The following is a 72089-nucleotide window of genomic DNA, read 5'->3' as shown; positions in this document are numbered from 1 at the left end:
CTTCTCACTGTCTGACCTGCTGGCGCTCCCCATCGATTGAGCACAATGGCAAGATGGTTAGTGAGGGGTCCCAGGTGATGCCCCTGCAGGGACCAGCACAGAGCTGGCAGAGAAGGGTAGAAAAAGGATCTGGAAAGGGTAGAAGATGATCAGCACAGTGCCGCTATGAAAATGAGCTCTCAGCCCTTCAGAGAATCGTCATCACCAACTCTGTCTCTCAAGGTTGGCATTTAAATCCTATTTCTTAGCAAATTCCTCAGGCACATGCCAGTTCTGTGGTCTGGTTCTCCCTCTTTCAGTATCAGAAAATGATTGGAGCAGAATCAACAGTAGAACATGAGTCTGCACAGCCTGAAGGTGAGAGAACGTCACATTCCAGACCCGTGAGTCCTGGACCGCTTTAGTAAGCAGTACGTTAGTTCTAAAATAAGCACAGTAGCTCGGGCACCTGGTGTCCAAAAAGAGCTAGTTGCCTTTTTACTGCATGCCCATGACCTGCTGGTGACATAAAGTTGCTTAGGATTCCAAAGAACCTATTTTCTGTGTTCCCCCTTTTGTTTATACCTACAGCCAGCCTTGCTGGGCACAAGCTGTTTTGGTTTTACATGGTTATGTTGCTCATGGGGATAATATTCAGTCTGAACTAATAGTAGTGAGTTCCCCATTTTGGGGGGTGTTCAAGTAGAGACTAAAGGACCCCATGTAAGATGGGTTGTAGAGATTGCTCTATCCAGTAAAATCTAATGTAAATAACATCCAACATCCTTCACTGCCCTGGAATTCTATGATTAGGTGTTTGTACTGTTCTGATCCTGAGTGACTTTCTTTTCCCCTCTGATCCCCACTCCCCCAGTCTCCCTAATAGATGGACATCGTCCTCATCTGTTAAATAACAGTAATTACGGTTCCACTTCCAGCATGACAGCATGAGGAGATAGATCTGCAAAACTGAGAAGATTGTTTTTTTAAAAGAAACATTTAGAGTCTCTGGAAATGGTCGTAAGTGTATACATCAGATGAAGACATTTAGCCAAGAAAATCTGCTAAACTCGGTAAGATCAGTGAGACTCTGTGGTATTTGAAGCCACACATTTCCTCCTCCCCTCCCAGCTCAGTGACATTAGTCCTCCACTCCAGAACACAGGGCCCTCTCTCCCTGCAGCACACTGAGGGGTGAAACATCAGTGTTGCTCATCTTGCCCTCAGCTACATATTGCTGACACTGATTTCTGGACAAGTGTGGCTGGGAGATGGGGACTCCCGTCTTTCTCCCAGCTCTACTAGTGGGACAGAGGCTCTACCCTGAGCACTGCACCAAGGAGAATACTGGGGCCCTGAACCCCTTGCCCCGGCTCCCAGGGTAGGGGTTCCAGCCAGGAGAGGGAAGTCAAAAAGACTCGAGGCTATTGCCCCCCACCTAGCACAGAGCAACTACAGCAAAGAGGTCACTCAGAGAGGAGCACACCATTGTCTCTACCCCCAGCTGTAGAACCTTCCCTCAAAAATTTTGCCCAGGGGAAGAGGCAGGCAGTAGAACAAAGAGTTCCAAATTGAGGAGCTGGTCTAAGGATACTCTCAAAAATAGAGGAGTTAGTAGTGAAATGCAACTGGGAGGAGATTGGTAGATTCCTTGGAGGTGTAGGCATCCAGATTGGAAAGGAAGAAGGAAAATTGTCTCTATTCACAGATGACATGATTTTGTATATAGAAAACTCCTAAGGGATCCACTAAAAAATGATTCGAATTAATAAATGAGTCCATCAAGGTTTTAGCATACAAGATCAATATAAAAAATCAATTGCATTTCTATATAATTGCAATAAACAATCCAAAAATGAAACTAAGAAAAATAATTTCATTTACAATAGCATCAGAAAGAATAAAATACTAGGAATAAATGTAATAAAAGAAGTTCAAACCTTATACTCTGAAAATTGTAAAACATTGTTGAAAGAAATTAGAGCTAAGTAAATGGAAAAATCTCTCACGTTTATTTATTAGAAGACTTAATACTGTCAAGATGCCAATACTCCCCAAAATGATCTACAGCTTCAAAGCAATCGCTATTAGAATCCTAGCTGACTTCTTTGTAGAAACTGGCAAGCTGATTCTAAAATTCCTATGGAATTTCAAGAAGCCCCAAATAGTCAAAACAATACTGAAATGAAAAACAAATTTGGAGGACTCAGACTTCCCAATTTCAAACTTCGAAAGCAAGAGTAATCAAGACAGTGTGGTACTGGCATAAGGATAGACACATAGATCAATGGAATAGAATTGAGAGTCCAGAAATAAACCCATGTGTCTATGGTCAACTTTTTCAACAAGAGGGTCAAAACTATTCAATAGGGGAAAGAATAGACTTCTCAACAAATGTTCCTGGGACAGCCGTATACCCACATGCAAAAGAATGAAGTTAGACCCTTCCCTTTCACCATATACAAAAACTAATTCAAAATGACTCAAATAGCTACGTGTAAGAGCAAAAATATAATATAAAACTCTTAGAAGAAAACATAGGAGTAAATCTTCATGACCTTGGCTTTGAAATGGATTCTTAGATACGACACCAAAAGCACAAGCAACAAAAGAAAAAAGATAAATAGACTTCTCAAAATTAAAAACTTTTGTGCTTCAAAGGACACTATCAAGAAAGTTAAAAGAAAACTCATCAAATGAGAGAAAATATATCATATATCTGATAAGGTATTTTATCTAGACTATCTAAAGAATTCTTACCACTCAATAATAAAAAATACAAATAACCCAATTTTAAAGTGAACAAAGGATCTAAAAAGACATTTCTCCAGAGAAGATATACGAATGACCAGTGAATACATGAAAAAATGTTTGACATCGTTTGTCATCAGGGATGTGCAAATCCAAATCACAATGAGATACTACTTCACACCCATTAGAATGGCAAGAATCAAAAAGTCAGATAATAACAAGCATTGGCAAGGATGTGGAGAATATGAACCTTCATACATTACTGATGGGAATGTAAAGCGCAGCCACTGTGGAAAAAAAATCTGGCAGTTCCTCAAATGCTTAAACATTGAGCTACCATAGGAACCAGTAATTCCACTCTTAGGTATATATACCCAAGAGAAATGAAAGCATATGTCCATACAAAAACTTGTACATGAATGTTTATAGCAGCATTATTCAAAATAACCAAATGGTGGCAACAACCCAAATGTATACCAACTGATGAATGGATAAACAAAATGTGTTATCTCCATACAATAGAATAGTATAAAGCCACAAAGAAGAATTGAGTATGGATACATGCTACAACATGAATGAACCTTGAAAACATGCTAAGTGAAAGAAGCCAGTCAGAAAAGACCACATAGTATATGGTTCCATTTATATGAAATAAGAGAACAGGGAAATCTGTAGAGACAGAAAGTAGATTAGTAGCTGCTTAGGGCTGGGAGTGGGGGCAGGTGGAGAGGGAGAAGAAGAGGGAGTGATAGCTAAAGGACAGGGGGCTTCTTTCTGACATAATGAAAATGTTCTAAAATCGACTGGGGTGATGGCTGCACATATGTGTGAATATGCTTGAAACCACTGAATTGTATACTTTAAATGGCTGAATTGTTTGGTATATGAATTATATATCAATAAAGCTGTCTTTTTAAACGATAGTGATAATACTCTTTGTCATCTTCATATCTCAAAGCATGGTTAGAATGATTAAATGAGAGAATTTATATAAACGTACTTGGTAGCCTATGCAATGCTGTGCAAATGTAGCCTATTATATTCTTGAATAGGATTAATCAGCTTTTCACCAGCACCTGTCAGTACAAAACTGCCTGTCATAAGCTGCCATTTCTAAACCTACCTTTGCCCCCAATTAGATTTCCTTTTCTTTCATGGTTAAAATTCATTGACAGAGCCCAACCCTTGAAACAGTCCCACATAATGATTGCTTATGGAAAGCTTCTTACCCTCACAGCCTTTTTAAAAGAGGAAGTAACGTTTCTTTCATATGTTTTCACAAAGCTCAACTCAAGTGTGCATAATTACTGCACATACCAAGCTCCTGGTTAGTCAGACCTGGAGTCCACGTGGGCTGTGTAACAGTTTGGCTAGCTGGTGATCGTTCCTTTCCTCTCAAATTCCCAAACCCTGAATTATATTTTGGCCACCACTGTGCTCTTTAAGCTGGGATGAGCAGCCGTCTGAATAAGCAAAAGGAGACGAGAAGAAATTTGCTCTAAGTGGCAAGTTTGAGAGTAAGACTGAAGGAAGCTGGTTCTCGGCCAGGTGAGCCTATGAGCGCTGCACCAACACAGCATTTTTATACGAGAGAAGGAGGGAGAAATCAAGTTCCCCTTTCCGGTGGCATTTGCTTTGCTTCGCCTGTCCTGTCCCATCCTGCTGTCTAAATACCCCTTTCTTTTTTTATCCAGTTGTACAACCTTGGACCCCAGTCCACCCTTTTTGGCTTGCAAGAAGCTGAAGCCTTCATCATCTCTTTTTTTTTTAATTTTAAAATAGTATTTAATGAGAATAGCTTTTTTTTTTAAAGCTGTACGTGCCTGGCACGGTGCCAGGAAATGTTATGTGACTCTTTCCCTTAACCTTCACAAGTACCTGAAGAAGCAGATGACAAAAGCGAAGCCCAGAGATAGTCACTGAACAAAGTAACACAGCTAGTGGGTGTGGCTCTGGGATTCAAACCCCCATTCCTGTCTGGGCAGTGTGGCCCTTGCGCTTCAACACTATTCTTTGTTGATCATTGAAAACAGGTGCCCTGTTAACATTTCAAAATGATGACACATCAAGGCATTTTCAGAACTTAGGAAGTGTTCTTACCTCTGCTCCTCCATATTAATGCAGACCCGGGAGCGTGTGTTACCCTCTTTCCCAGAGGCATCCCTCGGCTGAGCCTCAGAAACAAAAGCGAGGGGGGACATCCCTGTTAGCAGACGGCAGTTTTTGCAGGAAAATTGTGGGGTCATAGCGCCCTCACGTGGTCATTCTCATTTTCTCATGAGGCCTTTGGCGGGGAGAAGGGCTAAGAATGTGGCGGTCTCCGTGGTACACGTGATCCCTGGGAAGCTGAGCCTTCTTAGGACCCGGCTGTGGACTTGGCTGTGGATCTGGCCCGGGCAGGTTCCGCGGCCTGGACTCTCTCACCTTGTCTGAAACCAGAAATGGAGTCAAAGTCCCTGCAGGGGTGTTTTAGATCCTTACACACTGGAATCTGGGAGGCTCTGAGCCTTCATGGCCAGGAAACTACCCCCTCCTCCCACCCCAAACCCCAACCATTCCTTGACCCACGTCTGCGTGTCTGCCTTTAATCCCGTGGAACACCAGCTTTTTAGCTAATGATTTGTTCCTTTGCTGAAAAATAAAATCACCAACTCTGGGGTAGGGATCGGGGTGGCAACACTTTAATTCTTATTAATTATTTACATCTTGGTGTGAAATATGTCCATCTGACACCTACCTGGTAACAGGAGCTTTAAGAGATAGGAAAGAACCTTAGGATAATGAGATCCAGGAGTAGGTGGGGACAGCAAGAAATAGACAATGGCGGAAGAATCAAAGAGGAGCGACAAGGAGAGGGAGAGGAGGGAAGGAGAGAACAGGGGAAGGGAGGGCAGGGGAGGAGGCTGGCCCAGACCCAGGTGCAGTCTGACTCAGCCCTCATTGCCCCAGCCTTCAAAAGCATGGGGAAACCACAAGGGCATTTTTGCTCAACGCACCAGACGTTTCAATGTCTCCTACTGGACTCCCATCATTGCTTGGTGTACAGTCTGAGATCTCCAGAGAAACAAAATTAATAGGATAGATGATGATAGATAGATAGATAGATAGGTAGATAGATAGACAGATACTAGATAGATAGATTTACTATAAGGAATTGGCTCATGCAATCATGGAGGCTGAGAAGTCCAAGATCTGCAGTTGACAAGCTGGGGGCCCCAGGGAGCCAATGGTGTGGTTCCGGTCCAGGTCCAAGGGCCTCAGAACCAGGAGAGCTGATGATGTAATTCCGGTCTGAGTCCAAGTCTGGAGGCAGGAGAAGACCAATATCCTAGCTCGAAGACCACAGGCAGAGGGAGACAATTCTTTCTTACTCAGCCTTTTATTCTATTCAGGCCCCCAACAGACTGGATGAGGCCCACCGATGTTGGGTGCTAACTATTCCACCAATTCAAATGTGAATCTCCTCCAGAAATCCCCTCACAGACACACCCAGAAATAACGTTCAACCAATTGTCTGGGCGCCCTGTGGCCCAAATTGGCATCTAAAATTAACCATCTCGCTTGGCCACAGCTCTGGTTAGCACACGGCTTTTGGTTGTTTGTGCCCAGATTCACCTTAGACAGTAGACGCTGAGGGCAGATACAGTTTTCCAACATCATATCCCCAGCATCCAACACAGTCAGTGCTCAGGATGTTTGAAAAGTATAAAAATAGACAAACTCACAGATTTGGGCCCAACATAAAGAAAATAAAGCGTTTGTCTGATTACACAGTCGTGTCCTCTACAGAAGACAGTGGCCACTGAGGTCGGGACTATGCAGGTCATCGCATTCCCAGCGCTTAGTGTGGTGTTTGACACATAGTAGGAGCTCAATAAATATGTGACGACCCATGAGAGAATGGATCCATCAGTGAGTGAGAGAATGGGGGCAGCCGTCCACCTCCCTAGCTGCAGGGCTGGATTTGCTTTTCACTTGGAGCTGACCAAACACCACTCTTACTGAACCTCTGGTCAGAATCTGAAACAAGCTTTTACAAACTGGTATCTTTGACATTATCTTCAGAGCTGAGAAGCCTTCACTTGTAAAATTCCAGCCTGGCCTTGTTATCACTGTGTTATCACCACAGTTATCCAGAAACTCTCAGAACCTCATTGGACCCCTTCAGGGGTAAAGCCAGGAAGACTTTACAATTACTGCTGTCTGTGAAGAGCCTATGACAGCACCTTGAGTCCTTCCAGGGGAGAATGAAAATTCTGATTAAATGCAGAATGTCTGTCTGTCACAGCTGGCAGGTCTGCCGTGCTGACGGAAGATTTGCCCTAATGCTGTGAGACGGTTTCCAGAACAATTTGGAGAAGGGTGAAGAGACCCAGTCCAAGTTCATCTTAAGTGCTAGAATGCTGTTCAGGAAATGGAAGGAAGGGAAATCTACCTTGGGGGATTCTGTGCCTCGGTTTTGCTTGTGAGAAGCAGGAATGGCGGTCCCAGAGAGAGTCACAGAAGTGTGGGGAGGTTACCAACCCCCAACTCCTCAGGCAGGAGGCCCGGCTCGGGGAAAAAAGAACCCTCAGTTACTCAAGCTTCTGCCAACTCACAGAGGGTACAGGGTAGTAGCGAAGTCGTGGGCTCTAGAATCAGAACTGCTTTCAGATCCTAGCTTGGGCCATTACAGTAGGGGCACCAAGAGGTAGCTTGGAGGGGATTTAGCCATCCATGATTCTCTCAGACCTCAAGCTATTCCAAACGATGATCATAATCATCATTATAACAAACAGTTGAAATATGCTTGATCTTTTTTTTTTTTTTTTTTTTTGCCGTACACGGGCCTCTCACTGCTGTGGCCTCTCCCGTTGCAGAGCACAGGCTCCGGACGCACAGGCTCAGCGGCCATGGCTCACGGGCCCAGCCGCTCCGCGGCATGTGGGATCTTCCCGGACCGGGGCACGAACCCGTGTCCCCTGCATCAGCAGGTGGACTCTCAACCACTGCGCCACCAGGGAAGCCCAATATTCTTGATCTTATGCAAAGTATGAATATAACCTTATTCGAAATTTTTGGTATTTTTGTTATTCTCAAGCTAAGTGAACAGGATATAATTTTTGTGCAAACGCAGCTTCAGCCAGAACAGTCTCCCCAAAAGCCCAAACCAGATCACCACCTTAAGCCCCTTCCACGTGTAAATTCTGGAGCCAACACTGGCCAATCACTTGTCTTCTGTAAGCCTGTTTCCTCCTCTGTTAAAACAATAGAAGCTAATATAGTTATTGAGTACTTTCTGTTTTCCAGGCACTGAGCTAGATGTTTTTATGTGAATTATCTAATGTAACCCTTTCAACAACGGTATAGTCAGTTCTTATCTCTCCATGCCTCAGTTTCTGAAGGTGTAAGACAGAAATAATAAAGCCTATCTCTTGGAGTTGGAGTAGAGATCAAAAGAGATGATGTGTGTAGAATGCTTGGTGCTGACAGTACTCAATAAATGGAGGTCATAATGGTTATAATGATGCTAGAGAGGCTGAAGATGAGGGCGGAGGGGGGAAGAGGCAGATGAAATCATGTCTCCTGGTAGGCAGAGGCTCTAGCTCGTACCTGCACCCTCCCTCAAGTGTTCATTTCAACCACTTTCTCTCCCGAGCATAAGCCCTGAAATGTCTCCCCAACGTCTCTTACGTGTTTTATTCATGTAAGCTGAATCCACTATAATTGCTTTACAATGGTGTGTTAGTTTCTGCTGTATAACAAAGTGAATCAGCTATATGCATACATATATCCCCATATCCCCTCCCTCTTACATCTCCCTATCCCACCCCTCTAGGTGGTCACAAAGCACCAAGGTGATCTCGCTGTGCTATGCGGCTGCTTCCACTAGCTATCTATTTTACGTTTGGTAGTGTATATATGTCCATGCCACTCTCTCACTTCATCCCATCTTACCCTTCCCCCTCTCTGTGTCCTCAAGTCCATTCTCTACATCTGCTTCTTTATTCCTGTCAGAACCATTTTTTTTTTTAGATTCCATATATATATATGTTAGCATATGGTATTTGTTTTTCTCTTTCTGACTTATTTCACTCTGTATGACAGACTCTAGGTCCATCCACCTCACTACAAATGACTCAATTTCGTTTCTTTTCATGGCTGAGTAATATTCCATTGTATATATGTGCCACATCTTCTTTATCCATTCATCTGTTGATGGACACTTAGGTTGCTTCCATTTCCTGGTTATTGCAAATAGAGCTGCAATGAACATCGTGGTACATGACTCTTTTTGAATTATGGTTTTCTCAGGGTATATGCCCAGTAGTGGGATTGCTGGGTCGTATGGTAGTTCTATTTTTAGTTTTTTAAGGAATCTCCATACTGTTCTCCATAGTGGCTGTATCAATTTACACTCCCACCAACAGTGCAAGAGGGTTCCCTTTTCTCCACACTCTCTCCAGCTTTTATTGTTTGTAGAATTTTTGATGATGGCCATTCTGACCGGTGTGTGTTTCTCTGTTGTTGACACCTTCTCCCATCAGAAGTCCCCCACCCCACCCCAAGCAAGTTTCTAACAGGGATTTAGAGGAAAAGCAAAGAGAACCAATCAGGAGCAGGCCAGGGCCGGGAGTCCAGAGAGAGCCACAGGGTTAGGGCACTTGTGAATGAGATTTGAGGGCCAATAATACAAGGATGTGAGAACAAACTAGGCATAGGATAAAGGACTAAAGGCGTGTGTGATAGGGACTCATGATTGTCCAGCTGTATCCATTCTCCCCTTCTTCCTTTTGGTCATAGGCCCTTGAAATTTTACCAGGCATATGGCCACTTAGCTGGAGATTACATTTCCTAGCCTCCCTTTTTTTAAAATTTATTCATTTATTTTTGGCTGCACCGTGTGGCATGTGGGATCTTAGTTCCCCCACCAGGGATCACACTCCGCGCCCCCTGCATTGAAAGGGCGGAGTCTTAACCACCGGACCGCCAGGGAAGTCCCCCCAGCCTCTGTTACAGCTAATTATTGCATTGGAGTAAGTTCTGGCCAATGGGACATGAATGGAAGTGATGTGAACAGTTTACAGGCCAGATGCCTGGCTCTTCCTTTTCTACCTTCCCATGGGCTGAAACCCAGACCTGGTCCTGGTGAGGCAGCTTCAGCCATGAAGACAAAGGCAACGGCCCTGGGGTTAGTGAAGCAACAAGATAGAAGAAGCCTGGCTTCCTAGATGACCTTAGCCTGGGCCACTCACTTATCTCTAGATTCCCCCCCCACCCCCGCCCCCGTACGCGGGCCTCCCACCGCTTTGGCCCCTCCCACCGCGGAGAGCACACTCCGGACGGCGCAGTCCCAGCGGCCACGGCTCACGGGCCCGGCCGCTCCGAGGCATGTGGGATCTTCCCGGACCGGGGCACAAACCTGCATTCCCTGCATCGGCAAGCGGACTCTCAACCACTGCGCCACCAGGGAAGCCCCTATCTCTGGATTTTTCCTTGAGAGTTTTATAAACTTCTATCTTAACCATTTGGGCCTCTGGTTAAAGCAGCATAGCTTGTACACATTTGTCAATTGTCCAAAATGAGCCCAACATCCAGGAATGCGATGAGTCTAGCTGGAATCCCAGTCAGAAGGCCACCAAGTCCAAAACAGTCTTGGGAAGTGGGAGCTGGATGCTTCCCACTTCCGAGTGCTGGGAAGTGGATACTAAAATCAGCTTGCTAGGCTTTTCTTGTCACATCATGGACTGGGGTACTCACACTGTCCACTGACATTTGAAGCGTGGTTGTCATCTCTCCCAGAGCCTCCTTGACCTTGACCAGGTTCGAAGTAGGGAGTGGCCAGGCTAACTTGAAAGGAGGAAGACTGGAGGGTACCAGCCCTGGGCCTGCGGGTTGGGGCAGGAGTGGTAGAATGGGTAGGAGTGGAAGCAGAACACATAGGAAACTGTTAGAGAATTGGGTCAGAAAGCTTTTTATCAGAAAGCCTGTGTGTGTGCCGGTGGTGATGGTGGCTGTGAGCACCATGGTATCAGGAAAGTACATGATGTCAGGAGAAAGTGATCACGGTCCACGCTGCCTACACATCAGGAGAGCCAACAAGAAGGAAAACAGGGAGCTTCCCTTCCCTGGTGGCGCAGTGGTTGAGAGTCCACCTGCCGATGCAGGGGACACGGGTTCGTGCCCCGGTCCGGGAAGATCCCACGTGCCGCAGGGCGGTTGGGCCCGTGGGCCATGGTCACTGAGCCTGCGCGTCCGGAGCCTGTGCTCCAGAACGGGAGAGGCCGCAGCAGTGAGAGGCCCGCGTACTGCAAAAAAAAGTTATTTAGTAATCTCAGTTAACCTGCCTCATAAAATACCTCATTCCCATATTTCTGTAATTTTGTCTGCATTCTGTGAAAATTGGTCACTTCCCATACTGTGACGTCAAGAGCAAATTTATCCCATGCTCAGTATCTGGGGGGTCACTGCCTTTAGTCTCTCAATCTGGGTGGTGCTCCTCTCTCAGAGACTTTTTCTCAGGAAGACTTTTTCTTTTTTTCCCTCTTGGGCAGCTTTCTTCTCAGGCAGGCTCTTCACTGAATTGCTGCAAACTCAATCCATCGCTGGCAAGTATTCACGTAATTTTGTTCCTGGAATAGCAAAGTACAATATCATACTCTGTGTGTCTGCACCTTTCTCTCTACCTATTTCATCCTTGTCTTCAGCAGGAATTCTCCTTTCCTTTTGCTAACTTCTTTCATTAGTCTGAACGTTTGTCCAGTTCCTCTTGGAGGTTTCAGATGCCATCTGATGCCAGTGTTGGATTGGACAGGGCAGTTAGCCTCTCTGAGTTTCAGAGTTTTCATTTATAAGATGGGGATAGCAGACACCTACCACATAGGTCATGAAGAGGATTGCAGAGGATGATATACATGTTCCTGCTCTGTGCGTTTGTGGGACGTTAGAGGTGCTCAGTAAATGGAACTTTTCCACCCTGGTCGGGCCTGCCCCAGAGAGTCCCGTGTGGATGTACATGGGAAAAAATCTAGCTGTGGTGTGCAGGCCCAGCTAATGCGAGAAGCCCTGGCTCTGGCCAGCAAGTCTTCCGGGCCCTGTACGTGAGACCCAGGCAATGCATCTTGCTGAGAGGCGGAATTGTTACCTCACTCAGTAGTGTAAGTTATATTTGGAACCTGATGTGGTTAGAGATATTAAACACATGAATCTCATACTTCTATGATGTTTCTAAGCTGGAAGGTATCTCTGAGGCCATTATATATGACTGTGCAGTGCACAGCTCAGTACAGCTGCACGTGGTGGTCCACAGCATCTCCCCGCAGCCGTCCAGTCAAACTCAATTCCTGCCTCTCTCTCTCTGGTCTCCTCTATTCCTTCCCATTCCTCCTTTCATCCTCTCGTGAAAGAGGAGATCATGTTATTGTGAGGTTTTTAACTGGATCAAAGTAGATGTGTCTAAAAATGCTTCACTAACTGCAAATTGCTATACAGAACCTATGTTTTATTGTTTTATTTTTCAGTACAGGAACTACCATATATGTGTCACACACCCATTAACCAGTTAAAGTGCTGGTTTTATTTATATGGAGTGGTTTGGGTTATTTTGTTTGTTGGTTGGTTGGTTGGTTGGTTTTGGTTTTGAGGTTTTTTTGCTTTTTTGGTTGTTGTTCTGATTTCTGTTTGTTTTGATTTCCGGTCCATACTGAATTAGTGGTATTTTTAAAACCTAGCAGTCCTCCTAGCATAGCTGAGATAGAAACATGACTTTCCTGAGAGAGAATTCTCACCCTGAAGCATGTTATATAGACTTGCCCACATGAGAAGTGACTCAATTACAAATTCACACCTGGCACTCAGGGTGTCTGCCCTTGTGACTTTTGATTTGGGGATCGCCTTAGAAATCACGGTGTGTTTCCTTTGTCCTAACATGTAAGACCTGTCTCTCCAAATTGGCAGGTGCATGGGCCTCTGACTGAATCTCAAATTCAACAACTACAGGGCTTCCCTGGTGGCACAGTGGTTAAGAATCGCCTGCCAATGCAGGGGACACGGGTTCGAGCCCTGGTCCGGGAAGATCCCACATGCCACAGAGCAGCTAAGCCCGTGAGCCACAACTACTGAGCCTTCGAGCCACAGCTACTGAGCCCATGAGCCACAACTACTGAAGCCTGCGTGCCTAGAGCCCATGCTCCACAACAAGAGGAGCCACTACAATGAGAAAGCCTTCACACCACAATGAAGAGTAGCCCCCGCTCGCCACAACTAGAGAGAGCCGCGTGCAGCAACAAAGACCCAACACAGCCATAAATAAATACATAAATAGATGATAGATAGATAGATAGATAGATAGATAATTTCAACAACTGCAGAGGACTCTTTGAGGTGCCCCCCAGGACTCTATTAGAATCTCAGTAATGATGTCTTGCTTCCCAGCCTGAGCTCTGAACCTATTAAGAAATAAGACAAAAGACCAAGTAATTAGAGACCAAAATATCACATTTATTATTGATAAAGGTGAGGTTGGAAGAGCTCATGTGTATCTATGGGCAAACAGAAGCAGGCTTAGGAATCACCATTCCAAGGCAGTGCTGGGCCAGAGCAAGCCTCCTGATGCAGGGGCGGAGCCTGCCCTGGGGATGCTGAAGGGGACGCACTCCCAGCCGATGAGCCTGCTCCCAAGAGGGAAAAGGCACCGAGCCAAATTCCCAGTTTTCCCTCCCAAATTCACCAAGTAGAAGGAACTTTGCCATAGACCAGTCCTGGTCAAGGACTATTCTTTTCCCGCAAAGTCTTCTTGGGACAAATGTTTATAAAATGACAATTTCCTTCTAGAGGGACATCTGGTTACCCTATGATCTATTCTGTTCTCACATAGTGATTAAAATACCTCTATTCCATCCTCTTTCTGGTGTTTACCGCAAACCCAAGTTGCAGTCTGGCATTCACACCTCCCACCACTGAAGTCACTTCTTCCGTTTACCTAACATCCAACACCTACTCACACCAGCTGTCATCTGAAGGCATGCAGGACACAGTGGCTGGAGTTCACATTTCCTCTTAAACTGCTTACATGATACAACCTGTTCCTCTTTTGTCCTCACCTAGACACATTCTGTTGGCGGTTTCCATATTTTGGGACTTCAATGTAGTTAAGTGTCACATGGACCCACAACAACAATAAATGGAAAACCTAATCACCGTGTGTGTGTGTGTGTGTGTGTGTGTGTGTGTGTGTGTGTGTGTTTCTTAAGTCGTTCCATTTAAATGAGTCATACCATTAAGTAAATACACAGTTTCCTTTAAACCTTTCATCGGTTATGTAAGCACCAGAGAGTTCACTCTGACCCTGTGTTATGTAAAGGTTTTTCCCTTGTTCTGTAAAATTTTTGTTCTTGGATTACGCATTTTCAGGGACAGCTAATTCCTCCCTTTGCCTTCAGTTCTCCAAGCATTGTGTGTGTGTGTGTGTGTGTGTGTGTGTGTGTGTGTGTGTGTGTGTGTGTTAATGTCAGCATCCTAGTCCTACAAATAAAAGTCACCTTTCCTGTTTTTCCAGCAACTTGGATCAATTCCAACTTTCTCCTGGGTTTCCCTGCTAGCGTATTGTACGCATACTTAGCTAGACTGTTCCAATAAGCTTCCCACTCTGCTTCGAACGCATCCAAGGTAAAGGGCATCGCATTGGAAAGAACTGAACTTTCTGATCTTTCAGAAGCTCAGCCTTCTCCTTGGAGGACCGAGCTGCTGGGCAGATGTTTAAGAGGACCTGGTTGGTAGTTGCAGCCTCCTCTATGCTCCCAACCATCTTCTTAATAACACTTTTTATTTCCTTCTGCTATGTACACACCACCTGTATTTTAATGACTTGCTTCTCTCTCTTTCTGCTCACCTGCTCTGTGAATTTCTCCAGGGCAAAAATTCTGTCCTATTCTTTTGATCTGTTCCAGCTAACTCCTGACTCCTAGTGTGAGCTCAGCTAATATTTGAGGGAAGGGAAAAAAGAAAGAAAGAAGTGAGGGAGGTCAGGAGAGGATGGAGGGGTCCCCTTGAATATGCTGTACCCCTGTCTAGAAAGCTGTCCCCACGCATTTCCCACGGCCAGCTCCTTCCCTATCTGTCATTCCCATCCACATCACCCCCTCAGAGTGCCCTGCCCTGACACCCTTCTTAAAGAAGCCACCACTCGGCCACATAGGTATACATACACACAGTCACGCTGTATCTTCCTTCCCTGTTTTATCTACTTCATGGCTCTCCACTCTCTGAAATTATTTTAGCTGCCTGTTTATTTACTGTCTGTCTCCCTGCACTATAACATAACCTCCAGGAGGTACTACAGATATAGTGTCTTAAATAAGCGCCTGGCGCATGGTAAGTGCCTAACAAGTTCCCATGGAATGGATAAACAGAGGAGAGGCAGGAAGGAGGGGACTGTCTCCCCTCTCCCTTTTGCCCTGTTTAATAAACTTTAAAATGTGCAGTGATGGGAACCTCCACAGAGAAAAAGGAGCTATTCTTCTGCCCTTTGCTGACCTGCCCCTTGGCGCTTCAATGGAGACTGCAGGGTCCAGAGGGATCGAGAGGGAAAAACAGGTGAGGGAAGTGAGGAATGTCTCAAGCCGTTTGTCCTCCAAGTTGCAAAGAAAGACTGCTGTGAGGACTGTGGCTCCTGAGATGCGGAGCTTCTGATGGGGTAACGGGGATATGGTTTGCTCAGACGCCCACAGGAGTTTAAGCAGAGATGGGTGTTGTTTTCGATGTATCAGGGTACTGGTGAGTAGGCGGCATAAGGAGGCCAGGAGCCAGGCCTGGGAGGGCGGGGCCAGGGGCTGCAATGCTGCTGCTCAGCCGTCTGAATCGTCCTCCTTTCTCCTTCACTCTGTGCATCTGCTTCCTTCTCCTCTCTCACTGCAGCCCTGTGCACGGCAGCCAAATACCGCTGCTCAAGAGGCTCAGAGGCCCATTTCCGAATTTCACGGAGAAGAGTCTGATGGGTCCAGCTTGAGTCAAGTGCGCACAGCCCTTCCCGTGAGCTGTGGGTAAGGAGGTCACGTTGCATGGGCGTGGCGGCCGGTTCAGGGTGTAGAGGAGGGGAAATGCGGCTGGGGATCAGCCGAAGAGACATTTACCTTAGGCAACAGATGGTGTGCTCCAGGCTCCAACAACATCTGAGAAGCAGTTTATTGTCATTTCCTTTCAATTGTCCAGATACTTTCCATCTGTTTTCCCCGTCATTAACTCACAGTCACCTAGCACTGGAAGCATAAAATATAAGAGGCTGCTCTCGGAAATATTTGCTGGGTCACTAGGGCATTAAACACTTGTTTCCAGTGTTAGTAGATCTAAAGCATCAGTCATGAGTCAATGAAGGAGACATTTTTACTGCCCTAAATTGGCCTAAGGATGCCTAATGCTACACAAGTCCTGAGGGCAGCTTTCCGCTTTCCCCTTCTTCCATCTTGGGGCCTGAGAAAACAATTCCTGGAATGTACCCACTGAATCCAACCGCCTCAACCAAACTAGACAGTGTATCCTGAACGTACCCGAGACACACGTTTCCGTGGGTAATTATGAAGCCAGCACACACAGACTTCTGTCTTTCTCGCTGACTATTTCTGACTCATCCAGAGAGCTTCCTGGCTATTTAGCCCAGGCTTACGTGATACAAAGTGACACCAGGTGAGATCATACCTTGGGGGTTTTTTTAGCTATTTTTCAATTGATTTACCTTTGAGCAAACCCCTCCTCTGTTGTGGGAAGCCTATTCAATACCCTGGGGGTGGGGGATTTAATAACAAGGTGGCTTCAAGGAGAAAATCTTCTCTGCACATTCATGTAAGGAGTTGTCATAACTGTGGACGGAGACGTATTTCCTAATGATGCAGCTGTGTGTCTGCGACTGGCCTGGCTTTTTGAGAGGTTTCGGGCCAATTCTGTCTGGTCCCATGGTACTATTTGCCCAGGTACTACTCCAGGAAGACCTCTAGGTGACCAAGACTTTGATCCTGAGGCTTTTATGTGTCCTAGGCTGTTGGAAAAGAGCTTCACACAAGGTATGGGTGGGGCAGAGAGCTGAACAAAATCCTGGGGCACAGGTGCTGGGCTTTGGACCAAGCTAATCACCACTGTGACTGAAGTCCATGAGCAATCTTCACCACAGGTGAACAGGACATCTAATCTAGGTCCTCAGGACAGGTTAGGTCTCCAGGGATGTGAGCTGATGGGCCGTGTACCATGTTCCAGTGGAGCACGCTACCTCTCTTTCTGCCCTTGAGGTCCTTCTTCTCTGCCCTTCCCCTAGGCTGTGGAATCTTTAGTCTGGGGGATAGAGCTGCTTTGTAATTATGCAGTTATGCATCCGGCTCTTTCTTACACCTGCACCAGTGACTTCTGAACTTAAATGCTATAAATTGGCCTCCTTTATTCTCTGGTTTAAGAATGACAACCTTCCCCTAAAGCAGTGGATGACATTATCTAGTTTTCCAGGCTAGGAGGAAGATTCTCAGGGTGCAAGTGAAGAAAATCAGACAGCCCAGCATTGGAAGGGTTGTGAAGATTGAGGGGAGGGGCACATGTGAGAACACAGAAGTAATTTTTTTTTAATTTATTCAGAAGTAATTCTTTAAAATATTATCCCACTCCATGTGAATTAGGAATTGTGTCCAGAATATGAGGCTTGTTATTGTTGAGTTGTGTGTTCTTGGTCTTACGTTTCTTGAAGGCCGTAGGACAGACCTGTGGACCTTATATGGAGAACAAAGAAGGAAAAGTAGCTTTGGGCCAGCACAATTTGGGCTGAACTATGGATGTCCTGCTGCAAAGTTGACTAAGGAACCCAGACCTTGGGAAATGTCTTGATATTAGGCTTTGCATTCTTTTGTCTTTGCAAGACCATAATGCCAGACCTCACCTCCAGTAGCAATGGCTCCCCTGTCAATCATTTCTTGGGTGAGCTGACCTAGAGCCAAGTGAAGGGGGAAAAGTAAGCAAATACCTTCTGCTTTTCCCTGGGGTGAGTCAGGCCTAGATTCTGAGGATGAGCACGAGTGGAACCCTCCTGTTTGGGGAGATGGAGTTTGTTGGTTAGGATGGCCTTTGCTTTGGGAGGTAGGAAGGAGAGAGTGTACCGGGCACCGTTGGTGCCCCTCCCAATGCCTTGGCACCCATTGCTTCTTACTGACTCCCTCCCTGGGGCTCTCTCCAGCACAGAAGCACACTCTCCTCTGCATGGGGCAGCCAGAAGTACCAGGGAGTCGACACGCCCGGGGGAGTATTCAGCCAGTGATGATTTGGAGCAAGTGGATAAATATACCCAGTTTCTTCCATTTTCAGGTAGCAAAATTCTGAGGCATGACCTACACCAGCACTGTTAAATAGAAATATAATTTGAATCACAGATGGAATTCTACATTTCCTAGTAGCCACCTTTTTTTAAAGTAAAATGAAACAGGTGAAATTAATTTTAATAATATATTTTGTTAAACCACATTTTTCTAAAATGTTATCATGTTAATGTGTAATCAATACAAAAATCATCAATGAGATGTTTTACATTTTTTTGTACTAAGTGTGAGGAAACTCAATGGGGTTTTACATTTAGAGTAAATCTCAATCCCGATTAGCCACATTTCAGATGCTCGGCGGCCATGTGTCCTTAGTGATTACCATATCGGCCAGGCAGCTCTATACTGTCTCTCAAAGGTTCCCAGTGGGACTGAGCCCCAGTTGCCCACAGTGGTAATCTTCTTATTGACACAGCCAACCTAGACTTCCTTCCCTTCCCTGAATGACTTCTCCACTTTTCCCAATGCTTCCAACCAATCATCTGCCAGTGAACTACTCACACTCAGATGTGTGCCTGAGTCAGCTTCTGGGGAACATAACCTAAGACATAGTGGCACGTCTCATATTCGTTGTTACATTATTCTCAAGTTTGAACTTTCCTCCTGTTATTTTTACATGGAGTGACTCCATGCTAAAAGTTCCAGCAAGGTGTGTTTTATGCTGTCTATTTTGTCTATCTATTTTCTAGCCTGAATAGCAAAGGACAGAACAGTGTCCCCTCCCCAGAGGCTAAAGTGGTGATAGTAGTAGCAGTACCCACGGAGACACCTGTGCCCAGCAGAGGGGCAATTTCCTGAGGACCACCAGCAGCAATGTGGCTGAGTGACAAGGAGGCTCGGGCAGAAGAACACAAGGGGCCTACTTGCTTTCCCACAAGCTGTCTCTGGAGACCCTTGGACAGGCCAGGACAGTTTCTAGCCACCAAACCACTGGTTTGGGGATAGCTACCATAATTTTATATTTAAAAGGAAATTTTATTTTTGAGGGCATGCGTGGTAAAGTCAGGTCACGTGTCTGCCATGTGAGTTAAGTCTCAATCAGCTGTCTCAGTCAGGATGACTTCAGAGAGTCCTCCATCCATGCCTCTGAGAGCAACTAAGAAAAATGATGGCCAGTTGAGCTGCAGATCAACTCTGACAGTGTTCATAAATTCCCTAGAAGAGGTGCTTCCTTCTAGAAGAAGTGCATGTTTCTAGGAGTCAGAGCATGACTTAAGATGTTGTCAGACAACACTTAACACATCTCTGTCAGGGGATGGAGCAAAGATGAGAGAGAAATTTGATGTCAACAAGCACTAAAATATCCCTAGAAGAAATCTGACCCTGAAATGTCTACATAGATTGACAAAAATTTTTGTTGTTTATTTGCCTAATGAAAATGAAATATCCATCCATCTCTGCTTATTTGTACTCTGTCTCCTGTTCTCTTAGGCCAAATGCAACAGTTCTTTGAGAAACCAGCTGTATGTTTCCAGGTATATTTTTCTCTCGAGGCATCATCCTCACCAAATATAGGACAATATAGTTCACCTTTTGAGCCAAACATGATAAATGAACAAAATATCATACAGAAGACCAGCCTAGTCTTGTGGCCTTTTATCCTTACCTCCCCAAATCATGTTTTTCCAAAAAGTGAATTTAGAATGACAACAGTGGCAACATTTCATTTTTGCTTTCACAATACACTCTGCTGAAATTACTCTCAGGTCACCAGTGACCTCTTATCCTAAAACCAGGGATCGTCTCTGTGTTCTCATTCTACTTGAACTTCTGCAGCATTTAATATATCGAACAGCCTTTTCTTTGTTCATTCCATCTCGATAAATATTTACTCAGCACCTGCTATAAACTGAGCACTATTATAAGCACCATGGATACATCAGAAAATAAAACAAAGACCTCTGCCCTGTGGAGCTCACATTATAGCAGGCAAGACCTCATAAACCATTAGCCTCAGTAAATGACAGAGTATGTTGGACGATGGAGACCAAACTGCCCTTTTGGAGAAGCAAGGAAAGGACTTGAGCTTTGGAGGCTCGAGACTGTGGGGCGATGTGTGGTTTTTCACCTAACGTCACCCCAAACAGTAAATAAATTCCTAAGCATCAGAAGTTGCCAAACACAATTGGGGTTCTTATGGAAAACAGGGTTGGGGTGTTTCTTCACATCTGGGTCTGGCAGGTTCCACCAATTCTCTCAAAGTCACACCTTCCTTATGAGCTCAGGGCCTCAGCCTTCAAGCTGCTCTTCTCTCGAGCTCTAGTCTTAGACTTCTCTATCCTCCCCCCACCCCCTCACCCCAGCTTGCTGCCCAAGGGATTGTTCCCTAAAATACAAATGCAACCTGTCGCTGCCTTTTTCCTAAAATAAACATCCTGAAATTGGTCATTTGCTTACCAAAGATGCCCTGATAATATACACACTGAGAGATGCAGGCTCATTTGTCAATAGAATCATACCTAGAAAAAGTACAATGGAATCATCTCTTCTCTTGAAACAAGAGCAAAATGTTATTCCTATTTTAAAAGGTTTGACACACTTTTCACTACTGTAGGAACTACCCAGAGTTGAAATAAACAGCAAAGATTCTAAGAAATTGCAGGTGGCTGATAGAGCTCAACTGATTTTGACAGCAACCCAGGTAATCACAAGTGGTGGGCTTGGGGCTTTTCAAGCTGGCACCGAGCAGTTTAAAGCACAGCACTGCTTGGAGGTTGAAGGGCTGCGAGTGAACCCTCCCATTCAGCAGCTTGACAAGCCCGATCAGAAACACAGAATCAACAACTACTCTTTAGCAATAGCGAGGTTTGTTTCTGCTCGAAGGGTAGGTCAGCTATGTGTGGGCGCTGCCCAGAGGGAACCAGCCCTAGGGTAGTGGCCTGAGGCCTGAGTTTCCTCGGGGCAGCACAGTGGAGGGGAGAAACTGCCTTGTGGCCCAGAGGAGTCAAGGTCATCATCAAGAAGAAGGTGCTGGGCTTCCCTGATGGCGCAGTGGTTGAGAGTCCGCTTGCCGATGCAGGGCACACGGGTTCGTGCCCCGGTCCGGGAAGATCCCGCATGCCGCGGAGAGGCTGGGCCCGTGAGCCATGGCCGCTGAGCCTGCGCGTCCGGAGCCTGTGCTCTGCAACGGGAAAGACCACAGCAGTGAGAGGCCCGCGTACCGCAAAAAAAAAAAAAAAAAAAAAAAAAAAAGAAGGTGCTGACAAGCATCAGATCTGAATCATGAGCTAATAATGACAGTACTTCTCAAGAATAATGGAAGTGATAATTGCTAATATTTACTTCCTGTGTGGTGTATGCAAGAAACTAAGCACTTTATGTGCATTCAATCTGAAATCAGATGTCGCTATTTCTTATTCTTTTTATGGTAGTATTTCCCAACATTCCACCTTTACTTCTCTTCCCTTCACATACAATATTTAAGCTTTTTTCCTGGGTAGATGAGAAACCTGGGGAACAGAGCAATTAGGAAACTTGCCTGAACTTGAAAAGTAAATAGTAAAGGAATGATTCAAGCCCAAGGGAAGTAAGGCTGAAAATCAGAGAATGAGGTGTGAGTCAGAAAGCACAAGGATGGAGGTCAGGATGGAGGAGAGGAAGGGATGGGATGGGGCAAGTGTGTAGAGCTAAGGCCGGGAAGAGTTACAGAGTACTGACTTTTCCTTGAGCTGCGGCCTGGTGTGTTACAGAAGGGAGAATGGCTGCTGAGGGGGGAGCTGCAGAACTGGATGGGGGTAATGGGAAAAGCATGCTGACATGAAGATGTTAAGAATATTTTATTATTTATTTTTTATTTTATTGTGGTAAGAACACTTAACGTGAGATCTATCCTCTTAATAAAATTTTAGGTGTACAATACAGTATTGTTAACCACAGGCACAATGTTGTACAGCAGATCTCTAGAACATATTCATTTTGCATAACTGAAATTTTATACACGTCAAATAGCTTTTATTTCATCAGTCATTCAACATGTGTTTATTGTACACCTAGTGTCTTAGTCCTTTGGCTGTTATAACAAATTACCATAGACTGTGTGGTTTATAAAAAACAGAATTTTATTTCTCCCAGTTCTAGAGCTATAAGTCTGTGATCAGGGTGCCAACATGGTCCAGTTCTGCAGAGAGAGGTTGCAGCCTGCTGACTTCTCGTTGTATCTTCCCTTGGCAGAAAGAGCAAGAGAGCTCTTGGCAGTCTCTGTCATAAGGGCACTCATCCCATTCATAGGGCTCCACCCTCATGGCCTAATCACATCCCAAAGGCCCCACCTAATATGATCACATTGAGGGTTAGGATTTCAACATATGAATTCTGGAGGATTCACAAACATTCATTCCATAGCACATACTATAGGCCAGGCACTGTTCCAGAAGCAGCATTGAAAAAGTAACTAATGTACTGGCTTTATTGAAGTTACAATCTAATTGAATAATAATGATTAAATTTTATACAATAAAAATAGTAGATCTGATATGCCCTGCTATCACAGCCAGCTCTTTTCTCTCTTTTTTTTTTTAACATCTTTATTGGAGTATAATGCCAGCTCTTTTCAAAGCAAAACCCCAGTGGAGATGGATTAGGAAAATTAGGGGAAAGATAAAGGAGAAAAACAACAATTTTTTATCCTGCAGGCCAAGACCCTTCCTCTGCCCAGCAGAGACCCTCCAGGTACAAGTGACTCTGCCAGTATGAACACCACGGTCTTCCAGAAGCTTAGAGTTGGGAGCACTGTCAAAATCACTTAACCCAACCACCTCACCTTCTGGTTTTTAAATTCCCTCCTAGAAAAAGTTGTCTGGGATATTTTGAATACCCTGCAGGAAAGAAAACCTTTTACTTCTCAATACAACCCACTTCAGAGGAGTTCACTTTTTGTTTTGTTTTGTTTACCTTTATACTGATTCCTGTTAGAGTTCATCTTGACCCTGAGTCTGTTATTAAAAGTATTTCATGTTCTTAGTTTCGGGTTACCCATACATTAATTAAAAAGTACCTTCTGTATGTATATATATAACTGATTCATTTTGTTGTGAAGCTGAAACTAACATACCATTGTAAAGCAATTATACTCCAATAAAGATGTTTAAAAAATAAATAAATAAATAAATAAAAAGTACCTTCTGGATCACTGGTTTTCAAACTATACTCTATAAAGCCCTGGGTGAGTAAGTGAGAGAGGAAGCTTCTGCAGGGTCAGGAGACCGGACCCTGAGAATCTGGCCATTCCTCAGTGGTCCCAAGAACAGCTTCCCTTTTTTTTTTTTTTTAAACTTTTACAGAGGATTTCATTGGGAGAAAGGGCTGTACAGTTAGAAAAAAGTTTGAAAACTCCCACTCCAGATATTCATCCACTGAGGTCATTAGTATAAATGTTGAATTGAATAGATGTGAGAACAGGGCGCTAAGGCATATTTCCCTGCATGTCAACAGTAATCACTAGCATCTTGGGTATAGCTGGAAAACCACCTATGAACCATCCTCACTCTTCTACACAGATCCTAAGGGATTAGAAGTGTCTCCCTAAAGCTGCAAATGTCTCCCTGAAACAGTCAACATGCATCCTGTGATTCACCATTCTGTCAGTATCACTGAGGATCACTGGTTCTCAACCCTGACTGTGATTCTAATGATCTCATTAAAATCAACGAGGAAGCTTTCAAAACCACCACTGCTCCTCAAAAGGTTAAACATAGGGTTACTGGGCCTTCCCTGGTGGTGCAGTGGTTAAGAATCCGCCTGCCAATGCAGGGGACACGGGTTCGAGCCCTGGTCCAGGAAGATCCCACATGCCGCGGAGCAACTAAGCCCGTGCGCCACAGCTACTGAGCTGGCGCTCTAGAGACCGCGAGCCACAACTACTGAGCCTATGTGCCGCAACTACTGAAGCCCACGCGCCTAGAGCCTATGCTCCGCAGCAAGAAAAGCCACCGCAATGAGAAGCCCGCGCGCCGCAACGAAGACTAGCCCCTGCTCACTGCAGCTAGAGAAAGCCCGAGCGCAGCAACAAAGACCCAACACAGCCATAAATAAATAAATAAATAAAATTATTTTTAAAACAAACAAACATAGGTTTACCATGTAACCCAGTAATTCAACTCTTAGGTCTATGCTCAGGAGAAATGAAAGCACACATTCACACAATACCTTGTACACAAATGTTCAAAATAACAATATTATTTATAATAGCCAAAAAGTAGAAATAATCCAAATGTTCACCAATTTATGAATCCATAAATAAAGTGTGGCATATTCATACAACGGAATATTTATTCAGCCATAAAAAGGAACGAACGACTGATTCCTGCTACAATGTGGATGAACCTTGAAAACATTATGCTAAGTGATCATGTATCATTCCATTTCTATTAAATGTCCAGAATAGGCAAATCTATAGAGACAGAAAGTCAATGAATGTTATGGATGTTTGCCTAGGGCTAGGAAAGATGGGAGGAGTAGGGATGAAGGCTAAAGGGCACAGATTTCTTTCAAGAGTGATGAAATATTCTAAAATTGATTGTGATGATGGTTACACAATTCTGTGAATATACTAAAAACACTGAATTGTATACTTTAGATGAATTGTGCGGTATGTGGATTATATCTCACTGAAACTGTTAGAAGAAAAAAAAAAAACCCTACCACTACTCAGGCTTAAAAATTGGTTTGCAGTGGGACTTTAGCACCCATGTGATTCTAATAAGCAGCCCAGACAAAGAACCACTGATTCTAACCATGGCTCAGGGTAAGTGACTGATTTTGAGGGAGCCTATGTTGCCTCTCAGTGGTCATCCCCACCCTTCCACTCTAGACACGTGTGAGCTACTCCTTTAAAGACCCTTCCCAGAATTATGCCTGCATTGGAATCCAACCCACAGTTTGCAGTACCACCTTCTTCCTCCTTCTGTCGTTTGCATTATTGAGCCATTCCTGGTTTCCAGCATCGCCACTGTTTTACACAATGCCTCATGCATCATCAGCAGGATGAGGCGTTCTCATTCACAAGTTTCCTTCTATACCCTGAGGTACCAACTGACAGAACCACGAACCTATGAACTCATGTGAAGCTGTCTAGTTACCGTCTCTTCATTCAGCAGAGCACAGTACATTTGCAGAAACTCACCATAGACTATGAAGTCCTCTTACTATGTTCCTGACCTTTGGCTGCCCTTATGCAGTTATGCTGTAGCTACCTTTCAGAATCCTGCTCCATCAATGACATCCCTAGGCCTGGAACAGTGGGTGCATTCCTTGGCCTTCCCCACGGCAGGATGCTCTTATAAGGCTGCCGTTCAGGGTCCGTCAAGAGCTCGAGAGCTCCCTTCCTGCCAGTCTTCGGGTGTTCTCCTTTGCATTTGAGGAATTTTAAAATCCCATGATAAGTTTGCTGGCTTTTCTTTCTCCTACCTCAGACACAGAGAACAGACCTTGCCTTGCCCCCGGGAATGTTTGAGTATCCTCTAACTCCTCTGAATCACTATATCCTAAAGCAATTAGCTCAGTCTACAGCTAGTAATTAAGAACACTGGCTCTGTTATCAGAGAGAGCTGAGTTGGAATCCTGATTCTGCTATTTGGTAGAGGAGTGGGCTTGGGCAAAACATATTATCTAAGCCTCGGATTTCTCACCTGTAAATTGAGGATAATAAAGCCTGCCTGGAAGGACTGTTACAGAGATTCAATTGTAACAGCAGAGGTGGGGTCAGAATGGGTGTGAAATAAGTTGCTAGTGATTGTTTCTTCCCAGGCAGTTGTATGACTAGGAGATCTAGCTCTTTTCTCAAGATCTCATTGCTGGTGTATGGGACATCACCGCACCTCGATTAGATCCAAGGTAGCTCGTCCCATAAACATGCAGGGCTCTAATACCAAATGCCTGTCCTTATTCTCCAAACCAATCAGTCTTCTGGAGGAAGGCAGTGGGAATGATCCCTTCTCTCCGGTTCCCTCATCAGCCCCAGCAATGTCTCAGTCTTGGGATGCACGTGCGAATGTCCTCAAAGGATCTGCTCAGGTCCGTGCTCACCACTCCATACCCTCCTGGTCCTTCCTTCTTAGGCTGTGAGCCACTCCTGGGGGCAGGAACTCCTGGAATCTTCAGAAAACTCCTGAGTTAAAACATCTAAACTCTACCGGATATCGCCTTGCCATTAAAACCCAGGAGTGTCTGGCACAGAACTGTCCAATTTTCTCCTCCAACTATTTCCAGGAAATTTATAATTCAGATTACTTGAAATAGAATTCATTGTTCAACACAGCACCTGGTGTCTGGCAGGAAGTATTGGAATAAATCATTAAACAGCAGTTAAACTTCACCTACTAAAATCCTCTGGTCCAGTTTAAATGCACCTCTTTCATGTTGTCTCATTGGTCAGAAATGGTTTGCTCTTCCCTCCCTCGGCATTCCTATAACAGCTATCTTTATGGAATGCTTATTGATTGTTCCCAGCTCATATAGCTAATAATTGGCAAATCTAGAATTCAGCTGTACTGAGTTGAATAGCATCTTGTCAAATGTCCACTGGAACCTCAGAATATGACCTTATTTGAAAACAGTGTCTTTTTTTTTTAACATCTTTATTGGAGTATAATTGCTTTACAATGGTGTGTTAGTTTCTGCTTTATAACAAAGTGAATCAGTTATACATATACATATGTTCCCATATCTCTTGTGTCTCCCTCCCTCCCACTCTCCCTATCCCACCCCTCTAGGTGGTCACAAACCACCTAGCTGATCTCCCTGTGCTATGCGGAAGGGTAAGCTGTGACAAAGTGAGAGAGTGGCATGGACATATTACACTACCAAACGAAAACAGTGTCTTTACAAAGGTAATCAAGTTAAGATCATCCTGGATTAGAGTGGGCCCTAAACCCAAAGATTACTGTCCTTATAAGAAGAAGGACATTTGGAGACAGAGACATAGGAAGAAAACAGATAAAGCCATGTCAAGATGGAGACAGAGACTGGAGTTATACGGCCACAGCCAAGAAATTCCAAGGATGGCCAGCAACCACCAGAAGCTAGGAAGAGGTCAGGAGCAAGTCTTCCCTAGGGCCTTCAGAGGGAGCTTGCATGGCCCTGCCAGTTTTGGACTTCTAGTCTCTAGAACTATGAGAGAATAAATTTCTGTTGTTTTATGTCCCCGTTTGTGGTAATTTATCACGGCCACCCTAGGAAACTAATACACCAGTCTCGGTCTGTCAGATGCCTAACATCCTCATTTGTAACCACTATGAAATACTGCCTTATGTCTGTAGCACCCAAACTGTATCCTTCATAGTACGTTGATCAGATGCCTTGTATGTCACAGTAAGAGGCAGATGGTGAGCCCAGAAGTCGAGGTGGGGATGGAGGGGGTGGGGAAGAGGTAGAATTATTGCAAGGTAGAGAATGAGCAGAGCGATTTTCTTGAATATATGCCCGAACCTCATTATGTCTGATCCTGTGATTTAGCAGAGAAATGGGAAAGAGTTTGCTTATGAAAGAAGTATGATGCACTAGAAAGCAAGCAGGACTAGGAATGGCAAGGCCCGATGCGAACTAGCTCTGTGATTAGGCACATGACCTTCAGATGTGGCTGCTTTGACACAGACTATGTGACTTGGGAACATTGAGACACGGCCTCAAAAACGAAATATTAACCTTTCAGCTTTTAAAACTTTCTAAACTTCTCACTCATTCCCACCCAACCCCTGATCCTCATTTCATAACTCCCACTTCTGACACACAGCAGACACAACTTTTTAGTTAAATAATGAATAAGGGAATGAATAAGGAAGATGGAAGAAAGCTGGAGGTGTCAGAGTGAAATGATGGTCAACAACAAGGAAAGAGTCAGATGCATAGTAAGGGTCATGAAAGAAGGTTCAAGAATCAAAGATGTCTGCCACTAATATTTGGCAATCAAAAGCCATAATAGATGCAAATGTGGCAAAATATCAATCCTTGTTAAAATCTTGGTAATGAGCACAGGGTGTTTGTAACATTATTCTTTATAGTTTAGTGTATTTGAAACATTCTGTTTAAAAAAGAACAATAGAGGACTTCGCTGGTGTTGCAGTGGTTAAGAATCCGCCTTGGGTTTCCCTGGTGGTGCAGTGGTTGGGAGTCCGCCTGCCGATGCAGGGGACACAGGTTCGTGCCCTGGCCCGGGAAGATTCCCACATGCCGCGGAGTGGCTGGGCCCGTGAGCCATAGCCCCTGAGCCTGGGCGTCCGGAGCCTGTGCTCCGCAATGGGAGAGGCCACAACAGTGAGAGGCCCACGTACCGCAAAAAAAAAAAAAAAAAAAAAGAATCCACCTGCCAATGGAGGGGACACGGGTTCGAGCCCTGGTCCGGGAAGATCCCACGTGCCGCGGAGCAACTAAGCCCGTGCACCACAACTACTGAGCCTGCGCTCTAGAGCCCGCAAGCCACAACTACTGAGCCCGAGTGCCGCAACTACTGAAGCCTGCGGGCCTAGAGCCTGATGCTCCGCAGAGAGAAGCCACCGCAGTGAGAAGCCCGCGCACCACAACGAAGAGTAGCCCCCGCTCGCTGCAAGGAGAGAAAGCCCGCGTGCAGCAACAGAGACCCAATGCAGCCAAAAATAAATAATTTTTTTAAGATAAATAAACAAATAAATAATAACAATAGAAGAGCAACCTCATAATGTCCTATGAAAATGGGTGTAGCGAATTGGCTTCGTTCAAATTCCTTTGCTTTGATAGGTTCTGAATCTCCTTCTTCATCAGCAAAGCAGGAATGGTTGTGGCAAAACAGTTCGTCGCTGCACACGGACGGACCAACACTTTGGAGAGAACCTGTGGAAATATACCTGAAAAGACAGAGAATATTCCTTTCACTGGGCTCTGTACTCCTTCTCCTGAGAACTTATGCAAAAGAAATGATAATTCAACAGAAAAAAGGCCTGGGGAATATGGAGATGAAAAATTCACGGACAAATTTGTTATAATAATGAAAAATTGGGAATAACTTAAGGCCACCATGGGGAAGTGCTCTCCACTGCTCCCAGCCTGGTCACATCACCCTCATCTTTGCCAGGATCACTCTGGTAGCTTCCAGCTGATCTCTCTGCTTCCACCCTTACATCTACAATCTATTCTCTACTCCGCAGCCAGAGTGATTCTTTGAAAAGGAAATGAAATCACTTCCCTACTTCTCTTCAAAATGTTCTCACCACCCTAACTGCTTCCAACCCGGCTCTAAGCCAACACCTCCCGGGGCCTGGATGATGGTGCTAGACCCTAAGTGGTCTCCCCTCTTCCATCTTCCTGCCCCTCAAGGCAACAGTGAAAGTGCTCCTTTTTCAAATCATAAACCAGATCATGTCACTCCCCTGTTCAGAACCCTCCAGTGGCTTCCCGTCTGACTCAGAGTATGCCCAGATGACTCAGAGCAAAGTCAAAGCAAACTGTTACAGTGGCACACAAGGACCTCATCCCCTTCCCAGTCACACTGGATCCTTTTCATTGGCTGTTCCCTCTAATATTCTTTCTCCATATGTCTATATGGCTCATTCCCTCAATTCCTTCAAGTAGTAACTCAAATCTCCCTTTCTCAATGAGGTCTTCATTAACCACCCTATTTAAAATTTTACTAATCCAAACACCCTGATTCTATTGCCCTGTTTTACATTTTCTCTTAGTATTTATTATTTTCTAACATAATAAATAATTTACATAACATTTTTCACATGTCTGTCTGCCCTGCTCCAAACACACATATACTAGAATTTAAACTCCAGGAGGAAAGGAATTTTTATCTGTTTTGTTCACAGTTGTTTCCCCAGCACCTAGAACAGTCTCGGGCACATAGCTGACATTCAATAAATATTTGTGAAATGAAAGAACAAATATTTAAGTAAATTGGGTTATACCAAGAGGATGGAAGGTTAAGCAATCAGAAAAAATACTGTGTATCAATATGGAAAAAGACATGTGAGGTAATGTTAATGTTAAAAGTAGAACCCCCGTGTTGCGATAAAAAAACACGTTGGTGTGGCTTTGGCAACGTTGTTCTTTTCTGGTTCTTTTGCTTTCTCTTCCCTTAAATGTTGGGGCTCCCAAGTTCGTTTTTGGTCCTCTTATCATATTTATCTACACTCTAGCTTCAAATACCATCTACTTTATTTCTAGTTTATTTAGCACGTTGTCCAAACAACCATCTTGAGCCCAGGGCTCTGTTTTGAGCTTTTCACCCACATTACTTTGTATACACCTCTGTTAGTAGCTAGAATACCATTCTGAGAATAGTGGTCTGTTCATCAGTCTCCCCCGATAAAATGGGAGAACTGTAACAGAATAAGATGCCTAGAACATATTAGTAAGGACTCAATAAATGTTTTAGTAATGTAAGGTGTGTACTGTGTGCCCAGTACCTCTAAGAACCTTACGTATATCATGTCATTTAATTCTCACAGCAGCCCTGTGAGAGGCATGAGGTAGACATAGCTTCATTACACGGATGAATAAATAAGGAAATGTGTTTATAATAAAGTGACCCCAAAAAATGCAGACGTTAAACTAGGTGTTAAAGTAGTGGGATCGTAGGCGGTTTTTCTCTTTCAGAGATTTCGTTAATATTGTTGATAGGCTGTATATGCGTCTTGTGTGTGTATGCACGTGTGTCCGTGTGAGACCAAATAATTTTAAAACTTGAGTGGGCAAACACAGCAACAGGAAATCGTTGGGTAGGGTCTGGGAAAAGGGGAGGAACCCAAAAGTACAGACAAGCAGAGACCCGACTCCGCCTGTGAGCTGTCTGCGCAGGCGGCGACGGCCCGCAGGCAGAGCAGCGACGCTCCCCACCCAGGGAAACGATTCCTTTCAGTGAGGCCAACCCGCGGCCACATGCAAATGATCTGGAGGCTGTGGGCGGAGCCACTGCTGAAAGGCTCCGGACGGGGGGCGGGGAGAAGGTTGACCCATGGGCTGGCTCCGATTGGCTCCCACAGAGACGGGGCGGGCTCTCCCGAAGGCCCGGCCTACCGAGGGGCGGGGCCTGGGCCTGGGCCTCTTGGAGAGGGAAGGAGCGGGAACCCGAGCTCCGCGTCGGGAAGTTTAGGTCGGCTGAGCCCTCGGCTCCCAAAGGCAGAGCCGGAAGCGCTACAGTTTGACCCACGAGTCCATCTGTTTTCGAAGGCGTAGCCCTCTTCCTCCCGACCCTCTCCGCCTCCCCCTCTGCCCCTTCATCCGGAGGCCGAAGCCCCCAGCCTGGGCGGGGCGGCGCAGCCCGAGCTCCCGGACCCGGAAGAAGCGCCATCTCCCGCCTTCACCATGGAGCCCACTGCGCCGTCCCTCACCGAGGAGGACCTGACTGAAGTGAAGAAGGACGTGAGTAGCAAAACCTTGCCCGGGCACCGCCGAGGGCCGGGGGCGGGCGGAGCGGGGGGGGGGGGGCTGCATTCCTGCAGCGAGGAAACCCCGCGTCCTAGTCCGAGTCGGAATCGGAGGAGGAGCCCGCGGTCTGAGAAGCGAAACGTCCGGGCACAGCAGGACCGCGGCGAGCCCTGCATCCGAGGGACCTTGGTGGAAGTGATCTGATCCCCGCTGACCTGTTAATCCACGTTTTAAATCAATAAAAGCAGGGCTTGGGTTTCAGAAATCTTGTTCAGTGGAGCGTTTCTTTACAGTCAGCTTCTTGCCCACTGCTCACCCATCCCCTGGTGATTTCACCCCAGCTGCGCTTTGGAGCTGCGTTGTTAGGGATCGACGACTCAAGTTCATCCTTGAGCCAGACTGCCTTGGCTGCTGGCTCAACCTGGAGCAAAAGCTGGACCAGATAAAGCATCCCAAGCAGTGGATCAAATACGTGAAACTTGCAAAGGGGGTTGGGGGAAGCTGGACTGTTGAAAGCACAACCCGGAATTCCCCTAGTAAGCAAACGCCCACGTATTTAAATTGAAGGGGCGCGGAGGGGGCGGGGGATGAATACATGAAGCGGAGAATTAATTTACAGGTAAACGTTGGAGATATTCAGCAGCTAAATTATGCTCTTCTGCTTGGATGCTGAAGTGCACAAATCTTAGTATTTATTCGTAAAGAATGACTTTGTTGAGGTCTGACTTGTTTCTCTTTTCCTTTGCTTGTAGTTAACTTGTTTTGCCATGTGAGACTTATATGAGTACCATTAAAATACTTTATATTAATTCAAATTCAAAACAATATGAACATGAATTGTGTTCTGGCTTAACACTGCAGTACTTATACAAAATCATCTTTGTGAATTGGACAGGACAGCAGCTTTTTAAATGTTTGTGTGCTTCCTTTTACCCTCACCTGTAAGGTTTATTACACTGTACTCAATTACAGTTGGTATGACTCATTAGCAAAAGGAGACTGGTTATGACTGTGCCTTAGTTTCCTCCTTCAACAGATAATTGTGGAGCACTTATATGGAAAGTACTGTTCTTGGGCCTGGAAAGATATAAAAAAATGACAGGCCCCTGCTTTACATTCTAGTTGAGTTAAGACTGGGACATTGATAACTAATAAAGAATAAATGAGTATTGTGTTTTTCAAGATTTGTGCCAGTAAAAACATGAACTTCAAGAGCTAGGCCTACTGTATTCCAGATACTCTGTCACACAATTTACAATGTTCTCATTTAATCTGTACAACAACCTCTAAGGCAGATAGTTGTCTTTCCCATTTTATAGTTGATAAAACAGGTAGTGAGAGGTTACAAGTGGGAGGATATAAAGCCTGTACATAAACACAGATGTGAAGGGTGGCTTCTAGGCCTTTTTTTTTTCCATCAGTTCATTGATATTATCCATCTCCATGATTTCAGTTTACAGCTATATAAGAAATCCATAACCTTGGGGAATCCTGGACACGTTTCAGGACATCTGTGAAAAAAAATATGTGCACATTTTCTTCTTAGAAATTTTTTCATGATGTTTTCAGAATCGTTTATGACCTTAGGAGTTTTAAAATTATAATCCACATATTTGGACTTCCTTCTTTCTCAACTCTAAGTGCTTATTTCCAAATATCTACTGGAAATCCACTTTTATATCCTTCAGATTCCTCACTTTGTCTAAAATTGAACTTTTTATCATCCTTCCCCCAAAGCCACTTGCTGTTTCTGCTGTATTCTCTGTCGTGATGAATCCGTGGGGATTGGCTGCTGATACCAAAATTCATGGATGCGGGCTTCCCTGGTGGCACAGTGGTTGAGAGTCCGCCTGCCGATGCAGGGAACACGGGTTCGTGTCCCGGTCCGGGAGGATCCCACATGCCACGGAGCGGCTGGGCCCGTGAGCCATGGCCGCTGGGCCTGTGCGTCCAGAGCCTGTGCTCCGCAACGGGAGAAGCCGCAACAGTGAGAGGCCCGCGTACCGCAAAAAAAAAAAAAAAAAAGAAATTCATGGATGCTCAAGTCCCTTTTATAAAATGGCGTAGTATTTGCATGTAACCTACACACATCTGCCCATATACTTTGAATTATCTCTAGATTACTTATAACACCTAGTACAATGTGAATACTGTGTAAATAGTTGTAAATACAATGTAAATGCTATATAAATAGTTGACCCACACAGCAAATTCAAGTTTTGCTTTTTGGAACTTTAAGAAATTTTTTTTTTTTTTTTTTTTGGTTGTGTTGGGTCTTCGTTGCTACACGCGGGCTTCTCTAGTTGCGGCAAGCGGGGGCTACTCTTCGTTGCAGTGCGCGGGCTTCACACGCGGTGGCTTCTCTTGTCGTGGAGCACGGGCTCTAGGCGTGCGGGCTTCAGTAGTTGTGACACGTGGGCTCTAGAGCGCAGGCTCAGTAGTTGTGGCGCACAGGCTTAGTTGCTCTGCGGCATGTGAGATCTTCCCGGGCCAGGGCTCGAACCCGTGTCCCCTGCTTTGGCAGGCGGATTCTTAATCACTGTGCCACCAGGGGAGCCCCTGGAATTTTTTTTCCAAATATTTTCCATCCACTGTTGGTTGAATCCGAGGGTGCGGAACCTGCAGATACAGAGGACCGACTGTACCACCACTTATCCACATGGAAACTTCCACTTCTTTTTTTTTTTTTTTCAGGCTCCCACTTCTTCACTATACTCCTCCCTGCGTGCTCCATCTAGTTGTTTACCTCTCTTTTGTTGAATTTAGTTCAGTTTCATAAATATGGACTACACACTGTGAGACTGATACTGCCATTGATTCTAACAGTTCAGAAATTAAAAACTAACACACAATCTTAGTTTGAGAAGAGCTCAACTTCTTGGGGGGTGGGGGGGACATGTAAAATGACAATTGCAAATCACAGAATAAGTGCAATGGATTTTACATTCATCCAAAACATTATCTACTTAGCACTCTGCTAAATGCAGGATATACAGAGTTGAACAGAATGTACCTGGTTCTTGCCTGCTTTTAACATGTGGGTTCTTAAGGTTGAAAACAATAAATGTATAATTCCAAATTATGGTAAGTACTATGAAGGAGACAAACAGGTGTTGAGCCAATAACAAGATAAGAGGGGAAATCTACTTGAGATAGGATGGTCAGGGAAGGTTATTAACATTTTTTAAACTGGTTCCTGAAGGCTATGACAGAACTGGAGAAGAGCATTCTAGGCAGAATAGAATTTTCAAAGGATCTAAGGCAGGCAAGATCTTGGGGAAATTGGAAAAAGGCAGAGAGTGCCTAGAGGTAAAGTTAGGATGGTGGGCTAGTGCCAGATTATGAAGAGTCTTACAGATGGTAGTAAAGTGGGATTTTTTTCCCAAGTGTAGTAGAGACCTATTGAAGAATTATATTTTTAACAATCCCTCTGCCTAATGTATGGACTGGAGAGAGCAAAAGGGAGAAGAGGGAAACTAGTGAGGAGATCCTTGGAATTTACGTAGTTGAGAGATGATGGTGATTCGGATCAGGCAGTGGAGATGGATGGAACAGGAGAATTCCAGATGCATATTTTAAACAGTAATGATAGGACTTGGTGATGGTTTGAATATGGGAGTTAAGGAAGAGAGTGGAATCAGATTAGTAAGTGGAAATGTCAAATCAGCAATTAGACCTATCAGTTCGAAGATCAAAAGAGAGATCTGAGCTAGAAATAAAAGTGTGGGATTAAGTGAGTTTACCTGGGGAACTTGAGAGCTAGAAGGGAAAGGGAGACCATAGAAAAGTTTTAAAAAGTAAGAAGTTATGGCCGCAGAGATGGGAAGAAAGCCAGGAGAGTGTGGTATTCATATAAGACAAGAAAAGAGTATTTCAGGAAGGGAGTGATCAACTGTGTTCACGCTGCTGAGAAGTGAGATGAAGACTGAAAAGTATCAGATTTAGTGATAAGGAGACCCTTGGTGACTTTGAGAAGAGTAGTGGGACAGAGTGAAAATGTCTGGGAGTGAGTTGGGAGATATAAGTGGAGTCCTGTTGTATAGAAAAGTGAAGTGCATACACTGGGTGCTGTAAAGGCAGGAGAGGAGTACTCATTTGGGGGAGTTTAAGTAAAGTTACCTGAAGGAGATGACCACTGTCCTGAATTTTAAAAGATGAATAGGGATATGGGAAAAGAAAACAAGGCAAAGGTAATGACTTAAAGAAATGTAGTGGAAAACAGCAGTTTTAGGAAGAACATAAAGTTCCAGAACATAGAGTAAGCTGGAGAGGTAGGCAGGCTCCATACTATGAAGCACCTGCCTGCCATCATCAAGTAGCTGTGATTTATTGAATACCTACTGTGTCAAGCCTTCATATGCACTGTCCCATTTAGTCCTCCTACAGGTCCTGCTAGGTATTTATTATTTTTTTACCAATAAGGGACCTGAGGCTTAGAGAGGTTAAGTAACTTCCCCCAGCTCTCACAGGAGTATGTGGCAGATTCAAGATTTGAACTGAGCTTGGTCTGAGTCCAGAGCCATGCTCTTCACTTCTCTGCTATTCTGCTATAATTGAGAAACTTTATCCTTTAAGTCGAGGTGGAACACAGTGTTTTAATTTTTTTAAAAATTAACTAACAACATTTCAGTATTGGTAGAATTCATGTAACACTCCAGATTTCCATTTTTTCTTGAAAAATTAGAAGGTCTGATAGATGTGTGAAGGAAGAAGTTGAGCGGGGTGGGGAGAGAAGGAAGAAGTACAACTAGGTGTCTTGTTAATAGTCGATGCAAGATATATAGGGACCTGAACTAGGACAATGCTAATAATAGGGATGGGGTGAAGGGGCAGCTTAGATAAATATTGGGGTAGATTGGCAGGACTTGGTGGGTGGGTGATCTGATCGAATGTGCCAAGTGAGTGAAAGAGAGGAAAAGTCAAGGATGAGTTGTAGGTTTATAGCATGGTTGGATGGATGGTAGTACTCGCAAGTGAGCTGAGAATGTCAGAGGAAAACGATAGGGGAAGATAACAAAATTGGTTTTGGACATGTTGAATTTTAAGTACCATTGGGATCTCTAGGTGGAGAAAGTCTTGATCACATAGGAAAATTTAGAAATCATCAACGTATGGTAGAAATGACAACAAATGAGGTTTTCCAAGGAGTTCATTTTTTAAATCTATTTTTCTCTCCTCATCCCCACAGCTTAAATTCGTGCACTCAGCTTATCATATGTAAGATATTGCAGCAGTCTTCTAATTGCTCTCCTTTGACCCCAATTTTTGCTTTCCCCCAACCCTCTGTAAAAGTTTTCTTATTGCCTCTTATTTATAAACCTTTGATGAGGTTTTGACTATAGGGAAATGTAATTTCCCTCATTGCCCACCTTTCATGCCTCTAGGTCAGGTGTAGTCTCTGTAAATTTCCCAGGTCCTGGAGGCAGAGTTGGTTGCTTCCCCAGTACTTGACCTATATCTTTTTTTCCAGGTCATATTCCATTGTCTCATAATTTTTAGCTTGAGTTGATAATGTATTCTTCAACTAGACCATGTGCCCTTTGCATGCAGGTTTCAAGTCTTGTTCATCTTTGCATATCCACTGCTCAGCACTTGGCATATTTGGCATTTAAATGTGTGAAATGTTTCTCGTGGGAATTCAGTGGACTGAGAACTGTAGGAACCCTTCACCTAACCTACTTTTCTGCCACCATATACTCTCATATACTTTGAAGATTTTCCATTGTCTTTAGTTCATCATTGTCAGTGTGAATCAAGTTAGTCATCATTGTCATCATCACTAACATTTACTCATCACTTACTATGTACCAGGCACTTTCTCAAGTGCTTTACGTGTGTTAATTTATTTCTCATTACACTCAGATGAGGAAACTGAGGCACAGAGGAGTTAAGTTACCCAAGATTGTATATTTAGTAAATGGAGGAGCTATAATACAGCCACTCACATCAAATTGTTAATACCATTTATTAGGACCCACATTGATTTTTGACTAATTAAGCCTCATTAGGCAATTCTCAGGTCTAGGCCTGTGTATGTGATTTCTTTTTATTTCTTTAATTTTTTCCAATATCCACTATTCCTTTAGGTTTCTTTCCCCCCATACCTTTCTACCTTCCTTCTACCAAGGCTGAGTTAGACTACAGTCTTGCCAACTGACTCCAAAGATAGACCCAGTATGGTCCCTTTTGTTTTAGGTTCTTTCTTTTTCTTTCTCTCTCTCTCTCTTTGTGTGTGTGTGTGTGTGTGTGTGTGTGGTTTCACTCTAGAAAGATGGAAAATTAATAACATGAGAAAGTTATAAACTGTGAGTTATCCTCTCTGGTCCTGACTAATCCTGGATTCCTCGCTAAATGGAAACTAAAATGTACAGTAACCTCTGCTCTCAACTTTACCTCTGAAGGCCCTCAGCAGACCTCCCTATTTCCACAGACCCAAGCCCCCTAGATTAGACTGGCCCCCTCCTCACAACAGTTTGGTCTTGGTTTATAGATATGAAGATGAGATCAGAGCAGTGAGGAAGCAGTGAGGAATATCTAGTCAGGGACCTACTTCTGTCTAACTGGACCTTCATTTTAATAGCATGCCTTTAATAGGGCTGAGCCTCCTGACTTCAGGATGTTTTCTCTCACCAGTCAGATTCCTAACTGATCAGTCACCTTTGTGATTTCCTTAGGTGTTAAAAAAAAAAAAATACATTGAGGCATTTTTTATATCTTTTAGGCTTTAGAAAATTTGCGTGTATACCTGTGTGAAAAAATCATAGCTGAGAGACATTTTGATCATCTACGTGCAAAAAAAATACTCAGTAGAGAAGACACTGAAGAAATTTCTTGTCGAACATCAAGTAGAAAAAGGGCTGGAAAATTGTTAGACTACTTACAAGAAAACCCCAAAGGACTAGATACCCTGGTTGAATCTATTCGGCGAGAAAAAACACAGAACTTCCTGATACAGAAGATTACAGATGAAGTGCTAAAACTTAGAAATATAAAACTAGAACATCTGAAAGGTAAGATATCTTAGTTATCCAAAAGTTCATTTAAATGTAACAATGCTTTTATAAGTAGAATGCAAAACAAAACAAAAACCTAGAAGTGATCATTTTGCTTTTATTCAAAAAGTTCAACCTTTAGAATTACATTCAATTTGCATTTTTTTTACCTTATTTGATGTCATTACATTGCAAAAGTGAAATATCACTCAGTGTTCTGTATTTATATTCGTTTAACAACACATTTATAGAAAACAACTACAATGGAATCCCAGTATACACAGGAGTTTGTTTCTAAAGTCATCAGAATGCAAGATTAATCTGTTCAAAAGTAACCCCTGGGGCTTCCCTGGTGGCGCAGTGGTTGAGAGTCCGCCTGCCGATGCAGGGGACATGGGTTCGTGCCCCGGTCCGGGAAGATCCCACATGCCGCGGAGCGGGTGGGCCCGTGAGCCATGGCCGCTGAGCCTGCGCGTCCGGAGCCTGTGCTCCACAACGGGAGAGGCCACAACAGTGAGAGGCCCGCGTGCCGCAAAAAAAAAAAAAACAAGTAACCCCTGAAAATGCATATCACGCATAAAGAACAGTGTATAGGTAAAGTATTTTACCTTTGATAAACTCTGATAGTTTTTCTCCCACCAGTTGATTACATGATGAAGTAGTTGGCTTATGTTGGTAAGAATCATCGTGTATAAGTTATATATAACTTTAAATACTAGAATTACACTCAGTGTTGCAAAATGAGAGAGGCATAAAACTGAGATTGATTAAGGGAGTAGCAGATTTACCTCTTCGTCTCACCCTCACCCCAGAGCACACACTCACTAAATTGGAATGCTGTGTAGAATTGTTTGCACGATTTAAATCCCCCTCTCCCTCCAAACCCCCATCTTTCTCTGTCTCTCTCTACAGAGCAGTTAAGATAAATGTGCATGCGATACAGCTCTATTCCAGCTGTTCTAGGCAAGGGAAACATAAATTAGTAATTTAGGGCTTTTCCCTTAAGGAACTCAGTCTATAAATCCATGTTGGAACACAGATGAAGTTTCCCCTTGAGCCATATTTAAGAAAATAGTTTCTCTTTCATGGGACAGAAATGCTGACTGTATTGTGAAGTTGAAAAACTAGTGGAAAAAATTGACGTACAAATGTACTTTACAGACTCTGCAGGTTTTACATAAAATCTGTCAACTCAGGAAGTTCTGTGCCTGTAGACCATTGGGTTGAATATTTGCTGAGCCTAAAAGAGAGATAAATTGTGTTTGTGTTTATTCTTTCCACACTGAGGCTAATTGTTGGCTATACCCTTTGGATATATAGAATTCTTTGTTCAGAACAACCTCTGTCATTTACGTAAACTGTTAGGTTGAGAACCAGGACATTCTCTATTTAATGTGAAGAGGAGACCTGGGTTCTAGCCGTCCCCCTTGCATGAAGTAGTCCTGGAATGTTGGGCATGACTTCACTGTTCCAGGCCTCTGTCTTCTCGTCTCTAATAGTGAGAGGCTATCCCGGATGACCTGTAGAATCCCTTCCACTTGTAACACCCCATGATTCAAGAATTGGAAGTAAGAGAAATGGAAATAAAAACAAAAATAAACAAATGGGACCTAATGAAACTTCAAATCTTTTGCACAGCAAAGGAAACCATAAACAAGACCAAAAGACAACCCTCAGAATGGGAGAAAATATTTGCAAATGAAGCAACTGACAAAGGATTAATCTCCAAAATTTATAAGCAGCTCATGCAGCTCAATAACAAAAAAACAAACAACCCAATCCAAAAATGGGCAGAAGACCTAAATAGACATATCTCCAAAGAAGATATACAGTTTGCCAACAAACACATGAAAGAATGCTCAACATCATTAATCATTAGAGAAATGCAAATCAAAAGTACAATGAGATATCACCTCACACCAGTCAGAATGGCCATCATCAAAAAATCTAGAAACAATAAATGCTGGAGAGGGTGTGGAGAAAAGGGAACCCTCTTGCACTGCTGGTAGGAATGTGAATTGGTACAGCCACTATGGAGGAGGTGCCTATGGAGGAGGTGCCAGTATGGAGGTGCCTTAAAAAACTACAAATAGAGCTACCATATGACCCAGCAATCCCACTACTAGGCATATACCCTGAGAAAACCATAATTCAAAAAGAGTCATGTACCAAAATGTTCATTGCAGCTCTATTTACAATAGCCCGGAGATGGAAACAACCTAAGTGTCCATCATCAGATGAATGGATAAAGATGTGGCACATATATACAATGGAATATTACTCAGCCATAAAAAGAAATGAAATTGAGCTATTTGTAATGAGGTGGATGGAACTAGAGTCTGTCATACAGAGTGAAGTAAGTCAGAAAGAGAAAGACAAATAACGTGTGCTAACACATATATATGCAATTTAAGAAAAAAAAATGTCATGAAGAACCTAGGGGTAAGACAGGAATAAAAACACAGACCTACTAGAGAATGGACTTGAGGATATGGGGAGTGGGAAGGGTAAGCTGTGACAAAGCGAGAGAGAGGCATGGACATATATACACTACCAAACGTAAAATAGCTAGCTAGTGGGAAGCAGCTGCATAGCACAGGGAGATCAGCTTGGTGCTTTGTGACCACCTAGAGGGGTGGGATAGGGAGGGTGGGAGGGAGGGAGACACAAGAGGGAAGAGATATGGGAACATATGTATAACTGATTCACTTTGTTATAAAGCAGAAACTAACACACGATTGTAAACCAATTATACCCCAATAAAGATGTAAAAAAATTTTTTTAATAAAAAATAAATAAAAGAATTGGAAGTAATTAACTCATAGAATTTTAGCATATACCCAGTTTAAAATTGGGGTAAATTTTTTTTGTGTGTGTGTGCTGGAATGCTAAAGAATATTTTTTAGTTGTGAAAGCTATTTCTTATTTTATGAATAATTTCAGGGGCTACTTTATTTTTTCTAGGTCCTTCAATGGTTAAGTATAAATACACAGATTGAATGTGAATTGTAGCATGTCATTTAGCTTCCTTGAGATTATTCCTGTATCTAGAAAATGTAAATAATAGTATGCTTCATGATTGTCAGGAAAAGCAGATAAAATGTGAAATGGATTATGACAATTTATAAACTGCTATTTAAATTTGTGTAATCTTTAAAAAGTTCGAAGATGGGTGTGGACTCAGTTTTCTAGTTACTTTTCATTTACATCTGAATAATTTTATTGTAGGACTGAAATGTAGCAGCTGTGAGCCTTTTCCAGATGGAGCCACAAACAACCTCTCTAGATCAAATTCAGATGACAGTAATTTCTCTGAAAAACTGAGAGCATCCACCGTCATATACCATCCAGAAGGAGAATCCAGCACAGCCCCCTTTTTTTCTACTGATTCTTCTCTGAATTTGCCTGTTCTAGAAGTAGGCAGAACTGAAAACCCCACCTTTTCTTCAACTACGCTTCCTAGACCTGGGGACCCTGGGGCTCCTCCTTTGCCACCAGAGCTGCAGTTAGAAGAAGAAGGAACTTGTGGAAACTCTAGTGAGATGTTTCTTCCCTTAAGATCACGTGCTCTTTTGCGGCAATGACAGTTTACTGCATTTTAATTTTTTTAATGGTGACAAAAAATATTTGAAAGGATATGAATCATCTTATAAAATTGCTATAATGACTTATTAACATTTGATACATGTCTTATAATGCAACGTAAACATACTTTGTAAATAGAATTTTTTAGAATAAAAGAAGTATACTTGTAGATAGCTAAAGTAACTCTTGTTGATCATGTACTCTTCAGTATTTTCTCTTCATTTTTGAGGTAATTTAGTGTTTTCACTTTTTTTTATGTTTTAAGACTAATTTTAATAGAGAACATTTCTCTGTTTGAGAATAGAGTCTTAGGCTGGGAACAATGTTTCTTCTCTGTGCATTTGTGCTAGTAAGTTTCACAGTCTAATAGTCCTTTCCAACCATTCAACAGTACATTTTCAGAATTAAGCTGTTCCTATTCATAATAAAGCCAATCACTGCTGGGAAAACTGCCAGCTACAGAAAAGAATCTTTTTCCCACTCAATTGGGCTTACAGGTACTTAGAAAGTCCCCTTCTGATTCAGAGAAATATCTAATGGAGTTTGAGCCACCTACGGTGCCAATTTGCCAAAATACATTTCTTATTAATCTTACTAATTAATACTACTTTCTTAAGATTTTCACATTCTTTGCTTTATCATTTTCATTCCTAAAGAAAAATCTTGACATAAACTTCAGTTATTACATATAATTTAATGAGATTTTAAAAATACTTTTTCTGTACTTTTTGTTCCCTTTTAATGAGGACCACTGTACAGTTGAAATAATTAGAACAAAATGGTTTTTGTGTGTGTATATGTGACAATTCTGTTTTTAGTACTATTTGGAACAAGCAGGCCATTAGCTAGATATGTCTTTTTGTTCTATGACAAAGTTTGACTAATTTTACAAATTTATAAATCTTCTTTCATTATTTTCATTAAACTATCTATTTCTAGATATCTGTCTCATATATATTTCCACTACTTGCAAAAAGCAGAGATGGAAATATGCTATTAAGAATAAATGTTTTTAAGTTGTAGTGCTGTGTTTTGGAAGTTTCAGATTTTTCAATAGGAAATAAATACCTAAAACTTTTTTTATATGCACCAATTTTAATAGGAAACATTAATTCAGGTTGTAAGATGGAGTTGCACTTCTGGATGGACTGATGAAATTATCAATCGTGAAGAAGACTGGCATATTGACTTTTAAAAAATTTTAAAGACTGGGTGATTTTTGTAGTATAAACATTTTCTAACGATTATGGAGAAACATGTTTCACTTCCAGGGTAGCATAACAAAATAGTGGCAATTAAAAAAAATAATAGTGGTGTAATACTTAAACCTTTTTCAAAAGCAGAAGCAAGCTTTCATTTCATTAATTAAAATAAAATTTGATATGCAGTTACTTTTTTAAAAATTTAAATAGGATTTATTTGGAATCAAAGATCATAATTTAGATATGGTGTAGCACCTACATTTATAGTTTTCTTTCAGACTGTTGACTAACTACGTAGACAATAAAATTAAGGTTTTAACAAACTTAGGCTTTTGGTTTTCTGAATCCTATGAAATCAATTTATTTTTCATTTAAACACTGAAAACCAGCTGTTGCCAAAAATGTATACATTTGAATGATACTGTGACATGACATAGTGCAATTGGTTATTGGGTTGATTAATGCAGCAGTGAAAATTATCACTTAATATAAAAACAACACCTTCGAGCTCACTTTTTTAAATTGCTTTTTAAAAAATTGAGACTTTATTTTTTAGAGCAGTTCTAGGTTTACAGAAAACTTGAGCAGAAAGTACAGAGTTCCCATATACCCCCTGTTTCCTATATTAACATCTCACATTAGTGCATTTATTAGAATTGATGAACCAGTCTTGATACATTATTATTAACTAAAGTTAATAGTTTACATTAGGAGTCATTCTTTGTGTTATACAGTTCTATAAGTTTTGACAAATGCATAGTGACATGCATCCACCATTATATTATCACACAGAATAGTTTCACTTCCCCAAAAATCCCCTGTGTTCCACTTATTCATCCCTTCCTCTTCCTCCCCGCCCCACCCCTTCCCATCCAGCCCTGGCAACCACTGATATATTTATTCTCTCTATTGCTCTGTCTTTTCCAGAATGTCATATATTGAATGGTTGGAATCATACAATATGTAGCTTTTTCAGACTGGCTTCTTTCACTTAGCAATATGCATTTACATTTCATGCATGTCTTTTCATGGTCACTTTTTCAAGAGCTAATTCCATCTTTGGTCAGCATGTCATTCCTAGTGCAAGGGCAAACACTGGCAAATTTGGAACTTACCAGGATAATGGCAGGTTTTTTGCTTTCAATTTTTTTTGTTGTTTCGAATTTTTTAATTTTGTTTGGGAGGTTTTTGGTTTGTTTTGATAAACTTTTTTTTTCGGCCATACTGCTCGGCATGTGGGATCTTACTTCCCTGACCAGGGATAGAACCTGTGCCCCCTGCAGTGGAAGCACTGGACGTGTGGAGTCTTAACCACTGGACTACCAGGGAAGTCCCTTGATAAACATTTTCTAAAATTTAATTTAGTTTAATGATTAGTACTTTTGTGGTTAGTGTTTTTTGTCTCCTGTTTAAAAAATCTTTGCCTATCCTAGTGCTGTGATGATAATCCCCTATGTTTTCCTCTGGAAACTTAGTTGTTTTCATTTCATAATTAGCTCTATGATCCATTACAAAGTAATTTTGTGTACAGTATAAAGTAGAAGTTAAGTCTTGTGGCTACTGTCCTTTTACCTAAGCAGCGTGAAAGGGAGCAGGCAGTTTCACGCTCTGTCCTTATCTTGTATCACTGCATAAATAAGTACGTTGTTGATTTTGGAGGGAAAAAAAATAGCTAACCAAGCAGGGAATCGATCTTTGTTGTTAAATGTAATCTTTTGAGGGCTTTCTGAAAGAAGAGCTAAATTTAAGCACAAACAATATGTGGGTAACTTGAGTGCTGCTCCTAAAGGCCTTACTCTGACCTTGCCACTGTATTTAATTATCAGACAGTTGTCCTTCACTGTGGTGGTTCCCAGACTGCTGCCTATTTCAGAATCACCTGGAGAGCATTTCTTTCTTTTTTTTTTGCTGTACGCGGGCCTCTCACTGCTGTGGCCTCTCCTGTTGCGGAGCACGGGCTCCGGACACGCAGGCTCAGCGGCCATGGCTCACGGGCCCAGCCGCTCCGCAGCATGTGGGATCTTCCCAGACCGGGGCATGAATCCGTGTCCCCTGCATCAGCAGGCAGACTCTCAACCACTGCGCCACCAGGGAAGCCCACCTGGAGAGCTTTTAAAGATCTGGATGCCAGGCTGTGGAAGCCAGTCATCAGAAGTGGGTAAAAATTTCTAGGTGATTCCAACGGGCAACAGTGTTTGGAAACCACAATCTTACTGGATGCCAAATACAGTGATTGGTATTTCCACATGTGTGATCTTGTTTTTAATCCTAATAACAACTCTGCAAGGAGAGTTTTATTGTTACTTTTTTTTAACAGACGAGAAACAATCTCAGGATAAAGTATATGGCTCAAAGTATGTGGCACAGCTCTTTAGAATTAAAATCTAGGGCTGTTTGACTCCAAGATCAGTGTTCTTTCTACAACTCCATGCTCTCTTATTAACATTTCCTAGACGGCAGAAAGGTAAGAGTGGAGATTGTGTATTTTTTCACTCATAATTCAATATTTATTGATTACCTATCATTTTAGGTGCTGGCGATACAGTGATAAAACAGACAATGTCTATGTTCTCATAGAGAACTCACATTCTAGTTGGGGGAGATAGTTAGAAAATAAACAAGGAAACCCTGATAATTCTAGTTGCTGTGGATATAAAATAGGGCATGTATGAGCTAAACAGTAACTTGGACCAAAGTGTTTATAGCATTATGAGGGAACTCCTCTCAAAGCAGGCAACATTTGAGCTGAGGCCTAAACCATAAGAAGGAAGGAGCCAGCTGTGTAAAGTTCTAGTAGGAAGTTTAGGCAAAAGTAACATTGAGTGCAAAAGTCCTGAGGCAAGAATGAGCTAGTGAGGACCACCCAGGCCTGTATAGCTGGAACATAAGTATGAGGGGTGACTAGGGAACTCAGGAGCCCGGATTGAGATGAGGTTTCACTGATAGCAAGGACCAGATATGGAAGGATTTATAGACCATTGTGAGAAGTTTGGATTTTCTTCTTTCTTTTTTGTATATTGAAATAAAAGAGCTGTATTAGGGACTAGTATATAACATTTGCATACATTTTCAGGGTATTACACTATATTCCAAAAAACTGTTAATGCTCAAGGGGCGTTGGGCCATACTGTATCAGCTTGACCTCTGGAGGGGCTGGAGGCTATGTCCACATGACCAATCCCCAGTAAAAATTCTGGACGCTAAGTTTCGGGTGAGCTTCCCCAGATGGCTCCATGCATGTTGTCACATGTCTTCGCCGCAGAAGTTAGTACTGTCTACACCTCCACTGGGAGAAGACAGCCAGAAGCCCTGCATGTGGAAGGCTCCAGCACTCTGCACCCTGCATCTCTTCCCTTGGCTGATTTTAATCAGTATCCTTTAGCTACAATAAACCATAATCACGAGTAAAACAGCTTTCAGAGAGTTCTGTGAGTGCTTCAAGCAAATTACCAAGCCTGAGGATGGTTTTGGAGGCTCCCAAACTTTGCACTTCGGGACCATCATTTTCCTTTGTCAATGTAGGTACTTGGGTGGAAATTTTTGAGAAACAGATCTACACCCTCATAAATTATAATCCACAATACTTATTGATCATCTACTCAATGACAGGCACTGAGCTAGGTACTAGGAATATAAAAATGAACAAAGCATACTCCAACTCCTCCCCGGAAGGAGCTCACGGACATTGTGCTATGGGACTGGGAAAGAGTGAATAAGACCTCTTCTCTGCCTCCTGGAGGTGAGTGTATCGTGTAAATGAACAGGCATCCTGTGAACGTTTACACTGATACCAACTTCACTGCTTTCACTTGGGTATAATTCCCTCTGAGTTCGTGAGGAGGAGTCAAAGATTTCTAGTTCCCTTGGTGGCTAGGCACATGGTTATATCGTTTATTGTACTAAGAGAGGGAACACAAATGCAGAAGCAAGTTATATGTAAAGGCAAGTTACTGATCTTTAAGTGGGTGTTTGAGACCCCAGCACGATGTCCATACATAAAGTTTAAGAGCCAAATGGAGGTTTGATCCAGAACTTGAGAGGTTGGAGTTGGAGACCCGGATTTGGGAGTCACAAGCATTAAGGTAGTTAATGCCCTGGAAAGGGATGGTCTGACTTGCAACTTTGTAAACTCCCTCTACAGATTGTTAGTAAGTGTTGCTGAAAGCTGGTATAATATGTTGGGAAACACCGGCGTTTAAGGGCCGTACAGAGCAAAGCAGGCATGGAAGGAGGCTGACAATCCAGAGAGTTTGGAGGACCCCCAGAGTGGTGTGATGCAATACAAGAGAAGTTCCATCAAAGGAGGCTGTTCAGAGTGCGCTGGAATGAGGTCAAGCAGGAGAGGATTCACTCTGGGACTTGGTAAGTCCACTTACCCATAGAGGTCTTCCATGACGACTGAGGGAAGCACATTGCGAGTAATTTTATTTCGAGGAAGAGATGCAGCAGGATCCGAAAGAAATCCTGGTCTCTCTGGGCAAGGGCTTTAAGGTGGCGGTGAAAAGACAAAATTTTTAGCTTTTCTGTGCCTTTAATAAATTCTTACTGAATCTGAAAGTTTGGTTGGACCACTGCCTGAGGATCTGTCTCTTCTCAGGGGTCCTCAGAAAAGAGCATTAGAAACCTCTGATTGAGGACGTGCGCGGCCCCGCCTCCAGTCCTTCAGCCCGGCCGCAGTATCACGGCGCAGCCGCCAGGGGGTGCAGACTCCGGGCCCATCAGCGAGACTTGGGGCGGGGCCAACTGCGGGGCGGGCCCTGGCACGGCTTCCGGTTTCCGGCGGAGCCATCGATCGACGCGCGCAGCCGTCATGGCAGCGGAGGAGAAGGATCCTCTGAGCTATTTTGCGGCTTACGGGAGCAGCAGCTCAGGCTCCTCGGACGAGGAGGATAACAGCGAGCCGGAGGAGACAAGTCGTAAGGCCTCGGATCCGGCGAAGTCGGCGGGCGGCTGTGGGAACAAGGCGGAGAAGCGGCTGCCTGGACCCGACGAGCTGTTCCGGAGCGTGACTCGCCCGGCCTTTCTCTACAATCCGCTCAACAAACAGATCGACTGGGAGAGGCACGTCGTCAAGGCGCCAGAGGAGGTGAGGTCCCCGACCCCGTTTCCCGATCTAGGTCCCGGCCTCCGCCCCCTTCCTCCTGAGCCCCCTCCTGGGGACCAGCTGTCCGCCCCACACACGCAGTCACCCCCTACGGGATGCCGCACCACCCTCTCCCACCTCCAACCCTGGGGAGCCCGGGCCCCCTCCCCCAGCCTGGTGGGTGTCAGACCGGATCCGCAGCCCCGCCCCCTTGTGAGGAGACCCAAACCTCCGCGCTCGGTGCCCTGACCCCGCGCGGCTAGGACTAACGGTGGTGACTCCCCCGCCCCCCTGCTGCAGCTTCTCCCCGAGACCCCTTCCCTTTGATGCCGAAGTGCCTGCGGTGCTGCCTCCAAGACAGTGTCTGCTGCAGCCTCCTGAAGGGGTCAGCCTTGGCGTAGTATCTCTGAGACTGGATTCTTCTTTGGTAACTAAAAGTTAATAGCTTTATTCGTATAGGGAACCCTTTGGCTTTTCACTTAACAGTAGTGTGATTTTGATGGAAAAATATGTCTTTAAACCTTAAAAAAGAAAAAAAAAAAGTCAGCCTGAAGAATAAACGAACTGCAGGGAGGTGCATGTGCCCATAACCGATTATAGGAACCTCGGTTCGTCACAGTGTTTCTTAATGTGTTTGCTTAACAGCCTCCGAAGGAATTCAAAATATGGAAGTCAAACTATGTACCACCTCCGGAGACCTACTCTACTGAGAAGAAACCTCCCCCTCCAGAGTTGGATATGGCAATAAAATGGTCTAACATATATGAGGACAATGGTGATGATGCCCCACAGAATGCTAAGAAAGCTAGGCTTCTCCCAGAAGGGGAGGAGACAGTGGAATCAGGTAAGGAAAGTCAGACTCCAGTGGTAATGCCTTTTGGTCCCTGTGATGAGTTTTAAGAGAACGAGATGTTTAATGAGTGAAACTTAAATCTAGTCAGTTAGCAAACTGATTGTGATGGTCTTTGGGTGTCTTTTGCTGTGTGTGTGTGTGTTTAACATCTTTATTGGAGTATAATTGTTTTACAGTGGTGTGTTAGCTTCTGCTGTATAACAAAGTGAATCAGCTATACATACACATATATCCCCATATCTTTTCCCTCTTGCGTCTCCCTCCCTCCTACCCTCCCTTTTAATGTGTTTTTGAGAAACGTCATAAAATATTCAGGATTTAAAGTGAAATCTTTGATGTCTCAACCAGTAGTATATTGATGTATGATGCCTTATTATTAAAGCAGCATGAGTTATTTCATGAACTCTTTGTTGTGACTGCAGTTGTGAAGTGCTGATGGCTTCATTTTATATTAAAGCAATTGTGCTTTACAGCCAAAATTAGTGTCACAAAATGGATTTAACTGAGTATTACTACATAGTAATTAACAATAGTAACAAGATAATGACTTAGTTGTCTTGCCTTAGTTCATAATATCATAATTCCACCTTACAATTCCATTATTGTAAGTAATCACAGTAATCTCTGCTTCCATACTTTTACCCACTTAGCCCCTTGCCTCACTTGCTTAAAACCCTTCACCAGCAGCAGAGTGAGCCCTCTATGATAGGCCCTGCCTTTTTCTCCACCCTCATTTCAGATGGCCCCCTTGTAGAACTTTAAGATCTTAAAATTCAAAACTGAATAGACCATGCTATTTTATGGTTCCATGCCTTCTAATATATGTTCCACCTTAGTCGGGAATGTTTTTCCCTCCCTCTTTGGCTGGTAAACTCATTCATCCTTTAAAATCCAACTCTAAGAAAAAGAGAGTTGGTAATATCTAAATCTCAAATATTACCTTCCTCTAGTTAATTATTTGCTCCTCTGTACCGTGTATGTGCTAATGCTATTGATGGCCCTTACCTCCTTTTATGTGATTTTTTGTTCATAAGTCTATCTGCTTTATGAAGATGAGTTCCTTAAACAGCAGGGTCCAGGTGTTATTTATGTTTATAATACAGTTTGTAGTATGTTGTGAGTATTCAGTGGATTATTGGACTAAATATTTTTGACTATCATTTTTATGAAAGAGTGTGTTGTTTTTGTTAAACAAATTTCTGATCTTCCCATAATACAACTGCTACTTATTTAGCTCATTTTACAACTGCAGAGAATTTTGTTTGTTTCAAGAGAAAGGGTAACAAACTGGTAGGAGTTCTTACTCCAATTTTTGGTTTTTTGTTTGTGTTTTTTTAAGGAATAGGATATTTATTCAGATCTAAAGTGTCTCTTCACAAAATTAATGCTTGTTAATTCCAAATGGGAAAAAAATAGTACCTTCATTTTGGAGTTACTTCATCGTGGAGAAGCCTGGCAGACACCATTTTAATCAAGCGATTAAAGTGATCATAAATAACAGGACAAATCAAAACTGAGTGTCACTTGAACACAGCATCACGTTGGTGATATCCTTGCCGAACACAAACACGCACAAATTGAGGGATATTCCACAAAATAACTAGCTGAATCTTCAAAAGTATCAAGGTCATGAAAGTCAAAGAAAGATTGAGGAAACATTTTTGACTACAGGACACTAAAAAGATGTGACGATTAAATGCAATACACATTCTGAAGTGTATCCTTTTTTTGCTATAAAGGATATTACTCTCCAGTTTTGATTCTACCTGGCTTTCCCATTTCTTTCACTGACTTCCCAGTGTGAATTAGAAGTCAGTAGTGACGGTACCTCTTCAGTAAATGGCATCTTTTTGGACATGCCAAATGAAGTGGACATTAAAAATACCTCATATTTTATAGTATCTTTATATAATTAATAAAAAACACTTTTGCATAAATTACATTTAATCCTTACAACACCTTGTGAAACCAGATAGGGAAGTGTCAGAATGAGAGCTATGTGACTTGTCCAAGATCACAAAACTAGAAAATGCTGAGCTCTAAAATAGTACCTTCACACAAGTTTTCTAATTTGTTACTCTTAGCAACCTAGTACAGAAGTGATACATGATTCATTATTACTGTTTTGTAGACAAGAAGACAATCTCAGATTCAAGAATTGCCCAAATTCACACAGCTAGGAAGAGGCAGAATAGGAATTCAAATTCAGATCTTTAAATGGAAATGATGCCATATTAAACTGGGGTTTAGTCTCTTGATGTTTTGCAAGCGAGAGTGCTTGAGGAGTAGCTGTCCTGTGGGAAGAATGGCAATAAGGCCACTAGAGTTGATATTCAATCTAGGGTGTCATAGGCTGGTGCTCTCCTATCTTTGTTCCTATGTGGAAAAGGCAAGGTTTATATACCAGGACAAGTAAGTAGAAAGAATTATCTTTTTTTCCAGCTTGCCTTTTAAGTTCAGGTAGCAGGAAATATGTGTGAGAGAATGCTGCTATTCCCATAGGTAATTTCTGACCTTTTGATCATATGATGGTCCTCCATTAGAAAGTGGATGTTGACAATATCAAAAAACAAAAGGACCCCAGTGCTCAGCCAGCTTAAAGCTGGATCATAAGATTAAAAGATAATACTGAAATCTTCAATTTTGACTTTAATGTTGGTTGTTGAATGTAACTATCTTCTTTTTGTAATGAATACCTTTCTTCTTAGGAGTGATTTTTGCCATTTCAAACTCCCATACTATGTTCACAGATCAATTTCCCAACCTCTTTTTTTAACTCCTTATTTTTTTTTTTTTTTTTTTTTTGCGGTATGCGGGCCTCTCACTGTTGTGGCCTCTCCCGTTGCGGAGCACAGGCCCCGGACGCGCAGGCTCAGCAGCCATGGCTCACGGGCCCAGCCGCTCCACGGCACGTGGGATCTTCCTGGACTGGGGCATGAACCTGTGTCCCCTGCATCGGCAGGCGGACTCTCAACCACTGCACCACCAGGGAAGCCCAACCCCCCTTTTTTTTTAATTCATAAAATATCTTGTATTAGAAGCTCCACATTCTTTTTTTGTTTGTTTGTTTTCAATAGGAGATGGAGCAATCTGCTTTTTTTTTTAAATTAATTAGTTTGTTTATTTTTGGCTGTGCTGGGTCTTTGTTGCTGTGCGCAGGCTTTCTCCAGTTGCTGCGAGAGGGCTTCTCATTGCGGTGGCTTCTCTGGTTGCAGAGCACAGGCTCTAGGTGCACGGGCTTCAGTAGTTGTGGCTCGCGGGCTCTAGAGCGCAGGCTCAGTAGTTGTGGCGCACGGGCTTAGTTGCTCCACAGCATGTGGGATCTTCCCGGACCAGGGCTCGAACCTGTGTCCCCTGCGTTGGCAAGCGGATTCTTTTTTTTTCTTGTTTTTCTTTTCTTTTCTTTTTTTTTTTTTTTGCGATACGCGGGCCTCTCACTGTTGTGGCCTCTCCCATTGCGGAGCACAGGCTTCGGACGCGCAGGCTCAGCGGCCATGGCTCACGGGCCCAGCCGCTCCGCGGCATGTGGGATCCTCCCGGACCTGGGCACGAACCCGTGTCCCTTGCATTGGCAAGTGGACTCTCAACCACTGCGCCACCAGGGAAGCCCCCGCAAGCGGATTCTTAACCACTGCGCCACCAGGGAAGTCACAGAAGCTCCACACTCTTAAATATAAATCTCATTTTTAGATTATCAAATTACTTTGTTTTTATTTTTCCTTCTCATTTTCTGCCCTTTGGCCTTTTTTGCCAGTTAACTCGTTCCAGGTAAGGAAGCTGGGAAAAATTCAAAACTCATCATAAATCCTTACTACTTATCAACACTTGTTTCGTGGTTGTAAAATGTAGATGATTAAGGCTTAGATATTTATTGTAGCTTAATTAACATGTAATTAATCTTGAAGGTCTAACTAAAGTAGCTAATGCTTTTTTTTTAAGAATTTAGAACCTTAGTTTCTATTAATAATTTAAGCTTGTTTACCTCAAGTGACATGAATTCCATAATATAAAAATTGTTTCCTTACAAGTTCATCTGTAGTATATGGCACAGAGTAAGAAGCTCAGTAAAGTTGATGGAACATTTCAAGATTTTTTTTTTTTAAGACAATCCCTTGTTATATCACTAGATGGCATTAGCTCTTCTGTTCAGTGACTGGTAGGAAGATATTTTTCCAACCTCAGTAGTTTGTGTTTTTATTGTTATTCAGTAAATGAACTTGTAATAAGTGACAGATTAAAAGCAGAAGTGTCTCAGGATGGTCTTTTTAATATATGTTAACACTGCATTTTCTAGTAGAGTTAGAAAGTAATTTCAATTTTTATATTACTACTGAAAATAGTCTCAAAAGTCAAGCATGATGATAATTAAGCACCAATTAAAAAACAAAGGCCTTGGCTTGTTTAAACTGTATGCCTTATCAGTTGGTTTGTAGAACAAGTATTTTTTTGTATACATGATAAACTAATGATTAAAACTTTGCTTTGTAAATTCCTGGGATGATTTGTTGATCTGAATTGTATTTTATCATACTGGGTACATAAATCTGTAGTGCTCTATTAAATATATGAATAACATCACTGTGCTGTGTTTCAAGATGCATTACCTGCTGTTGATACCAATTATTGTCCACATCAACAAAGGAAATATTCTGAGTCTGGTAGTTAGCAGAAGGGAATTGAAGGCTTAAGGTTTTAAGTTTATTTTTCCCATAATGAGTTCGTGATCTGAAAAACAAAACAGGTGAACAAACAAAACAAAACAGAAATAGGCTCATTGATAACAGAGAACAAACTGGTGGTTGCTAGAGAGGAAGGAGTTGGGGGGACAGGTGAAGTAGGTGAAGGGGTTTAAGAGGAACAAACTTCCAGCTATACAATAAGTAAGGCACAGGGATGTAATATACAGCATAGAGAATATAGTCAATAAGATTTTGATAACTCTGTATGGTGACAGATGGTAACTAGACTTATTGTGGTGATTATTCCATAATATATAAAAATACCGAATCACTGCGTTTATACACCTGAAACTTAATATTGTGTGTCAATTATAATCCAATAAAAAAAAAGAATAGGACAGAGCTCCCCAGTCTCTATCAGAAGAATATCGAGAAATAACATGTAAAAAATGACTGTAAAGTCCTTTTGCAATGTGAAGTGTTAAGTAATAACAATAAAATTGACATTGTTTTTTTGACTGTTAATAAAAGGGACGTTGAAATGAGAAAAAAAAGTTTATGTTCTGATATCAATGGCTTCCCCAATTTTTTAATATGAAGTCCCCTTTCAACATCAAAATATTTTATAGGCCACCACATGGTAGTTATTGAACTTTGAGTATCTATTGATTGAGAAAATAAAGTACAATGAATTCAGTAATGTGCTTAAAATAAATTTGTATTTTATAAATCATAACATCTTCTACATGTTATGCATTCCATCTACATGGAGTTCTTAAAATAATGCCATTCGTTTGTTCAGAGAGATGGGGATTAGCAGCTGTTCTGTGCTACCCTGTGTTTTGTTGAAACATGTAGTTGGATTGTTTTAATTGAATAAAAGGGCCCATTGTTTCAGGTTTTACAATCTTTTTATTTATTAATTGGAAATTTTCTGTGAATACAGGTACTAATAATATTTTAGAAAAGTGTAAAGGACATGGTTTTAATTTGAGGTTCTTCTACCCTCCCCCCCATATTCTCCATAATATGAAGGCAGGGAAGAAGTCTGTTTTTCTCTTGCCATTGGAATATTCTGACCATCCTAGGAGCGGGAGAATGTAGAACACCTACATAGGACAAAACTGAAAATACAGTGTCAGTGAAACATCTACTTGTGAAAGCCTTTTTAACTTCAAAATGCATGTGTGGGGCTGGGGGTGGGGCGATGAGATGGGGGCAGGTGTTTGTGGGGGACGGAAAGCAGATTGGAGGAGAAAGACTAGCTGATAGACACATAATGTCATGGTTAAATTGACATCTTTTTTTGTAAAAAAAAAAAAAACGGTATGTGTTCCATTCTTAACATGTAGATTATATATTTAAATATCCACCATGTATATACTGTAGAATATTTGAGAATAGCTTTATCAGAACAAATTTTGATTTTCTCATTTTAAGCTACCTTAATATAGCACTAAAAGATCACTGTAGATTTTGTGTAACATTACAGTTGAAAAAATTCCTTATTTTTACTTGCAATTCCTTATAATTTACTTGCAATAACTTCTGAAAGTTATTTTTGTTTTTTTATTGGAAAACTTTGAAAGAAACATTAGTTGAGGATAATGATTTTGGTATAGAGTCAATGAAATTTTAATGCTTAACATTTTTTTAATATTACTGATTGAAACTCTTCCTTTCCTATTTAAAGATGATGAAAAAGAAGAGCATACTTCTAAAAAGCGCAAAATAGAACCGGGAGAACCAACAAAGAAGAAAAAATAGAAAACAAATGACAAGAATTTTTGGACTGTGAAACTTTGTTGAAATGAATTTTTTTGGCAGATTAAATTGATATTGTAAATTATTATGAAACAACATCTCCATGAAAGTATATGTTAATTAACTAATGAGTTTTGGTGCAGGAACCTTCCACTGTAGAACTCATTTTTTATTTAAAACTTATATGTATTTAAAACTCAAATGGTGACTTGTGATTGTGAAATTGACAACACTTGGAAGCATTCTTGCTACCACAGAATTGGTGACATGCTTTGAGTTTCATCCCATGTTGACATGCCAATGTTCTATGAACCTTTTATAAAGGAGTATATTTTTAAAGTAAATATATTGTACTGTGAACTTGTAGGGTGCTTTTCAGCAGTGTTTGTACAGTGTAAATAGATCATGGAAATAAAATTACCAGTATTACTATTACTGCATAACATTAACATTTGAATATTTGTGACAAGTACCCTCTTTGCCATGTGACATTCTGATAGTGGGTATTACCATTTAGGGAGTGCCTCCTGTGTTCCAAGTGCTTTGTGCATATATTATCTCTGATCCTCAGCCTAATAAAGCAGGTATTAATAGCCTCATTTTATAATAGAGATTAATTTATCCACGGTTACACAGCTAATGAGCAATGAATTTGAGATTTAACTCAGGACACTTGAACTCCAAAAATATCATACTAAACCACCTCTCAGCCAATCAGAATTTAGTCATCTTCGCTCAGGGGGAAATTCCTCTGCCCTCCTGATTTCTGTAATGATCCATACGGCCTGAAGACCATTAAAAACATTACTGAAGGGCTTCCCTGGTGGCTCAGTAGTTGAGGGTCCGCCTGCCGATGCAGGGGACACAGGTTTGTGCTCCGGTCCGGGAAGATCCCACATGCCGCGGAGCGGCTGGGCCGATGAGCCATGGGCGCTGGGCCTGCGCATCCGGAGCCTGTGCTCCTCAAGGGGAGAGGCCACAACAGTGAGAGGCCCACGTACCGCAAAAAAAAAAAAAAAATTACTGAAAAAAAAGTCATATTTTAGGAACTGTAGTTGCCATCTCTTCCAGGTACTCCTCTGTGGTAATCAGTAGAGATCTTCTCCCCTGATTATATTACTGCACTTATCATATATGCCTTATATTATGATCATTGATTTCCCTGTTAAATAGTAAGCTTGCCAAAGATAAGGATCTTCTACAAAGATTTGCTAGATGTAGCAAATGAAATTACGGGATACCCAGTTAAATTTGAATTTTAGATAAACAACAAATGATGTTTTAGTATATGTGATATTTGAGAAATACTTATAGTAAAAATTTATTTATCTGAAATTCAAATGTAACTGAGCATCTTATATTTTGTCTGGCAACCCTACACCTATGTGTTTTCTCTATCTAGCTCCTGTTTTAATGCTTTGCATGTAGTAATAAAATCAACAAGGGGTATTTAGGAAGATTGTAATCTTAGATTTGACTTCTGCAGTCCAAAATGCAGTGAAGTTATTTGTAACATTTTGAAAGATAAAAAAGAGCAGTTATATACTGCGTCAGTCTTTCCACGATTCTTACATGCCTTTAAGAGACAAGAGTTAATTACAGGACATTATTCAGTTTTTTAAAATCCCCAGTCTGATTGTTTTCCCCATGCTGGAAACCAACATTTGAAAAACTATAAAGTTTATTGAGAACATGAATCAAGTAGATTTAAGTTTGTAAAAGTCATTAAAAGTGTACCAGTCATAGTGTTTTGTGGATTGAGGAAGGGACATGAGTATGATGGCTTCCACTGTATCTTCAACTTACAAATGCAGTTCTACAGCTGCTTATCCTCTAGGTTTACAAGTATCTGAATCCCAAAGTTGAAATAATTGATAAACCAAGAAACTTTTTAAGGTTGAAATCTTTGTACATGAATAATTGGGAGGGCAGTGGTATCATGTACTAGGGAGTGGCATCAACTGGTAAAGCATGAGTCCAGTGTGACAAAAATGGAAATATGAGGTTGTGATTCCCAAATCTGGAAAAATCTATAGTCTGGATGAATGTATTGGTGGAACAGATATCTCGGAAGTTACTGAAATATTACAAGATTTAAAAAACTAGCATGAAAATGAACCTCATACAAGATAAAAAACACCAGCAAGCCAATGTCTGAAAATCTTTTTAACTTCTTTTTACCACTCATTGTTTCAACTCCTATCTTGTATCAATCAGTTTGTGACAGAGAACAAAAGATCACTAGATTGGTCTCTAGTGGTGCTTTGAGCCTCTTTTCTAGAAGGTAGCAGAACTGGGAAGGGGAGAAACAAAATACCACTTTTCCTTGGAGGGGGTAAATATTCTGATATTTTAAACAGGAAAGGTAGTTGCTACACTTGTGAGATTATTAAGCAACTGCTGGAAGATGTGCACCTATGTGAGTACAGGTCAAGCCAGTTTTAGGAGTGGGAGAGAGAATTTAGGAAGAAGGAGGCTAAATATTTTGGGGCAGTCTGACTCAGCCATTTGTATCTCGGGTTTCTTTTCAAAGTATGGCCAAGTAACAGAAGGGGAAATGAACTTGCTTATGGATTGCTTCACCTTCTGCAGAAATATCCCTGGTTGGAAAATGGACTTTCATGTCACTCTACATCTATCACCACATTAGAGAATGGATTTTTTTTACCCCCTTCAGAGATGTCCTGGGAACATGTCTAAGTGTCCATGTGGGTACTGTAGATAAGGCGCTGTTTGGTTCAGGTAGTGAAAACCCAGTGGAGAAGGAGCTTCTAAAAATCCATGAAGATTCGGAAAATCCTCTATCCAAGTTGCTTCCTTTTTAGAGAATCAAGTCACTTGATATTTCTGATTGTTTCCTCATCTTTAAGATAAGGAAGTTAGGTCGCATCAGGCATGAAGGACTTCTTTTGCGCAAAGACAAAATTTGAGAAAAGAACTAAGCATTCGTGGGCCATGTTTTAAAATTCAAAGTATAAATAATTTTATAGAGTTTTATGGAAAACTGGAATCAAAGAACATTACTGAGAAAATTTACCCTGCTTTGTAGCCATTAAGATACTAATATTACTTGGACTTGCTTCTAATCTTAACCCTTAATGCTGTGTCGTGCTTTTGAATTCACAGAGTTCAATCATATAGTAGTATTTTATTTGCCAAAAACCTAATGGGGTAGGTTTTATCATTTCCAAATTAGAGAATGGAAAATAGGCCCAGCAAGATGAAACAATACACGGATACACCAAGAGTTAGCTTCAGAGCTCAGGCTAGAATCTGCATCCCGTTCCATGCAAAATTTATGGAGAACCTCTTGGGTGCAAGACATTATGATAAGAACAAAGGACTCATCTTCATTTTGGCAAAATCACATTGGCGGCCATGAGGAGGATGTATATGTAAGTTACGAGTCGAGTCAGAAAGACTGGTTGCTGTAGTCTAAATAGAGTGATAAGTGTCTGAGTGAACTAAGGCATTGGAGAAGAGACACTGATTTGAGAAACGGATAGTGCTTAGTTGGATATAATGGCTGAGAGTGAGGTTTCCTTTTATTGCAAACTATGTACTTTTAATTAAAATATGAATGTAGCAATGCAGGTTTGGACATGACCTACATGTAAAACATATTGCCATACAATTCAGTTAGAAACAAAGCCCCACTGGGGATATTTGAAAATGTAATTATTTTTATAGGTATCTGAGTGAACCCAGCAACTTTGATAAGTTAAAAACGGTGACATTTAAATCCACACTGGGCTTTAAAACATATCATTGGTGGTATTTTGGATTTTAGCGTTTCATATCCATAGTGAACTGCTTTCATACCTCCATTATCACTTAGTGCAGAAGTTCAGACATTCCAACAAAAAGGCGTTATGCTCCCAGCAAATGTTTTGAACTTTGCATAGCACTCGGAAGTTCTCTCTATCTCCCTCTACACGGTTTTCCTAATTTCAGGTATCGCATTTGCATTTTAATGCAAAAAGAGAGAGAGAGATAACAAGAAGCATTTGTATGTACAGTCCGAAGAGGAGGGATTTTGCCTGTTTTGTTCATTGACTAGAACAGTGCCAGCACATAGTAGCACTCAATATAACTGCGAAGTGTTGATGGTAAGAATTCCTCACCCGGGCTTATGGGTGATCCTCTCGAGGCTTGTGTTTTCAGTTGTATGGGCCAATAAATCTTGAGAATTTAAACCAGTTTAAGTGTTGTGTCATTTTCCGTCAAAAACATCCTAATTGATGTGAAACTCTTTTCCCCTTTGGTTTCTTCCAGGGTCCTGTGTTCTCCTGGTTCTCTTTATTTCTTCTCTCTGGCCCCCTCTCTTCCAACTACCCTCAGATGCCACTGTACCCTACGTTGTTCTCTTCTCTACACCGGTTCTTGACAGTGTCAGCCAAGTTCATGGCTACCACAATCAGTAACCCTGATGGTTCCCTGCACTGTATGCTTACCAAAATGCTCTTGTAAAGCCCCAAATTTATGCATCCGATTGTACATTTCTGCTTGGGTCTCAAAGTCCCCTCACATACTGTATGTCCAAAACCAAACACATCGAGTCAAAACCCACACCACCTCCTATAATTTGTTTCTGGTTAATGGCATCACAGTCAACCCAGAAACCTGCCTTCTGCCTTACTTCCTTCCCATCATGTGGGTTTGGTCAGTAAATCCTGAGGCTTCTCTCCCCTCATTCTGACACACTTCTTAATCCAGCTCTAATGAATTATTTACAGTTCCCCAGATACACCATTGAGTTTAATCATTCTGTGCCTTCACTTGTACCATCTGCTTGGCCTGGCCCTTCTCCATCTGCTTAGTGAACCTCCCTTTTTCCCTCCAAGAAGCAGTTCAAGTATTCCCGCCTTTATTCACCTTGTTCTATTTATCTCTGTATCTGCACCTGAAAGTTGGTTTTCCCTATGCTCAGTACTAAACAAATAGCCAACATTTATGGAGTACTTACTATGTGCCAGGCATTGTTCTCGCGCTTTCCATGTATTAACTCATTTAATTTGATGAGGTAGGTGCTAGCCCTACTTTTCAGGGGAGAAAACACGTACAGAAAGGTTAAGTGATTTGCTCAAGGTGGGAGAGCTGGGAAAGGCAGGCCGACTGGCTCCAGGTTCCTTCCTCACTGCCCTGGAGTCAATAGATTGGTGTGTATTTGACTCAAGGACTCTTCTTAGCCCTAGAAGGCACTCAGAATACAAAAACTTGGAGAATTAATGAATACAAAACCAGTTCACTAACTGGAGGCCCAGCATTTGTTTAATACACCAGAAACATCTTTCAGATGGATCAGATTAATGTAAAAGGAAAGTCAGTGCATAAATGTTTTAAGAAGACCGATGGCAATTTCAGTGATTTAGTAGCTTATTTATCACATAGTTGGAGTGGTTTTGTTTTTGTTTTTTTTTGCGGTACGCGGGCCTCTCACTGTTGTGGCCTCTCCCGTTGCGGAGCACAGGCTCCGGACGCGCAGGCTCAGCGGCCATGGCTCACGGGCCCAGCCTTTCCGCGGCATGTGGGATCTTCCCGGACTGGGGCACGAACCCGCGTCCCCTGCATCGGCAGGCGGAGTCTCAACCACTGGGCCACTAGGGAAGCCCTCAGCCTACTTTTTTTTAGCAAAGCAAGATAGCTTTAAGCCACAAATTGTGCCTCAAATTTCATTGTTTTCTCTAACATTTCAAATTATGGCTTGAGTTTAGAGTCATAGCACCAGGGCATGGGAAGGCCTCCAGAGGTCCTCTGGTACAGCCTTCCCAGAACATGGGAATGTCTCCTCTGTGATCGTTCCTCTCTTTTCTAGGCTCACAGGCAAGCCCACGAAATGAGAGGTTTACAGGCTGGATTTGAAAAATCATTTCCTGTATGTCTGTAATATTTGGTACCTAGGGTCTGGAACTCGTCCTGTTCCTTTCCCTGTGTTTACCATTTTCTGAAAAAAGGAGAAGAAACAGAGGATTTGGCACATATCATTGAAGTAAAAGTGCAGCTCTATTCCTGGCATAATTACCTGTCTCCATTTCTAAATGGGACCAAAATTCTAGCAAACTTCCCCAGCTGACTGTGGAGTTTACATTTAGAATTCCTGAGAAAAACTGCAATGAAATAACAAAACAATCACTTCCAACTAAGGAAGTGACTTGTCTGCCAGCAAAGATATAAGCAAGCCAACTCAGAAATAACACCCATACCAGGGGGATTTTTTAAGACCCTGGTGCTAGTTTTTGCTAGTTTTCAATCTGGAGACGTACACGCACACAGTCATTGGAACCTTCTCTTTTTTACCATGTTCTGCCTTCAGGCCTTCCCCTCCAGTCCTCTCCTTAACTACAAAAAGTGGCCTAAAAGAGGTAGCATAGCAGTAAAATTTCTTCCATAACATCTGGAATCCATATGTCAAATCCATAAGGCATAAACTCTTCATTGTTTTTCTTTTAATTTAGGCTTAATTACTTGAGCTCCAAATCCCCCTGCCCCGCCTCCCTCCATACCAAACTAATTAGAGCAATTATCTGAGCCATCCTGGGCTACAGATCTGTTAAAGCCTGTTATTGAGGTTAACAAATGAGAGGGTTAATTTCTCTAGACTGCTCCATAGTTGTCAAAGAAAGATAATAAGCCCTTACATTTGTAGGGTGCTTTTGCGTTTTTAAGGTCTTTTTTCTGTACACCAAGCTGCCACCCAGGAGAAGGGTTTACTTTGGGGGTTCCAGACTGTCCGGAACCCTTGAGGTAAGTGACTTAATTCTGAACTGAAGCACTTGGAATTCACTGCTACAACATGAAAGAGGCTCCCCCCCGCCTTGCTGCTGCGACTGTATAAAAAAAAAAAAAAAAGATTTTGATGCTTTTTTAAAGAAATAGGATTGCCAGGTAGTACCTCTGGCGCCAACTTAGAAATGTTGACTTCAAACCTTAGACAGTAAGTGGCTTTTTTTAGATAATTTGACCAGGGCTCTGAGTATTTTTAACTTATTTAGAAGTTGCTGAATTCATCTGGTTGCTTTGGCTAATTATGAGCTGCTTAGGTTTTTCTATTCTTTTTCCACTTTTGTTTCCACTGTAACAGTAGCAAGGCTATCCTATATCAGTCTTGCTAGGTAGCTAAACTAAAGTTCCTAATTTAATCTTTTGCCCTGAAGGGTTTTTTTAGATCACCCAGCCTAGTATTAATTTTTTTCTTTTTTAAGCCCAGGAGAATTCGTTGAAGGAGGATTAGATTTTCTTAGCATTTACCATGATTTCAACTCATTTTTCCAACAAGGATTTGTGAAAATGTGATAAACAATGATGGAGAACAGATTTTATTTTTAATGTTCTAAGAGAAATTACAACTTTATTGCACTAAATTTTGAGAATGTGTTGCCTGTACAAGAGTTTAAATTGGAGAATAGATTTTCAATTGCCTCACATAAGTGCCAAAAGTAAGGGGAAAAAAGTCCATATGTTTCATAAGCACAGAAAACAAAAACTTTTAAGCTTTTTTTTACTACAAATATATTTAGTCTTTTCAAGGACAGGAACAATGTTTACACCAAAAATACAATAACAATTCATTATATTTATCACATTGTTTTAATTCATTCTCATAACATTATACATTATTATAAATTATATTATAAATTCTATATAATAGTAATGTTCATTTAAAATTTTTCTGATTATGAAAATGATACATGCTCATTGTAGAAGTTCTGGAAAAAACAAAAGAGAAATCATTTTAGTAGTGAAATCCACAGTTAACATTTTGATATACAATATTTTCTTAGAGTTTTTTCCTATGCATATGTGTACATATTCTACACAATATAGATATTTCATATTTTACTTAACATTAAGCATCAATTCCATTAAGAATTCCTCAAAAACCTAATTTTTATTTTATTTATCTTTATTTATTGTTATTATAACAATATCATGTCCATATTTTTCAGCACTATAAATAACGCTAAGATGAACATCTTTGTAATTAAGTATTTGGTTGTAGTATTTGACTATAGAACTACTTTTGTGAGTAAGAACTCAAGATGGAGTCATATGTAAAGTTATCCAGTTTGCTTGACTTAATGTTCCTAACCTCTTTTTTTCTGTTATCATTATTGCTTTATTTTTTTCATTGTTTTTTTAAAATTTATTTTACTGAGGTATAGTTGATCTACAATGTTGTGTTAATTCCTGCTGTATACCAAAGTGATTCAGTTATACATATATATACATTCTTTTTCATATTCTTTTCCATTATGATTTATCACAGGGTATTGAATATAATTCCCTATGCTATACAGTAGGACCTTGTTGTTTATCCATTTTATATACAGTAGTTTATATCTGCTAATCCCAAACTCCCAATCCATCCCTCCCCCACTGTGCTCCTAAACTCTTGAGACCACATTTAAACAAGTGTTTTCAAAATTTTTGTACATCTCCTTGAAAGTCCTAAATGTTAAGTCCCTTGCCAGAAGCCAGCTTTTTATAATAGCAATTTAGCATTTCTAATACATCCTCTTTTTAGGTGCTCTGAAAAACCACGTTTCCTTTTAGAATGCTCCAAAAAACTGTTCACATTTTAAAAAGCCACTTACCAGTGCTCAAACTGAGAACCTGGTTATTTTGCCTTCAGCAAAAGGAATTGGTGGCCACACGAATTAAAACAAATTTGGGGGACTTCTCTGGTGGCGCAGTGGTTAAGAATCAGCCTGCCAATGCGGTTCGAGCCCTGGTCCGGGAAGATCCCACATACCGCGGAGCAACCAAGCCCGTGTGCCACAACTACTGAGCCTGCACTCTAGAGTCCGTGAGCCACAACTACTGAAGCCCGCGCGCCTAGAGCCCATGCTCTGCAACGAGAGGCCACCGCAATGAGAAGCCCGCGCATCGCAACGAAGAGTAGCCCCCGCTCGCCGCAACTAGAGAAAGCCAGAGCACAGCAACGAAGACCCAATGCAGCTAAAAATAAATAAATAATAAATTTAAAAAAACAAAAACAAATTTGGAAGTGAAAAGAGGACTGAGGGAAAAAAATAAAGCAGACTCAGCTTTTCTCCCCCACTTCTGCATTATTGACAATATTAATGCAATTAACAGAGAAAAACCTTGGGTGGAGCCAGAAGGTACTGAAGAAATACCCTCTGGTTTCAGGCCGACCAGGCTTCTCAGATTCCCCACAGCAGCTGGCCTGCCCCACTGCAGGAGGCACCCGGAGCCAACCAACTAAGGGAGAGTGCCAGGGAGCATCTCCCCAAAAAAAAGGGCAGAAAGAAAATGCCTCCTTATCGTGACTTGTGGAATTGGGGAAATTCCACAATGGGAGCTCCCAGTAAAGCTTTACCAGAGGGTTAAACAGCAGACTCCCAAGAGAGGAGCTCCCTGGGAGAAGTAACCTTATCCTGCCTCTCATCTTGTCACTTAATCACACTTACATTGTTACCTCACTGCTGGCATATCTTATCTTCTTAACTGGATTAGGGGCTGCTGCAAAGCCAGCAGGGCCTTACATTTCTTGTGGGGCAAATTCAAAGATCCGGCACAAAGCAATAAATTTAGAAATTGTTCAATGAGTAATTGAATAAAAAAGAAACTCTTAGCATCTCAGAGCAAATGAGTTTTCAGAGCTTTTCCTGCCAGCCTATTTTCGATGGGGGACTGAGCAAAGCAGCCAAGAGAAAAGAGGACTAGTACAGAGCAGGTTACCAAGGTCCTTATTTCCCTGGGCTGGCCCTGAGGGAAGCTCACCAAGTCCACATTCTGATTCCTGTATCTCAGTTAATCCAAGTATTAACAACCTTCAATTAACTGAGATCCTCACCCCCACTTCCTCAATTTTTAGAAAAAAAAAAAAAAAATAGTAAGAAAACAATAGAAATTTTTTATTTTATAAAACAACTAAAACCACTTTTCAGAGTTGGCCGTTGACTAGGTATAAATACAACCCAACCTCCTAAACAAGAAGTGTGTTCCAAGAAAACTACTTGCATGTGCTCTCAAAAAAAAAAGAGCTCCATTGACAAAGTCTATCATTCTTCCCTCCTAGAAATTCACCCTGAACCTGACAGTTACAAAGCCTCTGAGGGGCCGTTCAATGGAGAACCCTCTTCACCTTCTTGGCCCGAGTGTCTCAAACTTATTTGAGCACAGAACTCTTTTGAGGACAGCTGGTAAATTTTGAGGAATAAGCTTGAAGACATGCTGCTCTCCACCATGTGGAATGACAATACTCATTTGGGTTTACCCTGGTGAGGAGGTCCAGTGGGGGCAGGGATGGGGGTTGATCATTGATTACTCAAGGGGTCAGTAGCTTCAGTGGAGTCTATTTCTAAATTAATTTTCAACACAGTTGTTGAATCTAAAAGATATTTTTAAGATAAACGCAAATTAATACTACTAGGAGATATTATTTCTCACCAACTGGATTGGAAAAATTCCACGTGACAACACACTCTGTTAATAAGACCACAGAGACACAGCATGCTCATACAACACAGGTAATAGGGTACAATGATCCAAACTCTATGGAGAGCAATTTTGCAAAATCTATAGAAATTACAAATACATTTACTGATTGACCCTGAAATCTCACTTCTGGAAATGATCCTGTAGATATGCCTACACATGTGCAATATGATATATATATATATATCATATATAATATGTACATGATATCCGTGACTATTTATTGAAACATTGTTTATAATAGCAAAATACTGGAAGGAAATTAGTGTCATAGGGGTCTGGTTAAATACCTATGATGTATCCACTCAGTGGAATAGTATGCAGTGGGAAAAAATAAGGATAGTAAAGAAGCTCTTTGTATAGATATGGAAAGATATCCAGAATACACTGTAAAATTTGAGAAAGGAATTTTCAGAAGGTATATATACTATCCTACTTTTTACTTTCTGTGTAAGAAAGGGAAGGTTAAGAATATATATTCACCAAACAATGGAATATTATTCAGTGCTAAAAAGAAATGAGCCATGAAAAGACATGGAACAAACTTAAGTGCTTATTACTAAATGAAAGAAGCCAATCTGAAAATAACTGTATGATTCCAACTATATTACATTCTGGAAAAAGCAAAACTATGGGAACAATAAAAAGATCAATGATTGCCAGGAGTTGGTGTGAATGGAAAGGATGAATAGAGAACAGAGGATTTCTAGGGCAGTGAAAATACTTTGTATGATACTGTAATGATGGATACACATCATTTTACATTTGTCCAAATCCATAGTATGTACAATAGCGAGAGTGAACTGTAATGTGAACTATGGATTCTGGGTGATTATGATGTGTCATTGTAGGTTCATCAGTTGTTACAAATGCACCCCTCTGGTAGGGGATGTTGATAATGGGGGAGGCTATGCATGTGGTGGGGCACGGGGTCCAAGAGAAATCTATGTACCTTTTTCTCAATTTTACTGTGAACCTAAAACTTCTGTTTAAAAAAAAGTCTTGAAAAAAAGAATATATATTCATATTTACCTGTGTTAGTATAAGGTAATACTAATCCTTTAAAGTAGTCACCTATAAGAGGGCAAGGAAAGTTTGGGGTAGACAGTGACAATGTTGAACTTTACCTGAGCCCTGTGTTCCAGCAACCAGCAAAGGACTGCCCTCCTGTCTGAAATAAGGCCCATCTTCATCCTTCCTTGGAACACCCATGAGATTCCTGTGGATGACTCCTTGTTTACCAGCCACCTTCCTTTTCTTTGAGACATTCCTCATTAATGAACATTCTCTCTATCATAATAGCCAGAATGAAGTCTTTAATTGTCCACTGCATTTTCACAATAGGCATGGAGATAGACGTGGGAGAGTTCTCTGGGTAAATCTTTTTCTATCATTTAGATTTTCAAACAATGTGACTGCATCACCTGCTTTTTAAATTTTTAATTAATTAAAAGTACAAAACAAGCAAAAGATATTTCTGATTAACTAATGGCTAAATTGAAAGTTCCATTAACCAGCCTCTCTCAGTCTCAGCATCCCAGTGAGTAATTTCAGGATAGAAGCATGGCCCACTTTTCAGTCTTTTCTACTGACCGATGAAGTGCTGGCTCTCTAACACTTTCCCAGCTTTCCTCCCTCATAAGTACACTCAGTAATGACAGCAGTGGAGAGAAAGGGAAAAGGCCGGGAGCAGTTTTGTCCTCTGATGTATACTTTTTTAATGCCTGGCTGATGAAATTCCCTACTTTGAGCCCATCATCTCTCCTCCTACTGCAAAAACAAAGGAATGTCATTTTCTCTTCTCATCCTCCACACGTCCCTGCCCTTTGGGTCTTCTTTATCTTTCCCTGTGAGTTGTCATTAACATTTTGGAGGCCTGAGCCTCCCTGTAACTCATGCATGCTCACTCCCCTGTCCCTGCTGGCTGGAGTGGGATGTGGTGCCCGGCTTTGCTGACGAGCCCTGGGAGCAGGCACAGGAGTGGAAGGAACCTGGGTCCCTGAGTGACAGTGAGGAACAAAGCTGCCCTGAGGACCTGCACATTCACACTGAGACTGTTACATGAGAGAAAAAGAAACTTCTTTTCTAAGCCACTATGCGGCTTAACTTTATCCTAATGAACACAGTTTCTTTTCAAGAAAATCGAAAGGGTTGTTCTAGATAATCTCTAAGAAGCTCCCCAGTGCTAACTGATGTGAATCAAAGCCTGATTTTGCTACTTTAAGGGTTATAGAGGCTTTGAAGCAAAGCCGCGTTTAGAGAGCATACCACTGGGCACAGCTGTGATGCATGTGTTACTCTGTGGCCTAATGGATAAGATCTGGACTTTGGGTTCAGCCCTCATAACTTCAGTTCCTGGCTCTGCCCCTCACCACCTGTGACCTTGGGTGAATTGTTTAAGCTGTCTGAGCCTCACTTCCTTATCTATAAAATTCAGATAATACTAGGAAATCTTTCGCAAAGTGAGATAATCCAGGAGAAGTTCTTGACTAATAATAAATGCTCAATAAATGGTAGTTTTTATCATTGTGGTTGTTATTGTTATTATGACCTTTGTCAAGAATATAAATCCCAACTGTAATACTACTTGTATGAACAAGTTTTATCCACATTCTGATTATATGCTTTATATCATCATTTTAAAGAATTAACAGATAAAAGCATCACAAAAGATTGAAATCCCTGTGCAGGGTGAGGGATTGGATGTGGAAGAAACTTCTACTCTTTGCCCTGTGTAGTTCTCCTGTCTTTTCTGGGAACCCTAGAGGGCTATACTTCCCAGCCTCTTGCATTTAGGGCCTCATGACTAGTTCTCATTTAGGGGCAGCGAGTCAAAGTAATATATATGACATCTGGTGCAATGTATTTCAGAGTGAATGTGAATTCTCCCTGGTCTCTCTTCCCCTGAAACCCCTGGTTGAGCTGGCAGCATCAAACAATGATGAATCCCCCATTGACCTAGATCTTTGAGGGATTAGGTAGAGTAAGTCTATTTCCCACCCTTGACTTCCCACTACTCACATTGGACATATGGGATGAGAAATAAATCTTGTTGTATTGACACTGACTACACTATACATTACCTATCCTTTTCTAATATAACAGGTAATGACCAAGTCACCATAATATGCAAAATACTTAAGCCTTTGAACTGAATTGAAATGTCAACGTGCCCACCATCTGTCTACTGCTATAGGCCCTTGCTTGAAATCTCCATGACTAAAATTCCTAAAGGTGATTTAAGACATAGAAATTTTAATTATTTCTTTAACAAACATACAGAGATAAAAAAGTTCCAGGACTGGGGCTTCCCTGATGGCGCAGTGGTTGAGAGTCCGCCTGCCGATGCAGGGAACACGGGTTCGTGCCCCGGTCTGGGAGGATCCCACATGCCGCGGAGCGGCTGGGCCCATGAGCCATGGCTGCTGAGCCTGTGCGTCCGGAGCCTGTGGTCCGCAACGGGAGAGGCCACAACAGTGAGAGGCCCGCGTACCGCAAAAAAAAAAAAAAAAAAAAAAAAGTTCCAGGACTGATTAATATGGAGGTTCTATGATTAGAGCCACTGGTAGTGTAGGGAAAAGCTATTATAGTTTGTGACTGATTGTATTGAGATGATTTTTTAATGCATTTTATTACATAGAAAGTCTGACTTTCGAGTCAGACTGCCTAGGTTTGAATTCCGACTTCATTTCTTATTTTGGGCAAGTTCCTTAACTTCTCTGGGCCTCAGTTTCTTCATTTGTAAAATGGTTTAATGCACCTCACTTAAAAGGTTGTTATAGGGATTAAACAAGTTTATATATAGTTCTTCGATTACACATGACACATAGTCCTATATGTGTTAACTATTATTATTCTGATGATTATTTCTAATAATCTAATGATTTCTGAAATTAGAAATCATGCCATATGATCCTGGCATAGGAATAGACCAATAAGTCATTGAATAGACAATAGAGAACCCAGAAATAGATGCAAGACAGGACTGCTGTCCACTTGGCTTGAATGGTGTCCCTGTAGCAGTGATTTACAGACAGCACCTGTTCTGACTGGCTTGTGTTCATGCTGTTTTGATTGTTTATATTTTGAATACACCCTTGGTCCCCGGGCATATGGAAATTTAGTACACGCAAAATGTTGTACTTCAATTCAGTGATTAAGGATGATTTATTTCACATATATTGTTCGGTTTTTAAAAAATATTTTTTGATGTGGACTATTTTTAAAGTCTTTATTGAATTTGTTACAATATTGCCTCTGTTTCATGTTTTGGCTTTTTGGCCAAGAGGCATGTGGGATCCCAGCTCCCTGACCAGGGATGGAACCCGCACCCCCTGCACTGGCAGGTGGAGTCTCAACCACTGGACTGCCAGGGAAGTCCCAATTTCACATGTATTGTTGACAAACACCTCGTTATATATTAGGTAGAATAAAAAGTATGACCATTACCTTATATAAAAGTACATTTTAGACAGATTTGAGATTTAAGTGTAAAAATGTAACAATGAAAATTTGGCTCTAAACATTGGTTGGAGAGTCCTTTAGTAGGAAACCCAGAAGCTGTACAAGAAGAGACAGATAACTACCCAAATATTAAAAAAAAAAAAAAATATATATATATATATATATAGTATGGAAAAAATACCACAAATTCAGTAGACAAATGATAGATTAGGAAAAATATTTACAATGCATGTGACAAACGAAGGGTTAAGAGTTTTACTATACAAAAGCTGAAGAAAAAAAAAAGGTAACCTAATGGAAAATGGACAAAATGTAAAAAGGCCAATTCATGTAAGAGCAAAACCAAGATGGCCACTAAACACAGACAAAGATAGCAAGATGTCTGCCTCATAAGGATTCAGGGGATTGCAAATTGAGGTAACCATGAAATATCCCTTTACAGACATCAGATTGGCAACAATAAAAAAAGAGAGATAACAGCTACTGCTTTCAGGAATATGTGGAAAGGGGCACACTCACACACTACTAGTGGAAATGTGAAGTGATAGAGTGTTTTGGAAAACAAAGTTAAAATAAAAAATATACATACCTTTTTCCTAGCAATCCTACTCATATGAAGAATTTTTCCACTTAAATAGAAGCACCAGTATGAAAGAGTATATGTACAAGAATGTTTGTCGCATCCTTGTTTGCCATTAGGAAAAAATGTAAAACTTAGGCATTAGGTTCATCCATTCAATGGAAGAATAATGCAGTCATTAAAAAGAATGTGTTTAGGGCTATACCAGTTTTCTTGAAGGGATCTCCATGGTATAGTTTAGATAAGACAGATGAAATACAGAGAAATGCCTGTTATAAACACACACATACACACACACAAACATACAAGCACAACATAAATGTATCTGATCATATGAATGTGGGGAAAGAAAAAGACATATCCATACCGTTTTTTTTTTTTAATTTATTTTATTTATTTATTTTTGGGTGCATTGGGTCTTCACTGCTGCGCGCGGGCCCTCTCCCAGCTGCGGCGAGCGGGGGCCACTGCTTGCCGCAGTGCGCTGGCTTCCCACCGCTGTGGCCTCTCCCGCTGCGGAGCACGGGTGCCAGGTGCATGGGCTTCAGTACCTGTGGCGCACAGCCTCAGTAGTTGTGGTGCACGGGCCTAGTTGCTCCGCGGCATGTGGGATCCTCCCGGAACAGGGCTCGAACCCGCGTCCCCTGCCTTGGCAGGCAGACTCTCAACGACTGCGCCACCAGGGAAGCCCCATACCGTATTTTTATATTGATTCCCTGGGATGAGAATACAACCAAAGAAGCAATTTTTTAAAAAAGAATTTTAAATGACATAATAAAAGTAGCATGTATGGGATTCCATTTACATAAATTTATATATAGATAAGTGAGATGCATAAAAGGATGAGCACCAAAATATTAACTGTGGTTATCTCAGACAGGGTGATGAGACTTCAGGTCATTTTTACTTTCTTCCTTACATGTTTGTATATTGTTTTTTGATTGTTAAAATGTATTACTTACATAATCAAAAAGCATAAAACTACTTTCATTATTTGGGAAATAAAGGAATGAAAATCCTCAGCAAACTTCTAGT

At 41.8% G+C, this 72089-nt stretch overlaps 2 protein-coding genes across 2 annotated transcripts; both read left to right on the top strand.

Annotated features, from left to right (window-relative positions):
- The first annotated feature begins 31069 nt into the window (after positions 1-31069).
- BCL10 (BCL10 immune signaling adaptor) lies at positions 31070-42141 on the top strand. The gene is made up of 3 exons (XM_060024707.1): positions 31070-31385; positions 38113-38401; positions 41612-42141. The coding sequence occupies exons 1-3, from the start codon at positions 31329-31331 to the stop codon at positions 41965-41967; spliced, it is 702 nt and encodes a 233-aa protein (XP_059880690.1). The 5' UTR covers positions 31070-31328; the 3' UTR covers positions 41968-42141.
- Positions 42142-47945: 5804 nt separating this feature from the next.
- On the top strand, positions 47946-56166 carry C1H1orf52 (chromosome 1 C1orf52 homolog). The gene is made up of 3 exons (XM_060006297.1): positions 47946-48256; positions 48899-49097; positions 55479-56166. Exons 1-3 carry the CDS (start codon positions 47981-47983, stop codon positions 55550-55552), a joined length of 549 nt encoding a protein of 182 aa, XP_059862280.1. The 5' UTR covers positions 47946-47980; the 3' UTR covers positions 55553-56166.
- The last annotated feature ends 15923 nt before the right edge of the window (positions 56167-72089 follow it).

Source organism: Delphinus delphis, chromosome 1, assembly GCF_949987515.2.
Source record: "Delphinus delphis chromosome 1, mDelDel1.2, whole genome shotgun sequence".
Classification (NCBI taxonomy): domain Eukaryota; kingdom Metazoa; phylum Chordata; class Mammalia; order Artiodactyla; family Delphinidae; genus Delphinus; species Delphinus delphis.
This window is presented reverse-complemented; position numbering and strand designations above follow the sequence as displayed.

What these genes read in the sequence shown, in the direction of transcription:
- BCL10 (XM_060024707.1), top strand. Translation starts at nt 31,329, where the DNA reads ATGGAGCCCACTGCGCCGTCCCTCACCGAGGAGGACCTGACTGAAGTG. An exon ending in TGACTGAAGTGAAGAAGGAC is followed by an intron (nt 31,386 to 38,112) that starts GTGAGTAGCAAA and finishes TATATCTTTTAG; the next exon opens with GCTTTAGAAAATTTGCGTGT. An exon ending in AAAACTAGAACATCTGAAAG is followed by an intron (nt 38,402 to 41,611) that starts GTAAGATATCTT and finishes ATTTTATTGTAG; the next exon opens with GACTGAAATGTAGCAGCTGT.
- C1H1orf52 (XM_060006297.1), top strand. Translation starts at nt 47,981, where the DNA reads ATGGCAGCGGAGGAGAAGGATCCTCTGAGCTATTTTGCGGCTTACGGG. An exon ending in TCGTCAAGGCGCCAGAGGAG is followed by an intron (nt 48,257 to 48,898) that starts GTGAGGTCCCCG and finishes TTTGCTTAACAG; the next exon opens with CCTCCGAAGGAATTCAAAAT. An exon ending in GGAGGAGACAGTGGAATCAG is followed by an intron (nt 49,098 to 55,478) that starts GTAAGGAAAGTC and finishes TCCTATTTAAAG; the next exon opens with ATGATGAAAAAGAAGAGCAT.